Genomic DNA, 66,864 nt, shown 5'->3' with positions numbered 1-66,864 from the left:
GACACAGGATTGCTATTACAATCCAAGTTTTCATGGAATCTGGCTCATTGCCAGGATACTAACAACCATTAGTATTCTTTTTTGTTTTAATAGATTCATTCTAACATAATATACAAACAATATGTTAATAGGAGCTTTACTATTTAATAGGAGGCTATGGGCCTGATTTTTATCTCATTTACAGTATGATTTCAGTGAAGTTAACCCCAATTTATATTGCCATAACTGAGCAAAATTTGACCCATTTGATTTATTCTTACCTTTTTATGTGAAGAAGAAATGTTTGCACCAAAGTCCATGTTCTTGATCTGAACTAAGGAACACACTTTGTTTGAACTCTGCAGCTTTTATTTTTTAAATTTTTTATTTTATATCTGCATGTTTCCGTTACATCCATGAAGCTAGTCTGCCTCTGGGGGCTAACTTACATAGGGGTCCATGGCTTTTCTTTCTTAAAGTACTGGTGTAGCCTAGGGGATGGAAGTTGCTGACCTTGGTGTAGAAGATTGTTGGCTGACTCGTAAAACAGATTCTAACTCATAATCTGCAAAAGATGAGAATAGACTCCACCATATCTTTTCTTTTCCTTTTTCGTATTCTGCCCTTTATTGTGGAATCTTGTTTAATTCTTCACTATTTAAATAACATATTCTGCTCCCAAACTTCGCAGTTCCCAGATCAAATCCACTCTAGCACACAAGTTGGAATGTTTTGCCCATTGTGTAGGATCTCTCTCCTGCCTATTGTTCCCTTCAGCTATGAGCCATAATATATACAACATGAAAAGATTTCCATCTGAGCTGGTGTCAGCATAAAGCAGCTGTTAGTTGCAGTGCCAATAGCATTTATCAAAAAAAAAAAAATCAAATTCTTTGCTCCAATGGAGGACACTAGTAACAAAATAAAGAACACATATTTGGGAAAGTGCATATGATAAGTGAAGCGTATTACAGATATTTCTTGGTGACATGAGGCAAAGGAAAGATGTTTAGAGGGTCTTTTTCTTTATACATCCAGTCCTGGTTTTAAAGCACTATTCTGATCAATTTTTTTTATTTTTATTTTTACATTTCTGCACATGAAATTCCTACCCTGCTTAGTATTTGTTCCTTTCAAGTTTCAGAGTGGCAGCCGTGTGAGTCTGTATCCACAAAAAGAACGGGAGTACTTATGGCACCTTAGAGACTAACAAATTGTATGTTCCATTCTATGCATCCGAAGAAGTGGGTTTTAGCCCACGAAAGCTTATGCGCAAATAAATTTGTTAGTCTCTAAGGTGCCACAAATACTCCTGTTCTTTGTGTTCCTTTCAGTGGCTCAGGGCCTGATCCAATGCCTTATGACACTGGGAGCAGAGGTGTTCCATAAATGAGCATTAGTGGTCTAGCAGTGAAAGTAGAGTCTGGAGATCTGGGTTCTCTACCAAACTCTAACTCTGAGGCAAAGGTTCTGTGCTGTGTTGAAGTTGTGTTGCCCAAAAGCCAGTCAAACTGGTCATGGGAGGATTAAGGAGCTGATCTAATGCCCACTGAAGTCAATGGGAGTCTTTACGTTAACTTCGGTGGGCTTGGATCAAGCCCAGATTTTTTCCATAACCTTTTTTCCATTGGAGTACGGAGGGGAAGGTATTTTTCCTGCATTATATCCTCAACCTTCCCTTTGCCCAGCTGCAGATTCCCAAGATGATTCTGAAGCCTCTTGCTTAGGAGAGTGCTATAGTGGCACTATCTATGCCTTTAGTACTAACCTTCCACTCTGCTCCATAGGAACTGAGGCTTAACGAATTGTAAATCACTTTGAGTTCCTTGAATCAAAGGTGATATAGAACAGGAAAGAGTGGTCATTATTTATCATTAAGATATTTGTCTTTAAAAGAATACAGGATAGATTTATATCAGTGCATATTTTTCTACCAGTTGTGAGTCATGCAATAGATAGATAATGCACTATATGGTAGATGGAAAGAAGATATCAGAAGCTCAAATTGGGATGCTGGCTTGGAAGAGCTAGTCTGTTTAGAACCCAGGATGTTTGCCCTATAGCTACTCTTCTAACCTCTTCTTTGGCTGCAGTGCCTGTTTCAGCCAATGTAAGCTGTCTGATCTTCCACATCTTTCACCTTAGGTTTTGCCTCATGAGCTAAACTACAGGGAAAGTCCAAAAAGAGAGACAGGCTCCTCTGCCCCAGAAGAAAAGAAACTTTCAGCCAGTTTTCATAACCACAAGAGCAGGAGATCATGAAATACCATAACCATTCTACTGACCATTTTACATTGTATTTATTATGTAATACCTTCAATACTGACGTGCTGAGCAAAGTTTCAGTTTTTTGATATTTTACCTGAAGATCAACCTGTACCAGGCAACTAGAATTTCCTGCTCCCTTGTGTCATCACTTAAGACATTTTCCCCTGAACACTTTCCAATGCATTATCTTCTCTAATCCATGTGTTGCATGCTAATGGTTTTCATAGTGTAACTGTACATGCAATTTTCTTTGCAATTATAATAGAAGCAGCAACAACTGCTATAGTAAAATGGTTTCCATTGCAGGGTCAGTTTGGGTCACATATTTTTCCAGATGGAAATTTTCCAAGCTTGCTGTCCTTCCCAAAGGTGATTTTTTTTTTATTTGAACAAAACCAATTCAGTCCCTTTTCTGTGTTCTAAATACATATAATTCCTTTCTCACTATAAAAAAATGTGCTGAAGAGGCAGTGGGTTCTGAGAATGTTGCTGTTTGCTTTGTAATTTACCAAGGGGTCTAGAGGATGTAAAGGTTAGAGATGAGTACTAGGCACGTCACAAATTTTGCAAGAGGGAGCCCAGCTCTGAGCATCCTTAGTTTCTTCTAAGGAAAAAAACTAGTAAATTCCAAACTAAATACTACAGTTAGGATGCCTGGCTAGGTACTCAAAAGTCAGGAAATGCCATAGCTAAGGTTGCACCACAGCTGTAACTCGGAGCACCTCTGGTTGGATATGCCAGTGGAAAACAGTGCACTGTGCAGTACAGGTTCCATGCTTTGTAACAAAATGAAAGGGAAGCCCATTTGTTTTTAACAAAATAAAGTTACATAATGGATTTTAGCTCTGACATGTTCCCAATTTGCAGCAAATGAACACATTAAATAGAGTATATCACTGCCCGTATCACTTGAATACATTCTGTTTCCATGACAACCTCTGCTTAACAGCTTGGCTGATATGAAATCTTTCCTAGATGGGGAATCTCTTGCCAAAAACAGTGCAGTTCAACATTATACATATTTTTAGGCATTTAAAAACATTTCCTTTAACCTTTTTAGAAGTAAATATAATGGGTTATAAAGGATGCTTTTATTTTATTCTAAACTTTGCTTTGGCTTTTGAATGGTTTGCTTGTCACTCTTTCCACCTACCATCAGCAAGTCTTTTATTTCTCACAATGCCTCAACCCACAGCATTGTCGCAGTCAATGATTCAGTAGTGACTGTAACATAAGGTTTATATCCAGTAGAAATTAGTTTTCATGGCTGCTGGCCCATTCTGTGAGCCTCAAGAATACCAGAATCAGCAACTGAATTGTAAGCAGTACCAGCAAGAGGATCCATTGAACTTGGAGCCTGATCCAAGTCTTATTGGAGTCCGTGGATATTTTCATTGACTTCGGTGTGCTTTGGATCAGGTGATGACAGGAGACCCCCAGTTGGTTTAGAATGGAGGTGAATTTTTAAAAAATACAGTTTTAATAAGGGTTCAGTCTCAGTTAGTTGGCAGGTATCAGTTATGCCTGAGAACAAACAGAACAAGAGAACTAGTATATTGCAAGTAAAACCAACTGATGCTTAGTTATAAACTGGATAGTATAAGAAATAACTTGGTACCATGTCTATAGTCATGGTGTAAAATAAATGTCCTTAAATCACTGATAATATTCATGTCCTTAAATACGTTATGTAAAATTAATAATATGTCTTTAGTTAAATTAAGTGCTAATATTACTAGATATGTGCTGGGGAAAATAAATGAACGCACAGTAATACATAGGGTAGTATTACAGTAATCATTCTAGCAATTAGCTAGAGTGAAATCTGACACACCAGTATTGGTTCATTAATTTCTGGTTCCACCAAGCATGATTTCAAGATAGTCTTGAATTACAAGAATGTGGCCTTTTTTGTTTGAATTAATTTAGGCTCAGTCTGGTTCTCTTACACCTGTTTATAACATTCATTACTGAAAACAACTTGACCTACTTTCCATCAACTTTTTTCTTGTAGGTTATTGTAAAATCTTATGACCGTTCATATACTTTTTACAGGTGAGCTCACAATTAGGGTATATTTGTCTACCACAACAGATCATTCCCAATTGCCTGTACATCAGTCATTCTAGGCTGCTTGCTTTGCCATTCTGAGTGCTGAATTTTTTTCTCTCAGAGAAGTCTTCTAAAGTACTGTCGTATCAAACCTGTGGTCAGTGGACCTTACTGGTGGTTAGCGATGCACTTTCCCGTGGTCCAAAGAGAGCGGACTATCATGTTGTGCTAGTTCTCTTCCTTGCTTCCAGTTGCTAAATTGCACTTTTAAAAAAAAGCTAAAAATTCATCAGATTCGGTCTCATTTTCACATATGCAATTGTGGTCATTGCCACATCGATCTTCTACAACAGCAAATGGGACTGGAGGGGATATGAGGAGTCCCAAAAGAGAGAGGAAAGGATTCCACCAACCAATCTCATGTTTTAAGACAGAGTGCCCCGCTCTAAACTACTCTAAGTTAAGATTAAAGTAGGCGTTTATATTTAATGCTGTCTGCGATGGGTGTCTCTTTTTGCAAATCACAGCCAGCTCTTGCATTTGTGAAACTCCCTCTGAAGTCAGTAACACTTTTTTGGAGATTGTAAGTGTAGACCCTAAATGTAAATCACCTCTATCCCAATTTTCTAGGCAATATTCAGCACTTCTTCCTGATGCTTCCAAAGAGCCTACTCCAGCATTGTGTGTCTGTAATTACCTGCCCCCAACATGAAATTGGTTGAGGCTCTGCTATGGCAGAGAGGTGCAAGAACTCAAATTAGATGCAGGAAAGTGCTGCTAGAGGCACACTGCTACAGTTACAGAGCTATCTGAGCCTCTGTTGCCTCCCGGGTTTCTTTGAGTGGTGCCAGGCCTTGGCCTTTTCCTATTCCAGGATGGCATTTTGCAGTTCTCTCACTCTTAGTCTGACCCTCGGCTACAGTAGCCTGTGTATCAGCTGTGCTTATCCAGCTGGTCTAACTTGTTCAGCATCTGTGATCTTTTTCGCCCTTTGGGAGTCTGTGGCCAGTGATGTACAGTGATTAAGGCAGCTTTCTTAAAACCAAAGTATTAGTTATTTTAGCAGGAAGAACAAAGCATTGAAGAAAAAAAGGGTTTTAAAACAGTCTACGTGTGTCTGTGCCTTATTGTGATGGTGACCTACGCAGTTCTAACTTTTTCAGATGCCCCAGCATGTCCCAGTGCCTCAGTCTGGTTCCCCCAAACAATTTACACCTCTCTTAGGAGAAGTTTACTCTTTTTAAACTGGCAGAATTCTTTTGTCCTTCTGTGTTCATAGGACTTTTCCTGCCCTGGTCCAAATCAGTTTTGTAGTTTTAGAGATGAAGCAAAATTAAGCAAAGTTAGTATCTCTGGCATTGTCCCTTCACGACTCCTAAGTGTTTGTTGAGACATTTTCTTTCCTTCCTGTTTTTTCAGACCGACGTTTGTTGTTAACATAATATAGTCAGACAAAAAGTACCCCAAGAACCAGGGCAACGTACAATATTCATAAATAATTACAGAGCAGCTCCAAATCCATCACCCACAAAATGTGATAGTAGTATATGTCCTACTCCCAACTGTTTTTTTTTTTCTTTTTCATCTGTCAGTTAGGAGAACTGAGGTTATGGCAAACTCGTATCTCCTCAATTTGACCATGGCTTAAGGGTTATCAAATTTTTTACTGACTTTATAGATACAGAAAGCAGAAGTTTCCAGTACATACCAGTATTTACTTTGTAAGAGGAGATGGCAAAGGGTGGCTTTTATCATTGTGTATCCCTTTAAAAAGAAATCTTTTAACTACATGACAAACATTAAAACTATATTTTAAACAAAAATCCTGTAAAAATCTTTAAATGTTTCAATGATTATTTCCTTTGATTTTTCCTCATTGGTCTGAATTCAAACCTGCTAGTGCAAGGAAGTGCTTGTGATGCACAGAGGATTCATCTTAGGGTTGTAGGGGGCAAGTAGTGTTTTCATAGTTGTTCTTTGTTTGATCCACCTAGGAATGTAGCTTTAGCTTCTATCAAAGGCTCCATACAAGCCCCGTAGATAAAGAATGCATTAATCCAGTGCATCATCCGGCTGCACTCCATCTCCCCAGCCAGATTTACCCTCTTCTATAGGATTTCCAGCATTTGTTGTATCCTCTATTCCCCACTGTAGATTTTCTGTCACTGGCAGCCCTCGTTTGCACTGGTGTAAACTAGGGGTGAATTTAGATTGTACATGTCTCACTTGGAAAAATGGCTGAGGGCTTGTCTGCATGGGGAAATAGCCAAGCTGCACCAGCTTCCCAGGTAGATGCTCTTATTCTGGACACTAAGAGGGTCTTTTTCTGATTTTAGCTTAATCCAGCGGTTCTCAAACTTCATTGCACCATGACCCCCTTCTGACAACTACATGCCCCCAGGAGGGTGGGGGACTGAAGCCTGAGCCCACCCGAGCCCTGCCACCCCAGGTGGGGGGCCCAAGCTCAAGGCTTCACCCCCAGGCAGGGGGCCTGTAAACTGAGCCCCACTACCCAGGACTAAAGCCGAAGCCTGAGCCCTGCCACCCAGGGCTTTAGCCCTCGGGCTTTGGCCCCAGTCCCCAGCAAGTCTAACGCCAGCCCTGGAGACCCACAGTTTGAGAACCCCTGGCTTAATCCATTTTGGAAGGGGATTAAGCTAAACCACAAAATGGCATCCGTGCAAGAATGTCCAGAAAGAAGCTTGTAGCAGAATAGCTATTGCGCTTTAAATTCATTACTAGCTTATTTTGTAATTGACTTCCCCACGTAGACAAGCCCTGAATGTGTGTGATTTGGTTCTCTCTATTTCTGGAGTCTTTTTATGTACTGTTACTTACAGAGTTCATGATAACAGCAATTTCTTTTAAAATTGAGAAATAGGGCTTGCAGGCTGGATAGCTCAGTGCTAATGGGATATGGAACATTTCACCTTGATGAGGCCACTGATTTCTGTCTGGTCTAGGTTGATGGTGAACAAAAGCTAGTAACAGCTAGTAATCTGCTGGATTTTGTGAAATGAGTTGGTGGTCTCAGCCTCGTTCCTAGGGCAACAGTGTGCATATGAGAAAATCACCACATCTATTGGCACTGATGGACACATTGGTTGGGAATCTCAGCAAAGCCATACCAATAGCTTAATAGGCACGGAGACTGAACTGCAGTCACAGGGCCTAGACATGGTCTTTCTAGGTCGAGGCATTGGGCCCCTTCCTCATCCCCTACTCCTTCTGAGTAAAAAAAAAAAACAACAAAAAACAAAAACACACATGGGTTATTTTGGCTGGATAAAGCCCCATATTATGTTCTTTTTGCAAGATTACAATTTTTTATGTTCACCGCCAAAATAAAAGGAGGGTCCACAGCAGGCATATCAATGGATACAGGAATTCAAACTATTCCAAATGGTCATTATCTTCTGCCTTCTATTTTAAGAATAAATTAAATAACAAGAGATGATGCAACTAGTTTTCTAGATCTTATTTGATTTGACAAAGCAGTTAGCAGGTTCCATCTGCACAGTATAATCATTAACTTTTTCTTTCCCTGGTAATGTACATCCTGTTTTTTATGGGTGACCTTACTGATGGATTCGTTTTTTAAAAGGAGCATGGTTTTATTGATGTTCCTTGGATAAGGTATGTATGAAATTATTCATCCCATTAAATATGCTTTCCAAGAATCCTATACGATTCATGGTCTTCAATCATGCTATCACTTATGCACCTGCTTAACTTTACTCTGAATAAAATTATTTTGTATTTACTTTTTATTAGAGTAAGGTTCTAGCACGTGTGCTTTCTGAAATATAAGGAACAGTTTTCTATAGACAAAGGTAAATACATTCAATAAAAAAGGATGATATGATATATAGAGAATAAAAAAAATTAAAGATTTGTAATATGCTATGTCCCTCCCAGTGCCTGTATGTGGTCTGCTTATGTCTTTATCCTGCAGATACACATGAGCAGTCCCATGTCACTCCGTGGGATGAAACATGCATTTGTTAGCCAGGTGTTTGCAGGATTAGGCCCTAAAGTCCAGATTTTAAAGGTATTTAGGCACTGCTCTATCCAGCTCAGCCTTGCACAATCTAAGTGATTTAGGAGCCTACGGGTTTGTCTACATTTGAAAGTTGTATCTGCATAGTTACAATCCATCAGAGGTGTGGAAAAAATGCATTCTTATTGACTGTAGCTATGCTGCATAACCTCCATTGCAGACACAGCTATGCCGCTGGCAGAATTCTTCCATCAATGTAGCTATAGCTAAGACCATTGAGGGAAAAATCCTTTTACCAGTGTAGACTGTCTGCCCTATCAGGCTGTGCCAACATAGCAATGCATGTATAATTTCCATAGGCTAGACATACCCCAAGTCTCATTTTGGAAAGGGGACTTAGGAGCTAAAGTCCCATTGACAGTGAGGTCAACATGTGTGAATTGGTCTGCCCACAGAGCCTACCGCGGGATCAGGGCCTTAGGCTGGGAGTTCTTTTGGACAGGGAATCTTTATCCAACTGTAATGCATATGCAACTGGCAAACGTTCCAGTGTGGTATGAGTGTGCAATAATGGAAAATGGATGATTTGCTTTTAAAAAATGGTTCTCCCTCATTTGAAGATGGGGACACGTGTGCCCTTCTATGTCCCTGCATTTGTAGGGGTGTCTCTGTCTTTCTCCTTGTCGGTAGTGATCCGTATCCTGGAGTGGTGCACTGCCCTGCCTGTGTCCCTCTGTCGGTGTGTCCTCCCCCCTTCCCATCTGTCTGTCTCCTTCCATTAGGCGTAGGGTTGCCAGTTTAGGTTGGATGTCTTCCTTGGAGATTTCATCTCAGGACATAATATTTAAGGACAGATTTAATTTTAAGTCCTGGAGACTCCAGAGCAATCCTGGAGGGCTGGCAACGCTACTAGGCTCTAGGTGTCTGTCCCTCTCACTGCCTGAGTCTCCCTCTTTGGCGGTGTGTCTGTCCCTCCCTCCCCCAAACATCCCTGCCCGCCCGTGCCTGTCCCCCTCCCTCTAGGGGTCCCGCTGGCTGCCCCCGACCCTATCTCCTCCCCTCCCCGCCCGTGTCCCTGCCGGCGCGGCGCGGCGCCCCCTGCTGCCCGGCGCGGGGGTGGCAGGCCGGGGACGAGAGGCCCTGACAGCCTGGGCCGGCGGGAGGAAGCGCAGGGCAATGGCGCTGAGCCCCCCCGAGAGCCAGCCGGGCCCGGAGCCCCCGCACCCGCCGCCCGAGCAGGAGGGCGACGAGGACTCGGTGCCCATCAACCACCAGCAGCTGCGGAGCCTGGAGCCCGAGCCGGGCGGGATCCCGCTGCACTCGCCATGGACCTTCTGGCTGGACAAGTGAGTGCAGGGCCTCCGCGATACCCCCGGGCCCGGGGACCCTCCGCGATACCCCCCCCGCCCGCCTGACCCAGGGACCCTCCGCGATATCCCCCACCGGGCCTAGGGACCCTCCGCGATACCCCCCCCGTCCGCCTGACCCCGGGCCCGGGGACCCTCCGCGATACCCCCCCCGCCCGCCTGACCCCCGGGCCCGGGGACCCTCCGCGATACCCCCCCCCGTCCGCCTGACCCCCGGGCCCGGGGACCCTCCGCGATACCCCCCCCCCGTCCGCCTGACCCCGGGACCCTCCGCGATACCCCCCCCCGCCCGAGGACCCTCCGCCCGCCTGACCCCGGGACCCTCCGCGATACCCCCCCCCCGCCCGAGGACCCTCCGCCCGCCTGACCCCGGGACCCTCCGCGATACCCCCCCCCCCGCCCGAGGACCCTCCGCCCGCCTGACCCCGGGACCCTCCGCGATACCCCCCCCGCCCGAGGACCCTCCGCCCGCCTGACCCCGGGACCCTCCGCGATACCCCTCCGCCCGCCTGACTCCGGGACCCTCCGCGATACCCCCCCCCCCGCCCGAGGACCCTCCGCCCGCCTGACCCCGGGACCCTCCGCGATACCCCCCCCGCCCGAGGACCCTCCGCCCGCCTGACTCCGGGACCCTCCGCGATACCCCCCCGCCCGTCTGACCCCCGCCCCCGGGCCTAGGGACCCTCCACGATACCCCCCCCCCCCGCCTGCCTGCCTGACCCAGGGACCCTCCGCGATACCCCCCCGCCCGCCTGACCCCCGGGCCCGGGGACCCTCCGCGATACCCCCCCCGCCCGCCTGACCCCCGGGCCCGGGCCTGGGCCTGGGCCTAGGAACCCTGCACTATACGCCCTCGCCCGGCCCGCCCGGGCCCTGAAACCCTCCGCCAGGCCCCGTGAGACACCTCCCCACCCCCGGGCCCTGGGACCCTGCGCGATTCCCCCCTCCACACACACACACACAGGGACTCTCTGCTAGGCCCCCTGAGACAGCCCCCCCCACCTAGGGACCCTCTGTGAGACACCTCCCCCCCACCCCCAGCATAGGCACCTTTGTCCTGAGCAGGGCCCTGCTAGACCCCCAGGCCCAGGGCTCAGCGCTGCTGTGTCTCTCAGACCGGGGGTCGGGGGTGGGAAGTGGGTCTGGTCTTCTCTGCCTTGCAGGCTCTGCCAGGAGGTGAGACCAGCTCCATAACCCCTAACCCCAAATACATGGGGCTGAGCAGCAGGGGGGACCCTCTCGGAGCCTAGACTAGAAGCCCCCCACTGCTCCTAACTGTCCCAACCCACTCACCTCCACACTCCTAACTGCCACAGTCCAGACTCAAACCTGACACCACTCCACTCCATTCCTAACTACCCAGCTTAAGAGTGAAAGTTTGATGCCTGCTCCCATTTTTGACTGCCTCACCCTAAAGCCAAAGCGCACACATCTTTACCCAAACTTCATAATGTGAGATTGGCTTGTTGTCCTACAGAACTGGGTTGTAACCAGAGAATGAGTCCAGGAGCCATAAATAAAAAGCTTCTTCCTATTAGTCAGCTGTGGCCTCAAACTAATACAATTTCTTACAACATCTTGGATTTCATTAGCACCTTTCCGCCCACAGGGCTTTACAAACTAATGTTCAACATGTATTCAGGGATCATTTTAGCTGTTGCTGAAATGTTGCCATGCTTATGGCAGCTGTTTAACATGTGAACAAAACAACTCACAGCACAACAAATTAGAACATGAAGTGAAGGAGGACAGTAATAAAATCAAAACTTTCTTGTAATGCTGACACTTAATAAGATCATAAATGAATTTTTAAAGGAGTAAGAGCTCACCAAGTTTCCTGAAATACTCTTATTGCTAGTTATTGAGCATCTGCAGTGCAATGAGTGCAGTACAGAAGAAGAAATTGTCCCAGTGCCATAGTGTTCATGATCTAAATTGAACACTGACAATGCAGTTCAGATGCTACAGGCCATCTATATATAATGTTTTAGCAAATTAAGTTGTATTTGTTTTATGGTAAACAACCTAGACTGTTTTGGCAAATAAGTATCCATTGATTACTGCTATTACTCACAACATACTCTAGGGTTTTGATATGATGTTCTTTTTAAAAATAAGCGTAAAAACACTGAAAAACAGCTCTGATCTTTACCGCTGTCTTTTGTAACCTGGGTTGAATGATGGTGAGTTATTTGTCTCACCCTGATTTTCATGTGTACTACAGATGGGAAAACTTTCTATAGGTAGCTAGTATAGACATTAAATCAACAAAACTTTTTTATATACCGCAAGTTGATAGCTTTAACTTTTTCTAATACTATAGTCATAACATTAAGAAAATACATTTCAGAAATGGCTTTTCTTCGTAGTATAATAAACAAACATTGATTCAGGTAATAGTGTTGTTTCAAGCCCTAAATTTAGACATAATGCTTGTAAGGGTAATAGAGTGAAAGCTGTTATTTCACTTAAGGCATGTACACACCTTGATAGTTTCTTTAATGCCGCCTTCCCCGACTTTAGCTTGATTATATGTGGGTGCAGGGATCTACCTACACTGAGTTTATTTGAAGGACTGTGGCCTACATTTATAATCTTTTAAAAACTGTATCAACTCACTTCTTATAGATGGTCCAGCAGAAGTGAGATTTTTGGAGGAATTAGCTAAATCTTACATTAGTTAAGCAAAGCGAATATCTAATTGCCACCTAACATTTTACTTACCTGACTTTTTTTAGGAGGTTTACCTTACTCTAGAGACTAACAAATTTATTTGAGCGTAAGCTTTTGTGGGCTATAGCCCACTTCATCGGATGCATGCAATGGAAAATACAGTAGGAAGATTATATATATATACACAGAGAACATGAAACAATGTGTGTTACCATACACACACTAATGAGAGTGATCAGTTAAGTTAACTATTACCAGCAGGAGAGAGAGACTTTTTGTAGTGGTAATCAAAATGGTCCATTTGCAGCCGTTGACAAGAAGTTGTGAGGAACAGTGGTGGTGGTGGGGTGGGAATAAACATGGGGAAATAGTTTTACTTTGTGTAATGACCCATCCACTCCTATCTTTATTCAAGCCTAATTTAATGGTGTCCATTTTGCAAATTAATTCCAATTCAGCAGTCTCTCACTGGAATCTGTTTTTGACTTTTTTTGTTGTAATATTGCCACTTTTAGATCTGTAATCAAGTGACCAGGGAGATTGAAGTGTATATCTATCTTCCTACTGTATTTTGCACTGCCTGCATCCGATGAAGTGAGCTGTAGCCCACGAAAGCTTATGCTCAAATAAATTTGTTAGTCTCTTAAGATGCCACAAGTGCTCCTGTTCTTTTTGTGGATACAGACTAGCACAGCTGCTACTCTGAAACCTTACCTTACTCTGTAGCTGAAACATGGATAAGGCTACGTTTTAGTCACAGGTATTTTTAGTAAAAGTCACGGGCAGTAAACAAAAATCTACGGCCCGTGACCTGTCCATGACTTTTACTATATACCCCTGACTAAAACTTGGGCGGGGAATGTGTGTCGGAAAGAGGGCGGCCTGGGTACTGGGGGCGTGGGGCGGGCCACGAGCTGCGAAGCCAGTGCTCTGGGCTGAGGCAGCTTGCAGTGCTGCCTGGCCATGCCTCCACGTAGCAGCTGAGCAAGGGGGATGTCGTTGCTTCTGGGGAGCCCCCCAGGTAAGCGCCGCCCACAGCCTGCCTCACCCCATCCCATGCCCCAACCTCCTGCCAGCGCTCACACCCAAACTCTGCTACTGCTGGGGAGAGGGGTGTGGTAGCCCGAGACTGCCCCAGCAGTAGCCGGTGTGATTGGCGCAGGAGCTGCCCAAGCTGCCCCTGAGCTGCTGCAGAAGTCATGGAGGTCATGGAATCCATGACTTATGTGCCCTCCATGACAAACCCGCGGTCTTAAACGTGGGCAATTATCAGCGCTGGAATTGATACTGATGAGGCTTACAGATGGACATACAGGAACAATGCCAAACCCACAAGAGTTCAGAAATTATGTGACAGCATGAGGAAGAGGCTTCAGTCTTTGACGTTTTACAACTATCCTCTTTGGAGAAATACAATCTTTTAAAAAAAAGAATCACAAGTTCTTTTCTATCCTAGTATCTCTGGTAAAAAAAAATATCTTCACTGTGTCTTATTAACTGTTTAATTGAGAAATGTGGAGAAACCTTTGAGAATACACAAGAGGATGTTCTGATCCTGCAAACACTCACTTAAGTAATCCCATTGGGTTTAAGTCATAAGTATGTGCAGGATCAAGGCCTAAAGTGTTAAATAACCATTCAGACCCTGCTGGAGTTAGCTACCCTGAAGCTGATTTGTCAGTTGCATTTGTTCCCAGTTGATCTACACAGCCATTTGGAGATGTGCATGTTTATCTCTTGTGGCCAACAGCAAAGAAAGTTTAAGATCCATGTCAAATTATTGAATTATATATTATGAAATGTTTAAAAAGCCCATTCTATTTCAAAACTTTTTAAATTTAAATTGATTTTTTTACTAACTTTTGCCTTAACTACCTCATATAAGTACATATGATAGTGTACATTTTTGCTTATTTTAAATTACTAAAAATAGTGAAATTAAACACCGCAGAACTGGAAGATATGTTTTTGCGTTACTGAGTTGTCTGACAAGCCCCTTCTAACCAGTTAGGAGTTGAAGATTGTGCAATATGTAATTCTAAAGATATGGCTCAGAAGTCAAAAGTTTCTAGTGGTCTTAATACTCATAATACATAAAATATTATTTTTGTGCATTTACTAATAATAAGGAAGAGTTGAACAAATAATGGAATAATAAGGAAAAGGTGAACAAATAATGGATTAATGTCAAGAGAGAAGGATGGCAGAAAACAGAATAGGTGTTTTATACATTAAAAATAAATATAAGCTTAAAGCATAAAAACAGAAGGTAGCTTTTGATACGCAGGGCCCCAATCCTGCACTTATCTTTGTGTGGGCAGACCTCTGTGCTTATGCAAAGTCTCATTGAAGTGGCTATGGGCGGAGGCATTGGAGGCATCCACCTATGCAGGCCTGATTGTTGTAGGATCAGTGCTTAGGCTTGTGCCATTTGTAATGAGTTGTAAATAACTGAAATATATCCAAACAGTGCACAACTTTATCTATAAATGCAAACATATTTTTCATTTGCTTCTAAAACCACTTGATGTGGGTTGGTGAAGAGACTATCTCATGACAGGGAATAGTATTTTTGCCTACCATTAAATATGTTACTCCAGACTTGTTTTGAAATGCTAGATGAAGTGGCTGCTAAGTATCAAGAAAACACTGAGGTAGGTGTGTAGAATTGTCTGTAACCTCTGGTACTAAATTACAAAACTGTATTGAGGGAGAGAGTTATAACATACTTTAAAAGACCTTCAAGGAATTTATACATCTGCATCAAGTCCATATCTCAGATAAATAATATATATCGGATAAATAATAATTTATAACGCACACACACACACACATTACTAGTGCCTGGTGTACTACCAAATGGATGATTTAAATTTAATCTAATTGTATTATAATAGTAATTTGATTAATATTTCCTGCTTTGAAAAATAAATGTCTCTGCTTCTCCTCCAGCTTTTTTAAAAAAAGATGATATAACATTTTAAAAAGTGATAGAACATAACCTAAAAGTAGAATTTTGCAAGTGTTCCAAAACTAGAAAGGAGCATTTAGCACATGAAAATTAAACTGTTTTCCTCCTCCTTTTGCAGGGCCACTAGTCTGCGCCTGCTGTAGTTTACGTGCTTTTGTTGTTTGTTGTAAAACTGCAGTATGAACTGCACTGGTGACATTGTATTGCCCATGGACCTCCATTGGGTCTTACAGATGCCTGTCACTCCAACTCAGCAAACTGATCCATACTAATGCACCCTTACGCCCACATGGGGCTCAGGCTCTGCACAGGTGTAGGGTTCTGCTCACATGAATCAGCTTTCAGGATCTTGGGCCTTTGAGTGAAAGGCAAGTCTTGTGGTTTTTACAGTACTCTGCAGTCTTGCAAGTTTTCAAAAATGATCATGCTCCATAGGGTATAAGCATTTTAAAAACAGTGCTTTAAAAAATGAAGACTCTTGTTAGGCAGTTAGCAGTTTCCTGGTGCATGTGATGTCTGGGTTATTGTGTTAAATGAGAATTGGACAGATCTTGCAGAAAAATTCTTGGATTTGGGGTCTTGCAGATACTAAGGTGGCTTGAGGCATTCAGAACAATTGTTTCGTTCGATTTTGGAATTTAGATCTGCAGATCATCTTTGTATAAAAAACAAAGCTACAACTGAAGCTAATATATATGCCCATTTACACATGTATATCAGTTTCATATGTCAGTATTGAGCAAATTTTATAGCAGTTAATAAGCCCCAGAAAACTTGAACACAGCCTATAATATGACCAATGTACAACAATTTATGGTTAATACTACACTGAGTAAAAACCTTTCTAACTAAACTAAAAGAATATGCTAGTAGCACTAGCTGCTAGTTTTCAAGCTGTGCTAGGACAAGACTACAGCTGGATCCAGCAATCTGATCTGTGGGTAACTTCTCCAGAGCCCCAGTTACTTCAGTGGGACTCCACATGGGTGCACGGGTCTGCTAAGTAGGTTAGATGGTAGGATCATGACCTAATTCTGTTCCTGCATGACTGCTAAAGCAATGCTTTTAAGCTAATTTACTTATGTTATAAGCATAGATTAATAGTGTAACAAAAAACCCACTAACCTCTTTGTTTTTAAAAAAGAAAAAATATCAGTCGATGTAGTTTCTTGTGACTAAACATTGACAAATTTAGTGCAGTGTTGTTAATCCACTCCAGGGAAGTGAAAACTTTTTTATATACAGCACTTATCCTGTCAAAATTTTAGATTTCCCTTTTCCCTTTAACATTATTATGAACTTTGTAATTACAAATAAAGGAGTTTAAAATTATAGTTTTAAACATTTCCACCAATCAATTAAATATGTGTATTTTAGTGACCATTTTGAAATTATACATTTGTGGATATAACATATTTGAAACAATTTAGAACTTTTAATAGGTTCTCCTGCAGCAAACTGTTAGTTGTCTAGGCATGTATATCATCTATTTAGGATCATGAAGAGGTGGCTTGCAATGAAAAACATTAGTAATATAAAAATGTTCAGCTTAGCAAGTATCAGAGGGGAAGCCGTGTTAGTCTGGATCTGTAAAAGCAGCAAAGAATCCTGTGGCACCTTATAGACTAACAGACGTTTTGGAGCATGAGCTTTCGTGGGTGAATACCCACTTCGTCAGATGCATGTAGTGGAAATTTCCAGGGGCAGGTGTATATATATGCAGGCAAGCTAGAGATAATGAGGTAGTTCAATCAGGGAGGATGAGGCCCTGTTCTAGCAGTTGAGGTGTGAAAACCAAGGGAGGAGAAACTGGTTTTGTAATTGGCAAGCCATTCACAGTCTTTGTTTAATCCTGAGCTGATGATGTCAAATTTGCAGATGAACTGAAGCTCAGCAGTTTCTCTTTGAAGTCTAGTCCTGAAGTTTTTTTGCTGCAGGATGGCCACCTTAAGGTCTGCTATAGTGTGGCCAGGGAGGTTGAAGTGTTCTCCTACAGGTTTTTGTATATTGCCATTCCTAATATCTGATTTGTGTCCGTTTATCCTTTTCCGTAGAGACTGTCCAGTTTGGCCGATGTACATAGCAGAGGGGCATTGCTGGCATATGATGGCGTATATTACATTGGTGGACGTGCAGGTGAATGAACCAGTGATGGTGTGGCTGATCTGGTTAGGTCCTGTGATGATGTCGCTGGTGTTGATATGTGGGCAGAGTTGGCATCGAGGTTTGTTGCATGGATTGGTTCCTGAGTTAGAGTTCCTATGGTGCGGTGTGCTGTCACTGGTGAGAATATGTTTCAGGTTGGCAGGTTGCCTGTGGGTGAGGATTGGCCTGCCACCCAAGGCCTTTGAAAGTGTGGGATCATTGTCCAGGATGAGTTGTAGATCCCTGATGATGCGTTGGAGAGGTTTTAGCTGGGGACTGTATGTGATGGCCAGTGGAGTCCTGTTGGTTTCTTTCTTGGGTTTGTCTTGCAGTAGGAGGCTTCTGGGTACACGTCTGGCTCTGTTGATGTGTTTCCTTATTTCCTCGTGCGGGTATTGTAGTTTTGAGAATGCTTGGTGGAGATTTTGTAGGTGTTGGTCTCTGTTTGTTTATACCTGCCCCTGGAAATTTCCACTACATGCATCTGATGAAGTGGGTATTCACCCACGAAAGCTCATGCTCCAAAACGTCTGTTAGTCTATAAGGTGCCACAGGATTCTTTTCAGCTTAGCAAGTGCTTCGTGACAGTTTTCGTAGTTTGAAGTCATTCTTTGTCTATATTCAGGCTGGATTACCAGATTTGGCTGGTTGCTAGTGGGTGCTTCTGAGTGTACATTTTGGAGGTAAATATTTTGCTTTTCTAGACCAAAAACATTTGCATCTAAATATTTAGGGTGAAATTTGCAGAAGTTCTCAACATTTGGTCTGACTCTCCTCCCATCAAAACCAGTGGTAAAACTCCCATTGATGTCTGTGGGAACCGAGTTATGTCAGTGCTGAGCACGTCCGAAAATCTGACCCTTAATTCTTGCAGATAAAGTCTGAGCCGCAAGTCACTGTTAGACACTGATAGTGAGAATGTCCTGAGTAGTATTAGAAAATAAAAAATGGGATATAAATCCTAATGGCTCAGGCATAATAATAAGGAACCACTAACTGCTATGGCTAAGAAAAAAACCTTCATGTCTGGGCAAGTTATTTAAAGTGCCAGGTTTCTTTCACTTTTGTCCCGAGCAACTTTATTGCTTACTGTCAAAGAAAGCACATGAGGATAGGTGGACTTCTGGTCCCATGTGGTCTGGCAACTCCTTTCTTTCTTGTTGCATTAATTTTTCTCCTGCTAAGATCCTAATGGCCATGCAGTATTTGGGAAAGGAACAACCAGCCTCAGAGCAAGATGCAAGGTGGAACAGATTGGTTAGCATAAGTGGTTAGCTCATATTGTAAGGGACTGTTCAAGATAGAGTGGCGTGTTAACACGTCTGCCGTCCTAGGACAAAAAGAGGGGAATACAGGTTGTTGTATAACCATAAGTCCAATGTCTTTGTTCAGTCCATGATTTTTGGCACATAGCAGAGTAATGTTATTTTATCAGTAGATTGTTCATAGAATTCTAAAAGAAAATATCACATGGCATATATAAAGAAGTGAAATAAGATAATAACCAGACCCCAAAACAAAAAGCATGAAACATCCTGTGTTTAAATGATTGGTGTCTTATTGGCCAAGTAAATACTTTAGTTACTGACTTTTTATTAATGATAAAATTGTTGATAGTACATTTTTTTCACATAAGTATGTGCGAGACTTTTTGTATATTCCACCTTATAAGGGAATAAAACAGTATCCTAACCGATAGGAGTGGGGCAAGGGATGTTGTAACTATTTCCGTAAGAGAGGAGCAAATGAAAGACGCTGTTTTGCCATGGCGAACAATTTTCAAGGCATTTGTTGTCAATGTCTGCTTTTGTCTGCATCTGTTATTAAAATTAGGATAAATCCTTCATTGCCAGGTAGATGATCCAAATGGCCTAATATTCGTTTTATCCTTCAACTTCAGTAATTCGGTGCTTAAAATTATGTTGTTCCTTAGTACATAGAATTTAGCAATGAAGAGCTATAAAGATTAATTTCTGGTCTTCACAGAAAGGTGAATGGCACTTTTGCTTTACCTGTTTTGAAAATGTGAAGGTGATTGGACAGAAAGAGCTCTAAAGCTGTCCTGTATTTTAGTCTTGGCATTAAAGATTTAGGGGAGATTAACAATGGGCAATCAGTTGCCAACCCCCTGTTGAACTGCAATAATACTTGTGCTAACTAGCAAAATCACCCCCATAAACATTTTTTAAAATTGATATATGCTATGGTACTAAACTAAAATAAAATAAATACTGATGCACATGTATTCTAATAAGTTGGTGCATAAACTGGACAATAGCACAAGGATATATTTCAGTTCATCAACATCTTATATAAAATACACTGATTCTTAGAACCACATGCACAAAGCCCACCAGCTTTTTGGTGGTAAATAAGCCCAATGAGCCCTCTTGCCATAGGCTTCAGAAAGTGGCTGTTGATGCACTGGGGGCTATAGGGGATCACAAACTATATATGGGTCAACAATATAGTACTGTTGTAAAAAAAAGAACAAACATCATTTAGGGGTGTATTAGCAGCAGAGTTGTGTGCAAGACACAGGAATTAATTCTTCTGTTCATCACTGATAAGATCTCAAATGGAGTATTGTGTCCAGTTCTGAGCATCCTACTTAAGGAAAAATGTGAACAAATTGGTGCCCAGAAGAGAGCAACAACAACAATTAAAGATCTAGAAATCATAACCTATGAGAAAAGATTGAAAAAATTGGGTTTGTTTAGTCTGGAGAAGAGAAGACTGAGGGGAGGAGGGGAATATGATACCAGTCTTCAAGTACATAAAAGATTGTTATAAGGAGGAGGGTGATACATTGTTCTCCGTAGCTACTGAGGACAGGACAAAAAGTAATGGGCTTAAATTGCAGTAAGGAAGATTTAGGTTAGACATCAGGAAAAACTTCCTAACTGTAAAGATAGTTAAGCATTGGAACAACTTACCTAGGGAGGTTGTGTAATCTCCATCCTTGGAGGTTTTTAAGAGCAGGTTAGACAAACACCCATCAGGAATGGTCTAGATCAGTGAGACTCAGACCTCAGTGGTTCAGGAGCCAAGTTAGTGATCAGCCTTACCCAAAAGAGCCACAGTAGTGAGAATTCTTTGTTTAATTTTCTATAGTACTATTCATATTTAAACAGTATGATGTGGAAATATTTAGTTTATATATATATATCATAGCAACATGACTGACCATATATTATTTTATCTACTACAATTGGTTAATAACAGAGTAAAAGCATCCTGATTGGTTAATAACTTAGGTTGGCTAATATCATGTGATTAAAGAGTCACCTGCAGCTCACAAGCCTCAGTCTGAGTATCAGTGGACAAGATCAGGGGTTGGCAACCTTTCAGAAGTAGTGTGCCAAGTCTTCATTTACTCACTCTGATTTAAGGTTTCGCGTGCCAGTAATACATTTAAATCTTTTTAGAAGGTCTCTTTCTATAAGTCTTTAATATGCCACTAAACTATTGTTGTATGTAAAGTAATTAAGGTTTTTAAAATGTTTAAGAAGCTTCATTTAAAATTAAAATGCAGAGCCCCCTGGACCGGTGGCCAGAACCCAGGCAGTGTGAGTGCCACTGAAAATCAGCTCGTGTGCCACCTTCGGCACGCATGCCATAGGTTGCCTACCTCGGTCTAGATAATACTTAGTCCTGGATCAGTGCAGGGTGGGGGACTAGATGACTATCAAGGTCCCTTCCTGTCCTACATTTCTATGATTCTAAAGGAATAACTAACATAACTTAACATATCTTGTAATAATCTCTGTGGTGTCTAAGAACCTTTTGGTCAGAATAAGATGTGCTGAGTCAGACTGAATGGACAGTGAGGAGGCATATATGTTGAATCTTGAATTATGATAGCTTCTCTACTGTTGGAACACCAATGGAGGCTCACGCTGCTTCTGACTAGAACAGGGGTCGGCAACCTTTCAGAACTGGTGTGCCGAGTCTTCATTTATTCACTCTGATTTAAGTTTCTGTGTGCCGGTAATACATTTTTATGTTTTTAGAAGGTCTCTTCTTACTAATGTTTTTAATTGCAAGCGGCATCAGCGAGAGGCGTTGCTGCCGAAATTCGGAAGCAACGCCTCTCGATGACGTCACTTGTCGGCAACAAGCGTCATCATCGAGAGGCATCCCCGCCAAAATGCCGCTCTGGCATTTTGGCGGGTGCTCTCCCGGGGGCCAGGACGCGGGCGCATTAAGATGCTCCCGCAGACGCCATGGCGCCTGCGGACGCCATGTTGGGGACCCCTGATCTAGACTGACCTCTTGCACTTCCAGGTATTGAAACACTAGGCACCCCAAATTCTGTCAGTGTTTTCTGTACATTTTGCAGCAAGATTAGACATTTCTCCATTCTTCTAGCTGTTGTCTGTATTTTGGATACTTTTTCTTCATCTCAAGTTGTGGCTTGGGCTACTGTTTTCTGTCCCATAAACATATGTGTAATTCCATTTAGTGTGGCAAGTAGTTCAAAGCTAAAATTTCCAAATTGACCATTGCTTGCATTTTAGGACTTTCACCAGTTTCTTTCTCACTAGTCCAATAATGCTTTTTTGTAGAAAAACAATTTTTTCACAAATAAACAATGTAGAAGTACAGAGGAGTATTCTTAAGGACCTTGAAAATTATTTTAAAGTGAGTTAGATAGCAACTCAACCAAGATCACTGGGCCATTTTAGTATAGTTATGGTACGCGCTTTTCTTTAAATGTTAATTTTTTCTTTGCAGCTTAGATATTTTTCTGTTCTTTCATTTGTGTTAGTGCTCATGACAGAAGATTGATGTCATTTGCTAGTGTTGGGCGTAATGCTGAAATATGCTATGCAAGCTTGTCCACACAGCACCTGTAGTGCTTGTCAGTCAAGCTGCTAAAAATAAGCAGCGAATAGTCTTCCACCTAAACCTTAAAATGAGTAATATGGTGGTTGGTTGTTATTCTCTACCAGTTTGTAATGTTGTTTCTTGAGAACATGTGATTTGTAGCTATCAAAACGAATGATTTTATGGCCCCAAAGTGGAGTACTCTGTTCTTTATTCCCCAAGAGATATTTGAAGCGGCATAAAAATGTGATAAATATCCACTGCTGACACCTTGCTGCCTTTTGAAGTTTACTGTTTCATAATGTTTATTTACCTTTCATGGGAATAGGTTTTTGTCTTACCACAACACTCCAATGGCAACATCAGTGAACGTACGTGGGGATGATGATGCAATGTATAGTAAGGCAAAATTATGTCCATATATGACTGTGAAGTTAGGAAACAGGCAAAAGGAAAGCATGTCAGAACTAATTTTTCAGACCATTATCTGATACATGTAAAAACAAAATAATCCGCCCTTGTCTTTTGACGGAGTTACAGTGTAAGAAGCACAAAATGTTAGAGACTCTAAGATGCGAGAAGAGACAAAATACCGTTGTTGCAAATGATAGCCACATTATTTTACACTGATCAGTAAAGAGTTGCGTGAATGCAGTAAAAGTTGTGCAAGGACTACGACCCTTATTTAAGCAATCTTCTGGCCTCAGAGACTACTTCTATGTATTGCCAAATATGTTGACTGTCAGCCTACTCTCCATATATTAGCAAAATCTTTCTGTTATGAAAATGATTTTTTTTGCTAAATTAAGACCAGTTTCCCTGGACTTACAATACTCAAAAAGTAAGAGAGGTGTGTGTGTGTGTGTGTGTGTGTGTGTGTGTGTGAAGAACATCTTCATTTGTCACTTTAATAATTCATTCAGGGGACATAGGGCAAATATTTCTTTTTAATTTAGCAGATTTGCTGACAGAATGTCACTTTCAGTAAAATTTTCATAGTGTATAAAACACTCCCATTAAAAATAATAGACATTGTACTGAACCCATGACTACTTTAGAAACAATGTGACACCAGTGTAACTGTTCTAACATTTATTTAAACAGTTTTCTCATTGGGTCCATCAGCACAATGCAATGTCTACGCCATTGTATCAGCAGAGAAATGGTTAAACATACGTTGTTGTCTGCTCTGCACTGAAGAAAAAAATAAGTTATTGTTCTAAGCTATCTTTTGTGTGTTCTTAAAAAAACACGCTGAAGATACAGCTACAAAGCTGAATCTTCAGTGTGTATTCCAGAAACAGAGACAAAATATAATCTCTTTTCTCCTTATTGCTTTCCTAGTATGACTTACATGAGGTTACCATTTTAACCCAATGGTGATTAAAGACACAATTAATGTAAAATGTGTATTACTGCCAGTAAGAAAAGAGAAATAAGAATTTTGACAGCGTTCGTTGGCTTAAAGAGAGAGACCAATTTGAGTTGTCCAGATCAAAGACAAGACAAAGCATTTCAGGATTTGGGAGGCAAGATAGACAAACACCCAGACAGAGTCATGTGCTGTCTTCTCTACCTTCTGTCCACTAGAGCATTTTGCCATTGCATGCACCTGTCATGCTTGTAACATGTCATCCGCACACACAGTTGTTTGCAGCTTTGCACAGCACTTGTGCAGCTCCACTGGCAGTAGTAATATCAGAAATTACACACCTGCCATTCAGTGATATTTGTTTGAGTATTTTAGCTGTTGCTTCTGTGAGTGGCGCTGCACAGAAATAATAGCTACAATATTTACTTGTTCAGGCTCAGCCTGCAAGATACACCACTCTAGGGCCACGTCCAGACTACCCGCCGTATCGGCGGGTTAAAATCGATTGCTCGGGGATCGATATATCGCGTCTAATCTAGACGCGATATATCGATCCCCAAGCGCGCTTATATCGATTCCGGAACTCCATCAACCCCAATGGAGTTCCGGAATCAACAGGGAGAGCCGCGAACATCGATCCCGCGCGGTGTGGATGGGTGAGTAATCCGATCTTAGATATTCGACTTCAGCTACGTTATTCACGTAGCTGAAGTTGCGTATCTAAGATCGATTCCCCCCCCCCCCCAGTGTGGACCAGCCCTTGTATTCTGCATTAGGTCACTGTGCATTGTTGTGGTGCTAATGTACGCAAAAACCATTAGTGCTGAATTTGCACCATTGTAATTGATCCTCCTAGTACAGGCCCACAGTCTCCAACACCATGCCAATTGACTACTTTGTTCACTGTCTCCTATTTTCCTGATTACTTGTTTGTTTCAAGCTTCTGCAGTCTTTTGCATTGGAGTTTGCATGCATTTCACCTTATAAAACCTTAAGGCTATGAAAATAGTACGGAAGTTGCTTGGAGAAGCTGAGAGGGGTTAGTTCAGTTCCTCATCTGGTGTAAATCAACATAGTTCCATTACTTCAGTGACGCAGTACTGACTTCTATCAGCTGAGGACCTTGCCCTGTGGCTTCACTAGATGAAGATAGTATCTTTACTACTGCAGCTGCTATCAACAGTGCAGCCATGTCTGTGATAGCAATGGTGTAAACACCAACATATACAGGGATAAGGTGTTTCACCTCCATGTCATAAAGGGCTAGACAACTCGAGGGGTGAAAATGCTAGCTTCTGGTCTGTGCTGCCACTCCAGCTGTTGTTGATGCTGGACCTGTATCAGCATTAGGTGTTAGGACAATTGTGGAAGAATTATCTGAAATGCTCAGTGTAGGCATAGACTGAATGCACAGCATTGCATGGATCACAAGAAGAAAAACCAAAAGAGAGCTGATCTGTAGGGTTTATACTTGTCCTTTAGGGTTTATACTTGCATCGGTGCATATGTACTGTATGTGTCTTGTTAATGTAAACTCTTCCTGTTTTTTACAAGGAGACTTCCTGTATGTATCATTTGTTTCTTTTCCACTTTTCTCTTTGTATGTTTGTTTTATCTTTCGTCATTTGGTTGTGCACAATGGGGGGAGAATTTAAGTATCGGGGTTTTGGTGGAATGTTAGCGTATTTTCAGAATAATTAAGCATAGCGTTGCAAGACCCTGTGTAAATTCTCTGCAACTTTAACTGCTGGCTTTGCAGCCAAAGAGGTGGCCCCATATGCTGGATCTACCTGCTTGATCTCTGTGTAATCAGTGCCATTTTTAAAATGTGACATCTGACTAAAAGTGCTTCTGTTTCCCCTAAGAGAAATTACAGCTAAGAGTTGGTAAAATTAGCTGCCTTTTTTTTTTTTTTTTAAAGTCTGGTGTGGTTTTTGGTTTTGGTTTTTTTTAAATTTCAGGTACTATATTAGTTGTGAGAGTTTGTAGTATGTTGCCATCTAGTGGGGTGTGTATGTAAATTAAAGGTGATTTCTTTAAAAAAATCATAATTATTACTTTGAACTGCATAGTTAATACAGCTAAACCTTCGTAAGAGAACATTAAAGTATGACATTAAAATATTTTAAAGTGTTCGAAGATAAATCAGATGTAAATCAAATTGAAATTTAAAAACATTAACCCTGAAATTTGTTTTAAAGTGATACTCTCAGTACCCGTGGTTCAAAATGTGATCTGCATTTTTTCTTATTTCCGAGGACTCCTTTTCATTACAAACAAATAGAAACCCACTTAGCTACTCTTTCCCTTTCTCAAAATCCACACCAGTAATCTAGCAAATGTGAACAATCCTATAATCACAGACCAGTGCACTTGCATAATTAAAGTGGGTGGGTACCTTTTTAGAACAAGCAGGCTTATCTTTGTTTTAAATATTTAATGCACATTTTAATTAGAACATAAATATTTTTTTAAAATATCCTGACAACTCTCAAATTAAACTAAACCTAAGAATGCTCGCCTTTACTTTTAAAACTTTTTATAGTCATTTTTATAGTGATTGGAGTTGATTGTATAACTTTGATATGTTTGTAAATGTTTCAGTCATTTGCTAAGACAATCAAGTAATCATTTTTAAAATAAAGTATTTTATTAAGATAAACTATTTTTTTAGGTCACTTCCAGGTACCACAGCAGCTGAATGTGCATCAAATCTCAAGAAAATCTATACAGTACAGACAGTACAGGTAAGATGAAAATAGAAGACAGAAATTGCTACACACAAGAAATAACACTCAAGTTGTGAGGTTATATTGACAGCTATGTGCCAGATGAGTGATTCTCATGCTTTCATCTCTCTGAGGTATAAAATCTAAGTATCAGTTGATAGTATATGCTATTCCTTAGGCTTCCCTAGAATTTCATTGATAACGTGTTTGATTCCTGGGTGGTTTTGAGGGATCATAAAGGGGTGAGTTGCAGGGTAATACACTTGCTTTGCCAGATACTCTGTCTTTCTAGAAGATTTCAGAGCCTTAGGCCGTGCCTCTAAATTGGATCATGAAACTTGATTTACTTTAAGTATTTGTCTGCCTTTTCTCCAGCTGTTCTCCAATGTAATAAATCATTATATGAGCAACGGAAGATATAGTACACAGAAATCTTCCTTTGAGTACCCTGCTTGTGACTCTTCTTGTGAACAGGCTTTGTCTGTTTCCAGAACACTTGCAGCAGATGAGAGGTTCTGCATAATATCATTCCGTGTTTTCCCTTTACTTGTCATATGACTTTGTATTTGCAAAAAGTCGGTGGGTAATACCTGCACTCTGTATTCTGAATGGAAACAACCTTATGAAGAGTGTGGGTCCATATTAGTACTGGTGCAGGCATGAAATATCTGTTGTTGGGTTTGTCTTACATAATGTTAAAAGTCTGGCTTTAATTCACAAAAAGCCAGGATATTCTGATATGAGGCTAAAACTATTGTGGCAATTTGGGGGATCTATATACGGCTTATGACTTCTGGTTGATACTGGAGACTCTGTACCTGTGTCAGACTGCAAACTCCCTTTGGAATGTGGATCTTGTTCATCTTTTCTGCTGTCTTTTACCTCCTTATGGGGCTAAAACGCACAGGAGGTGTCAGGAGAAGTTCTTGCACCTGGCACAAGACTAACAGTGGAGGGTTGCTAAACTTTGATGATTGCCTGTTCAAATGGAGTGCCTTGGGTGAATAGGTGGCTACCGCTCAGGGCAAATGAGGTTTTTTTTCAAGTCAGAACTCCGGGGCTAGTAATGAAACAAAGGGCCATCTAGTGTGGGGACTTTATCACATAACAAGGCTGATGAGAGGGTCACCTGACATAAGGGACAGGAGGTTATAAAAGAAAGGGTTCTCATCAGTCGTTTTTTGACAGGCGGTAAGGGAGGCTGGGCACCGACAGCTGAGTTCAGAGAGAGGGATATTTTATTGTTTTGTCTAAATCTGTGTATTCTTCTGCTACCTGAAGAGGGATTGGCTTTTGAACCCTTGGCAAAGCCTGTGTGTCTGTTTGCTTCTAAGATCATGTGCTGGGGCATCCAGTAGGGTGAGGGGGAGCAGTGTTAGCACTGGTCCTGCAGGCCTAGGTCAGCTGGACCAAAAGGGTCAATTTCTGTGACGGGGTAGAAAACAGAGAGTCTGTGCCCGGGAAGTATGCCAGAGAGACCAAGGAGAGAGAGAGAGAGAGTGCTGCAGCCTCCTCAGACCAAGGGAAGCTTAAGAATATCTGGGCCCAGTGTGGTGGGACCCACACATCGCATCCTGGTGAGTGTCAAGGAGGCTTTACAAGGGCTGTGTGATAAAAGCCTGGAAATTCGGAGATGAGGCTAAAACCCTGTCTTTAAAGGGACACTGTCTTGGTGGCTATGTTTTGAAATAAGACTGCCTTGACATTTGTACTGTTTAGTTTATGCCTTGTATCAGTTGTCCCTTCCCAGCCACACTTTTCCGCTATTCACTCTGAGGCAATTAGCTTTAGAAATTTTCAGAAAATGAGGGCACCGGTCAGAGCTCTGGCAAACAGGCTGCAGTTGGATAGCTTATGGTTGTGCTTTGCAGACCTCTGTTGGAGGTGTCTGTTGTCCTACCTATGAAGGAGAATATGCACATCATTCAGGTGATTTTTGTAGTGATTTAGCTCCAGGGGATTAAGTTTAACAGCATAACTACCCCCCTGTCTAAAGTGGCTGAAATGGTTGTCGCGTTGACAACTGAAGAGAACACTGCTTAAGCCCAGAGTATGGTGTACATAGCATCACTTATCATTGCCCTTTCCACTCTTAATCCAGACCCAGTTAACTAAACTGGACTTACTGTATTGAAGAGCTACATTGGTTTCCTCCCATCAGGTTGTTGAAGTTTTAGAGAATTCCTTCAGGTCCCCTGAGAAAGCTGTTTCCACTAGATGAATTATTGGAGGCCAACAGCTTGGCCTATAACTTGCCTATTGATAGGTTTAGCCTCAGATGTACTATCATATATCTGATACGACTGCCCTGTGGAAAACAACAGAAATGTTCAGTGACGTTCTCTGTACTCTTTAGAATTTGTATCTCATCAAAGGTAGTTGGTGCAGAACATAGTAGCCTGTACAAGTTCAAGAATATTATAGGTGTGAGCCAAAACCTTGTAGACACAAAGGTGTCCCTTATTCTTTCAATTTTAGCAGATTATTGTTTACTACTAGATTGGTGAAAGCAGGGCACAGAAGACAATCTAAACTCACCCAGTTCTGTTTTCTGTCAGACTTTTCTATTATCAGTTCTCACAGCTTTGTGAAGTTGCACTAATGCATGATTATGATGCAACATAATGACTTGACATCTTTGTTGCTTCTCCTTTACCTATCTTCTGGGAAGGAGGGATCTCTTTGTTCCCCTCCAATCCCCACTATCACTTCTGGGGCTAAATGGGATTATCTCTGCTCTTTTCCCACCCCATCCCCTCAATGGTGGCTTCCTCTCTTACCTGCAGCTGAGATGTAGAGTCTGATGGTTCCCTTGCTACTTGGTCTGTTCAGAAATCCCCAATCTTGCATTGTTATGGTATATCATATTTTGTCGTAGGCAGTACTCTTTCTGCCTGATCTCAGACAAAATAAGTGGATCACCAACTAGGCATGATGCTCACAAGAGCTATAATGTAATCTTGTGATACGTGATACCATGACGAGCAGTGTGATCTAACTCTCTAAACAGAAGAGCTAGAGGATTACTGTTTTATGGTATTGAACTAGTTCAATAGATAGACAGAATAAGTGTTTATCTCTTTTTAAAAAGCATGTTAAGGAAGTTTTACTCAAATGCTTTGGATATATGTTCCATTGTAACTCAGATTTAGATAATAATATTTAATATACTTGTTTTCTTTCTCACACTCATTATGCTTTAGTATCAATGGCTCTGTTGTTAGGGTAAAAAGGTGTCAGTTGGAGGCTGTGATACAGCACACGTCTCTTCAGCACATACAGCATGCTACTAGGGGCTGGTCTACACTACAGCCAGGATCGATGCTCTGCGATCGATCCACCGTTGATCGATTTAGCGGGTCTAGTGAAGACCTGCCAAATCAATAGCAGATCGCTCTCCAGTCGACCCTGTATTCTACCCCCGACAAAAAGAGTAAGGTAAGTCGATGGGAGAGTTTCTCCCATCACCCCCCCCCCACGGTGTAGGCCCCACAGTAACTTGACCTAAGGTACGTCGACTCCAGCTATGTTGTTCACGTAGCTACATAGCTGGAGTTGCGTAGCATGGGTCGACTTACCGCGGTAGTGTAGCCTCGGTTAAAATAGTACATTTAAGAGCTGCTACTTCTATTCCAAATTCACATATGAGAACACCAAGTGTGGAGTATTCTGCACTTTGGGAACTTTGTTACAGACCAGTTGTTTCCCTTCTCTCCACCTTTACCTCTCATAGAAACATGCATTTGCTAAGCAACAGTGGCTTCCTAATAGGACACAATTTGTCTTAGTTTTAGTGGCTTGTAATTAAAATATTACCATTTCTGAATTATGTTCTCTTTAACAAAAAACTGAAAAGTGAAATTGTAACAAGAGCTTGAACTTTAAAGAGCTTAAATACCTAACAAGGGTAAATTATAGTTTTCTATGAGCAACAATCTTGATAATTTTATGGCGTATAAGCAATGCAAAGTATACAAGTAAATCTGTATACAGTTCACTGTCATACATGAATGATACTAGAACCTTTTTTTCCTTTAAAGATTTTCTGGAGTGTCTATAATAATATTCCTGCTGTGACAAATTTGCCTCTGAGATGTAGTTACCATTTAATGCGAGGAGAAAGACGGCCACTTTGGTAAGTATCTTATCACTGTAAGCTCCTGAGGCTAGGGACACTTATGTCATTGTAGAAATAATAAATAACGAATGGAAGGAGGGGGCAAAGAGTTGCATGTCTGTTCCATACTGCCGTTAATCAGCTTGACTTGGGATTCAAAAGTGACTTTCATATATCACTAAAGATCTTGTTCATCTTAAAAGCTAATTATCTTAAATTGAGAATTTATTGAAAATTAGCATGTGGAAATATGGGCTACAAATTAATTGTCCATATATGATTATACATGTAAATTATAAGAAATCCTGAATTAAACATATATCCTGTTTAGAGTCAAGTGTTCTAAGAAAAAGCTAACAGTATAGTACACATTTTATGTTGATTAATTATATTTGAATTATTTTGAATTTACTGATTTTTCTTTTCTCGCCACACAAAATAGGGGGACATTAATGCAGGTGACTAATATTCACTGTGCCAAGTATGCTTCATATATGCACAAACATACACATACCTAAAGACACAGACACACACACACACATATTCCTATAGGCTTAGATCACAAAAGATTGACTATCAAGATTTGTAACAGTACGTTGCAGCTCATTCCAATTTGATAGCTTATTGTTCATAGAATGGAAACTCAAAACTATAAACCATCAATTTTTTCTTTATAAACTGAGTTTAATTTCTCTTCCCATTTATATAGTTCATGCACTTTTTAGTTAGATGGATTAGGAACCTTCTGAGTAGGCTTGCTACTTATTTGCGCGGTTTCTTATTAGTTTGGCTTATGATCGAATTACAATTCTTTACATATTAACAATAGACCATACGTTTCACTGAATTTTGGCAAACTACTGTGTAGGTTCAAGTGACTATCAAGTAAGCACAAGAACTCCTTTTAAAAGATATTACTGCTGAACAGTGTAGGTTAAATTGGTTTTAAGTAAATGTCGACATTGGGATATGTGTACACCAGTCTTGAGCTCTTCATTGACAATGGCAAAGGATGAGCGAGAGAACTTCCTGGTTTTGTTCTTCTCTATTTTTAGTTTTGATTTGGTCAGTGATTTTGAGGGGGGTGCACTTCAAAGACCTTCTGTGAAGATGATGCAGGTCTATTTTAAAACTCCTCTGTCAAAGAAATTCAGTGTACTGTATTTAAGGGAAGGAATGTGCAATGTTGATCTCATCACTAAGTCACTGTCGTCTTAGTAAGTATTAATAAATTATTGCACAGGAAACAAGGCTCTTATTGAGATTCTCAGATTAGTTAGAGTTTAAAGTGTGGTTTTTGACTAATTATGGCCATGCTTTTATAAATACCAATCTATTTTTATTGGTGTTTAAAAATGTGCTTTCCTTGATTTATGTCCCAAGCCTTCCCTCAACACTCACCCCCATAGATGGGAGCCTGTTTTGGCTGGGAAATCTTTAGAGGCTGCAAACAATTTTCAGCAGTTCAGACATTGTACATTGAACATAATAGTGGTTACCTTTTAAAAACTGGTTCTTAGACTTTTTCTTTTGTGGAGCCGTGACTGAAAACACTAATTCAAGTTTATAAATTAGCTGCAACAGAATGAATTGGAAAAGGCTGTAACTAATAACTGTAGCATTATGAAGCATGGTTTAAAAGTGTTGTCAGACCTAACCACAGATCACTTGATTTTTTTTTTGAAGGGCAATTAATTTCCAGTGATCACAAAACTTAACTGAAATATGTACAAGCTCCTGTGTTCACTAGCAAGAACCTGAAAAGAAATGAAATGCCAAAATATGAGGTTACCACAATAAGCCATGAAATGTTTTGTGGTCATGTGCTCTCTAAGAATTTGCAGCCATTTCAAAGGTGACCTGTGACCAGGGAAAATAAAATCATTTCCTAAGAGACACAACGTAGGAGACGGATTGGATGTCGACAGGTGTGCTTCACATGAACAATTAATGATTTCTCTCTGGTGTCAGAATTCCTAGCACAAGCCTTGTTACCTGGAATTAGTGCTCAGATTTTAAATGGGACTGTCCTGGAAAAATTAACCCCATAAATAAGTTTCAATTTGTATCATACTATGAAAAGCACATTGTATGTAAACTTTACCTACATGTGGATTTGAGTGGTTTGTTTTCTTTGACATATTTCCCACAACCAGGGAAGAGGAAAGTAATGCCAAAGGAGGTATATGGAAAATGAAGGTCCCTAAAGAAAGTACGGTATGTAATGTCAATTTCTATCTGGAAATGACTAGTCAGGGTTTCAGCTTAATCTCCATATATAAAATGATGAAGATTTTGTTTATAAAAATTCCTTTTGTGGAGTTCTTAGTTTGGTTATTGAACTGTGTTGATTGATGCCAGTGCACCATTATAAAGTCTAACACCTTTTATGTTAAGAAGGTGAGAAAATGTGTTAGTGTAGATCATTCAGTACTTGATTTTTTGCTTATAACAATATTTGACAATATTTTATTAATTAAATAAAAGCTGTAGTTAAAGGTTTCATATAGCATCTCTGTTTGGCAGACATACTATTTGGTAATTTTTAACTTCCATCTCAAGACTTGATGTATTCACTTACAGATACGCAAGATAAAATTTAGCAATTGTTATTATGATTGAAAGTTAATAGTTAATAATAGCTGGAGCAGCAAGGATTGCCTAGTCCTGCAAAACTGACACATGTGAGTAGCCCCAGAAGAACTACTTGTGCATAACAATACTCCTCTACATAAGTGTTTTAGGAGTAAGGCCGAAATAGTGAGGATCACACTGTGCCTATCTCTAGCCAGTCATGTTCTTCACTGCCATAAGTACTAAAAGGTACTGCATAATAATATTAGTTTTTCAACACACCAACTAATGTGCTTTTTATTCTCATAAGCCAGATCCTGCAAACATTTTTTACTGGATGAAATGCTTCCTACGCACGAGACCATAGGACAACTCACAGTAGTGTGTTTATGCCTGGTGGCTTATGCTCTGTGCTGGTAATGAGAGTTTGCAAGATCAGTCTCTACATTCATGTATGAATTGCTCCATTGACAGAAAAATACATCATGTCAAAGATTGTCAGATTGACATCTTCAGACTGCATGTTGTTACATGACCTCCAATTTATCTTTCCCTACTATAGATTGATACAGGACTTTGTACTGGCTGATAATGAACCAATGAAATGTTTTATCCTAATTCTTTGCATCCTTAAAGGTGGATAAGAATGTTCAGAAACAAAGTGAAATTTTTCTTGGCTCATTGTGTTTGTGCTTTGTGGTTTTAAACTTATTTTGTTTTAATTTCTTACCATTTTTAATAGTACTGAAAAGCACAAACTAAATGGAAATAATAGTGAGGTTTGTTTAAAAGCAGCATATGCAAAAGTCATTGTGGCTGTATAGACAAAGATAGATGTTGCCATATGCTCCAGAAATAATATTATTTCCCTGTAAGCACACACCTTGGAGCATATTATTGAATTTATTAGCCCAGAGTTGCATATGATCAGCAACAAGATTCCAAGTTTTGAATGCTCTTTTGGCTTAGATAGTAACAAATGTCAAAAAGGAAATAACAGTATCATCTGTCTAACATAGCCAAAGACAACTGTGTGAGAGACTTTTTTTCATTATTATTATAATTCTCTAGTTAGCATTTGAATTTGTTGAAAGAAACTTTTTTTATAGTTAAAGGAAAATCAAGACGAGATTTAAATATAAATTCATCAGTTTTTCTAGTACAGATTGGTTCTTTTCTTAAAATGAATAGTACTTATTTTTTATAGAAAGAAGTGTTCACAAATGTAGTTTAATGGTCTTTTATCTTGCATAAGCAGGAGAAATACTTGAGAGAAATCTACTTTTGTACTTTTACATTAATGAACCTATTTAGGTTGAATCCCAGACAAAAATTTAGAGAAGGTAAATTTATATTTAAACATTTAATAGAAGAATGTCAAGTTATGCTACTTATTATAAGTATTATAAATTTTTTCTCCAACTCTATGGTAAGAAAGAATATAACATAAGATGCACTTGTAACACACAGCCTCAGAAACTGCCCTCAAGACTGAGCAAGCAAACCTAACACGTACACTGAAAGATCAATAACCTAGAAGAATAATGATTTTTTTTTCTTGTTAGTCTGCAGTTTGGAAAGAGTTATTGCTGGCAACTATTGGAGAACAGTTTACAGATTGCTCTGCAGCAGGTAAAGAGATCATTTTCTTACAGTGCTTTCTTTTTATTTCTTTAGATTTATTTTAAGCCCCTGTCCCAAGCAGTAGGTTCTTGTTCAAAATATTAAAACATCCAACACCTAAAACTTTTGGCACAGCATACAGTAACTCCTCACTTAAAGTCGCCCTGGTTAACGTCATTTTGTTGTTTCGTTGCTGATCAATTAGGGAACGTGCTCATTTACAGTTGCGCAATGCTCCCTTCTAATGTTGTTTGGCAGCCACCTGCTTTGTCCACTGCTTGCAGGAGGAGCAGCCCCTTGGAGCTCGTTGGTGGGTGGTTGGAACAAGGGTGGACCAGCAGCCCCCCATCAGCTCACCTAAGTTCCCTGTGCAGCAGCTGCCCAGCAGGCTAGCAATTGAAGCTGTTCATCCCCCCCATTGCCATGTGCTGCTTCTGCCCTCTGCTTGGAGCTGCTCCCCGAGACTCCTGCTTGCTGTGCCGGGGGGAGAGAAGGAAGAGGGGGACTAATGTCAGGGTGTCCCCCTTCCCCTTGCTCCTGCACCCCACTTACCCCATCTTCCATAGAGGAGGGGGGACACAATCTTTAACGTATTTATCCTTGCAACACCTTTGTGGGATAAGGAAGTACTGTTTTCCCATTTAACAAATAAGGAATGGAGCCACAGAGAGGTTAAATGATTTGCCCAGGGTCACAATGGAATTCTGTGGCAGAGCTGGGAATGACCTGGGCTCTCCTGAGTGCTAGGTTAGCACCCTAATCAGTGGACCACCCTTTTTCTCATTTGATATCACTTGATTCAAACTCATTAGTGTTAATTTTACACAAAATTTGTACTTGAAATATGTTGCCTGTTAAGTGGAACCACTAAATTCACTCAATAAATGATATTGTTCAGATGCAATAATTGAATTACCATGTTTTTAAACTAAATCTAATCCCTAAAAATATACTTGAGATTGCATGCTTTATTTGGGAATGGACTGCAGAGGGCTTGTGAATGTAATCTTGCTTAAGACATATAATCACATTTTACATATTCCAGTCATCAAACACTGGTAGAGGTCTGTGTCTGTTTCAGAATATAAGGCTGAGTTACAGGAATTGTCCATAGTTACTGGAGAAGGCAAATGCTTGGCTAACTTGTCAGTCCATTGAACTAGGAAATAAATGCTCAAAAATTGTTACTAAGCTAACTTTTCTGTTTGATCAAGGAATGATAAAAAGATACCTTTGTAACTACATTTATATGTCCTAAGCACAAACATCTGGTTAGACATATGTTTATTTAATGCCCTGAATATTACATTTTGAAGTAGTTCCATTTCTGATTTATCGTTCAGTAAAAAAGAACTTTGGTTTCTTAACTCCATAATGCAGTTCAACGAAGACCTTTCAAACAGGGAATTTCTCTCCAGCCTGATCAATACAGTAGAGCAGAAAAGTAATATTTGCATATCTTTTTGGTGTGTTTGGCTTGGTGGTTGTTTTGAATTTTTTCCAGCAAGTGTTTGTTGAGCTAGTATCACAGATAATATACTTCTCTGACTGCTTGCACAACTTTCAGCATTATAGGAAACAGAATAAAGGTGACCCACATCCTTCCACAGTAAGAAACTTTTTAAATCTGTGTCTGTTCAGTCTTATGCTTAGTTAAGCTGACATCAGGAAGTGAAAAAGCATGTATGCCATTTACATGTAATTCTATGTGCAAAATTCTGTCCCAATCTCAGTGATTCAGCAGTAGAGCACAGAGGTCTGAATACTGGTAGCAGCTGTGTGAAACTGACCATAGACTTGTTAATTTCATTCTGCTGCTGCTTGAGAAAACTGTGTGGCAGCCCTATTGAAGCTTACATTCTGGAAACGTTACTGTCTCAGTCTCCATCACACTTTGACAAATAAAGCTTCCCACATCATGGTGACACATTTTTCAGTCCCTCAGCATAAGTTTCTTATATTACTGCAACAAAGAATTAAAGCCATAACTACAGATTGTTTATGAACTGCACCATTTCACTCTGAAGTACTATTTACAATAACTGCTTCAAGTAAGCATACATACGGTTTCTACACCGGTATTCCCTTCATTCTAGACTGCTCTTTTTCATTTTTTCATTTTATGTTTGATTTTTTTGTAAAAAATGTTCCACAGTAGCATAACTAGCCAGTATAGACGCTTCTCCCTTTTTAAAAAACTGATTGTTTTTTCAACGCTTCTTCCTCTATACAGATGACGAAGTAATAGGAGTTAGTGTTAGTGTTCGTGACCGTGAAGATGTTGTTCAAGTTTGGAATGTGAATGCATCTTTGGCAAGTGAAGCAACAGTTTTAGAAAAGATCTATGAACTTCTGCCACACACCTCCTTTAGAGCAGTGTTTTATAAGCGTAAGTATCTTGTCAGTTTATTTCCTCATAGCAGGATTTCCAGTTTTTGTTGGCAAAAGTCATCATAGATGAGATGTGTGCTATAGGATAACCTTGTTGAGTGACTGACTGACTGAATGTTTAGCATTCCGACGTTTAGTATCTCTTGTTGCATGAGGATTTTTTACTTTCTAATTATTGGAGCTTTTTTTCCCCTCTGTACAAGATAGTGAGGGTGGCTTTCATAGTTAAGTTTTAACAAATTGGTTTGTCAGATTTACAAGGGTTTTTTTTGTTTGCAAATGAAATAATAAAAAAAATGCCACATAACCCTCAAGATTGTGAGTTATTTTTAAGTAATATATTTATTGGTATTGTTGTAGCAACTACAGTCAGGATTGGGGCGGGAGGCATTCTGCTAAGCTCTATATAAACACACTGGTAAAAATAGTTGTTGTCTTTTCTCTTGTCCTCCCTTACCACTCACCGTTATTATTGTCTTCTCTTGTTCTCATTTTAATTTAAACTGTAAACTCTTCCAGGTAAGGACTCTGGGTGAAATTCTTGCCTTTGAAGTTGGGGTGCTGTTTTGCTAATTCATGGTGCTGGACTGGGAAGGAGAAGAGAATGGGGGGAATCCCTCCAGGGGTCTGATCCAAAGCTCATAGAAGTCAATGGGAGTTTTGGATCAAGCTGCAGCACAAAAAAACTGAAATTTTCTTAGGACCTGAGATAGCAACTCACATCCATATGAGTAAGAGTTGCAGGGTCAGGCCCGTAAGTACAGTCATGTTAGATCTTGCATTATGCCTTAAGTGTACAGGCATTTGTAACAAAAAGCTTAATGCCTTAACTGAAACAGACTATTTCTTACTAACAGTAAAAGCAACAGTAGGAATACTTTTTATCCATTAAAATATACCTCAGTTCCCAAATCTCCATCCCCTAGCATCTTTTTACTTAGTACTTGTTCGTATAGTCAATGTAAAAGTTGAGTTTTTCCTTTTTTCCCCCCTTAGCTCACAGAGAGCATCATGCTTTTGAAGGAGGACGTAGAAGACATTAACTGCACCCTATAAAAAACTCATACTTTGTAGTCTGACTTTGGGAAGTGGTCTAAGCAGGGAGATGGATGGGCGGAAGCCTTGCAGAAGCACCACGTCTGCTGGTCATTTTCAGTTTGTTTCTAATGCTTTCAAATTGAGGCATTATTACTCAAAATGAGGAAAATGGTTGCCTTGATTACTAAACATGGTGCTCCTTCCTTTTTTGGCTTTGTACATTCTCAGTTTAGTTTCCTTGTTGGGGAAAAAATATATACTTTTGGCCACTTGTTTTTCTTTCATTCAGACTGTATTTGTATTTCTGTTTCGTTAAATTTAGTAGACTTTCCTTTCTTTTGAAGTAGTTGTACTCTACTTAGTAAAATGCAAATATGCACAAACATGATATGCTGCTTTTTCTAGATTTGCTGTACATAGAGGAATCCTGGCTTGATCAAACATGTGTTTTCAATATTTGTTTTGAAACATTCCTGTCATATTAAGATTTACTCACTCTCTTTGTCCCGAGAGAGAGAGAAATTGCACTGCATTATTCTAATATCAAGTCATGTGGTCCTGCACTGATAATAGCACACTTACTGTAAAAATAAATAATAATCACTGAATGAGATCTTGCAAACAAAGAACACATTTGTATAGGGACTGTCTTAAATTCTGTGAGTTGTTAACCAGTGTTCGATTTTAGCTATCTCAAAACATCACATTCAGCCTAGAAGGAGAGATCTTTCAATATTAAACCCTTCACCTCATATTTTAGAGGAGATGATATTTAAATAGTTTTGTATGCTTTCTTATGAAGTTTTTCGGTGCACTCACTAAAAAAAAGTTTCACAAATCAATTCTAACACATTTTACTAAATAGATCATTCTGTCACTGTGTTTTGATCGTATTTGGCCTCTATCTGCACCCATAAAGGTCAGTACCAAAACTCCTGTTGGCTTCAGTGCAAACAGATAACCCCCACTGTACTTAGTTTCAAGCTATGGTGGCACCTTAAGTGAGGTTGTTCTTAATTTAGAAAAATGAAGTTAACATTTTACAGCATGAATTGAATATTTACAATGTTTAACTCCAAGTGTGTTTTTGTCTATATTAATTATTGGAGGTTTCAGTATGTTTTATTATAGTACCAAAGATTTATTGAGTTAGTTCTTTTTACTAAAGGAAGCTACGAAGTAGAAATAAATGCATACTCCACTGAGTATTACTGGATTGGTGTGTTTGTTTGGAAATTGTTCAGATTGCACTGATTTTCACATATTTAGTATATTAAGAGGCAACCATTGGAATTAATTACATTTATAAATAAAAATTCCCTTTGATTTTTTTTTACATCATCATCTGTATTTATGAATTGTGCAGTTAATAAGGATTATTAATTAAACAAAATTTTTCTAAAATCAAATGGCTTGCTTCAATAATTGCTTTCTAAGATTATGTTACTAGAGCTGCTTTCTTAAACTATGTTTGGATGAAAATTTACCTCCAAGAAACTATACATCTAATCCTGAACATACACTGAAATATTTATTTTTAAAAATTCAAATATATTTTTTTGTTAAAGTATGAAGAAAGGGCATGTTTGATTAATCTTTATCAGAACTGCTCTTGTATATTTTCAGTAGTAAACCTGATTTAGGATTTTTTTTATTTTGAAAGACTTGTATTTCTTTATATGTTGTATTAAACTTTGCATGTAGTTTGATGTTCTGAAATAAAAGCAGAGAGACTATATGCTCATCTTAATGACTTGATATTTTGCAGTTTGCATAGTTTCAGTGTCTCAGAATATGAAATGTACTAGTTACTGTTGTTTGTCTAAATGAGCTTTAATACCTGTGCCATTCTAAAATCTAGTTACAAATGGCAAGGATTTCCTTCCATTAAGTTGAATTAGGAACATATCCTTTCTTGGTTACCCCATATCTGTCTGAAATCTTTAAATTTGTTTCAGCAGTTTTAAAATTCAATATTTAATTTACAATAGACTTCAAATTAAAGAAGCTGTTTAAATTATTTTTAACATTTCTTGATAACACAGTAGCTTTAAAGAAGAGACAGTGGGGAGCCAGGAGCCTCCAGGCAGCACCTGGACTCTCTGCAGGGACTGGAGATACTCTGGGCAGCAGCTGGGGGTCCGAGCAGGGAGCCTCCGGGCAGCAGGGAACTGAGGGGCGCAGGCAGCAGCTGAGTGGGGAACTGGGGTTGGAGGGAAGCTGGGCTCTGAGCGAAGAGTGGGGCAGCTGCAGCATGGCTGGCAATGGGGAGCCCGGGGGCAGTCAGGCTCTAGCTGGAGCCCCCACCCACCCTGGTGACAGTCCCAGTTTCTTGTCAATCTCATGGCTGCATGAGATTGACCAGAATGATAGCCACCATCCAGTATAAGTAATGCAGTGACTCCACAGACACTGAATCCTAACTACGCCAACATAAGCCCTACACCTCTCGTGGAGGTGGAGTTGTGTTGGTTTAGTAGGGCACTTACATCGGTGGGAGCACGGCTGTAATGTGTATACTGCCATAATTACGTCGACATAAGCTGCCTTATGTCAACCTAACTCTGTAGTGTAGACCAGGCCTCAGTCGAGCGAGCTTACAGAATTGGAGTCGATTGGTCTTTAGTTCAGACTGATCTAGCTGATGTTTTCTGAAGTATGTTACAGTAAAGTTCAGAAAAGTGGACACTCTGTAAGTGCCATAAGTATTTTTCTGTAATGTCTTATTGTACCTAGAGATCCTGCTTCACTGAACGCGATTAAACAAACAGTGCACTGATGTAAAATAACCCCAGACTAGTCAAAAGGATCTCAAAATAGACCACGAACAAATTCCTAGTAAAACTAATTGCCAGTTCTGATAGTACATCAGCTAAGTATTAATAGCATCAAAGATCTTCTATAAATATTCCCGAAAAGGAGGAAGGGAAAGAAAAGCAAAAGAGTTGCTGCTGTTGTCAGGAGGTGATGAATAGTTGCCTTCTCTGGGAACTGTTCTTACCATCTGAGTAAGAGGCTACCACTACAGCCTCCAACTGAAGAGAAACCCAGGAGCTGAGCATCCTCTGCTAGGGTGGGAAGAAGAGTAGAGCTTAGCTAGGGAGTAGTTACACTGACTGGAGAAGTGCGGAACCAAGTGCATAAGGCAGGAAAGGGGAGCAAGGTGGATCAGTGTTGTGACTGCTGCGTGCAGAGGGAACAGAAGCATGGATCTCCTGCTGGCATGCTGCTGAGCATAGGGGAGTGGGAGAGAGAAGGGGAAGGCCCTGTGGCCTGCTGCTGAAGCCGAGCAAAATGGGCAGGCAGGCGAAGGAGTTGCACTGAGGAGAACAGAGGAAAAGGGGTGAGAAGAACAGCCTTGGATGATTACTTTTAAATATAATCAGTTGTGGTAGTTGCCCCAGCACTGGGTGGTGGCAGGGACTTGCAAGGGAAGGTTGGTCCCTCTTGAGAAGCTGCCCAGGCTCTCGCAACATATGATGCTTCCTGCTCTAGAGCTCGCCTGTTGACCGTTAGTGATGCATGAGCAGCTCAAGAAGTCCCTGTGTGTTATGCTTGAGGTAACCGGGAAATCTGCATAAACTCCAGCCCACAGGAACAGGAGCAGCCAAAGCAGGGACTACTGGATATCACACCTCTGGGCATTCCGGGCAAAGCTGCTGGAATTTCAGGCTTTCTCTGCCCTGTGCTGATGGACAGTCTGCTCCAACCCTCCCTCATCTCTTCACCTGAGCTTCACTCTACTCCTACCCTCTTCTCTTCTACCCTTTCTCCCACCTGCTCTTCACTTCTCTTTTCTTTCCATTTAGCTGATCCCCTCCTAAGTAAACCCCACCCATCCCCAAAACCGTGGACTCCTGTGACATTTGCTGCCATCACATTGCTCACTCTGCTTGTTACAGCTCTTCCCCCACCCCGTGTGTATCTTGACTACTGTAGACAATATGGTCTCAGTGTTTCGTTGTAGTCGCCCATCTGCCTGTATCCATCTGTTGTCACTTGTACACACAGACCGTCTTTTTGTTCTCTGTTCAGCACCTGGCACGATGGGGTCCAGGTCTCTGACTGGGGCCGCAGGTGCTGCAATAATACAAATAATAAATAATAATGATAGGCATTTTCCAGGGGACCAAGAGAGGCCCAGCGGTGCTGGTTCTTAGTGGCAGCGTTTAAAGCGGATGATCATCCTGCTTAATGATTTAGTGATGCGTGGAATTTCTGGTGTTTGTCTCACGCTTGTTCTGACTGGGCTCCTCCAGCGGCTTTGAATCCTCCTCTGCGGGGATACGTGCAGGATGAGGATCATTGGCTTTCCCGCTGTCTTACGCTAGCTGTTGTTTTGTCCCTTCCACTTTCACAGCTATATTGGCTGCTGGCCCACTAAGCCATGTGCCAGTGGCCAGGCTCTGAGCTGTGACTCTGGCAGAGCTTCCTCCCCACTTCCAGGACCTCTCTGGATGGGCTCTTCAGCAGCATTACTGCTACTATGGTGACTGTTAATTGTGAGTTTCACTTCAGGGGGCTGAAACACTGTCTTCTGGGGCAGCCTAGTTAACAGGATTCCACTGTAATAAACAAGGAGCAGTTTCCTGAACACAACTTATTTGATGAAATCTGTGAAGACATAAGAATTAATAAGCAGGAAAAGGCCACGTTGCCTCAACGCCTCAACTCCCAGCTTATCATTTATCCTTTAATCCTCCCTTCCTCTAAACATATCTAGCTGTGGCTGTTTTATGTATACTTTCCCAGCAATATTATTTGACAACATATTCCCCCTCTCCTGCTGTTGGAGCAGAAGCTTCGGTATGGATTCGTCTCAGCATTTTAAATGGTGCTTGGGTTTTGAACAAGTTATTCTTCCTGCATCAACTGGTATCAGTTAACCTCTTTGTTCACTAACGTCTTGATGAGCAATATCATTACCAACTGGATCACCTTGGTAGCCTTGTTATGCAGTGGTACCTGCAGCCAGTACTGCCACTGGCTCTTTTCTGATCTCACAGACTAAACAAAGTCAAGTCAAGTACTTGGCTGCCAGTCCTTTATCCAGGGGATTGCAGGAAGTTGTAGAGGGTATTTCTCTTTCTAAGTTGGTGCTTAACCAACGTCCTAGCATGGCGCTAGAAGGCACTCCAAGTCACTCCAAGGAGCTATTTGCGTGATCAGATGTTAATACTGAGGGATGTACTCCTGGTTCAAAAAATCATGACATCTTTTGCAAAGTTAATGGTTAGCCCTGGTGTTCTAGCCAGATTTCAGTTTGAATAACTGCATTTTGCTTACCCCATTCAGTGGTGGAGAGAGTTTTCTCACACGGTTAGCACTGAAGTGTTGTTGTGCAGTGTTGTTTTGCACTATGGAACATTTTACTCATCTCTAGGGTCAAACCAGGTGACATGATTCCTGTATGTAACTTATAAAGCACATTAAATTCTCTTCAGCAGGAGCGCTACACATCTGCGGTTATCATGGATTTAAACAGGACACAGCTGCATACTGAGACTTGTCTCCTCCAAGTCAACTCTCTCAAATGTTGTGCTGTCTGTTTTTTAACTCAGGCTTCTGCAGACTGAGTAATTTGTATGGGAACAGGAGAGTCACAATATTAATGGCGCTAGACGAGTGGTTTCCAACCTTTTTTTTCATTTGCAAACGCCTAGTATTTTTGAATGGAGGTGTGGACCCCTTTGGAAATCTTAGACATAGTCTGTGGACCCCAAGCAGTTTGTGGACCACAGATTGAAAACCACAGTTCTATGGTAACGACAACCTTTCACAGACCCGTTAGACATAGCGTGCGGACCCCCAGGTTGAAAACCACTGAACTAGACTCTAGCATTGTTTGCAGAGTTGAGACATTTGTAGCAGTTTGTGTATATCTTTTCCTAAATAATTTATGATGGGGGGGCGGGAACTAACCAGGCAACAAAAAATGCACTTTACTATTGCTTCCGCCGATAGTAGAGGGTCAGTTGCCGAGGAGAGAGAAACCAGCTCATCGAAGGAAGAGTATGTCAAAGATCAAAGCAAGCCTGTCTTAAAGTCCACTGTTCATATTTTCTTTGATCGGCCTTTCCAATATTCTTAACAGGCATGCTCAGGACAGATCTCACATTGTCATTAGCACCAATTAATGAAGCTCTGCTCCTGTACGTGATGGATACAAAAGAACGACAGCTCCTAAAGGACTCCATCAGTAAACTGCTTCTTCCACTTGATAGGTTTACAAAGCGGAACAGCCTTCGGATTCCACCTGCTGCAGGATCAACCAGAGGGTTGTGAAAGAAAAAGATCTGGTTAAATCACGCAATTTTAAGTGGCGAACGTTCCCAACACACTAACTCTTATTAACATTCTCATCTCTACTTAAATGCAACACTGATTTTTTTCTTTTTTAAGGAGAAAATGAGTAGTTTTCAGTTGGAAAACTTCAGGTCTTGATCGTCTCCTTTAATTATTTATCCTAGGGTCGGAGTGATGAGGAAATTAGAGTTAAAAAATAGCAGGAGATCCCTCATTTTGATTAAAAAAATATCTCCAGTCTTAACGGCACTTTAACTCTGACAGGTCTCATAACTTCCTAATTTGACACATTAAGGAAGAATGAATTACATCAGAACTCCCAAACAACTCGAGACAGATTTTAAATATGCTGGGAGGCAATGAGTTTACCTGTCTGTACACGCAGTTTCCAAAAAACAAGACCCATCCTTCCAGTTGGGCTGCATAGCTGTTCAGCTTCTGCTGAGGAAAGGTGCACGTAGACTGGAAACTTTTAGGGGTAGGGACCATCTTTCTGTCCTATATACAACGCCTAACACAGTGGGTTTCTGATCAACAACCAGGACTTCTAAGTGTTACCACATAGATAATATGGTATGTTCATTGTCCTGTATTCACAGAAATGTTACTGTTATGTGTGTGTGAAAGGATTACATACATACATAGGCATTAATATTTGGCTTTTTGGTATTGCATTTGCATGGTCATTGCATTGTTTATGAACTCTGTATGTGCACAAAATGGACTGTAACAGTGAGCTGAGCCAAACGTATCTGTCAAAGTACAATGAAGTCAAAGTACACTTCATTGTACCTCATGCACAAAAGGTACCGGCATTTTTAACATTCTGCTTTCAAGGGAGATTGTCCAGTGAGTGATACAAGGTTAGACTATGTGGAGAAGGCTTATGAGAAAAGTGAGGTAATGTTCATCCATCAGTGGTGGTAGTGAAGAGTAAGAAATGCTACTGTCCCTCAAGTAAGTAATCCTCAGCAATGACTCTAGCACCTGGCTCCATTTAAAGCAGCAGAAAGCCTGACCAGCAGTATTTCATGCTTTACTGCTGCCCAATTTCCTTTATCAACCCCTCTCAACTGTCTGCTTCTGTATCAGTACCCACAGCTTGTTATCTTTTGATGGAGCTGGCTAGACAAAACGGTTTCTGCCAGAGCGGCTCTCAATAAAACTCCATCAATCTTTGAGCCAGGACAGACTGACATCAAAGAACCAAAGTAGGCATCATCCATCACACACAACAGCCTGGAGCATGTTCATGCTCCTAGTCTGCAAGGAAAAGCAGGGTTATCATGTCATAACTGTCCTACTCAGATCTGAACCTTAGAGTTCAGAACATGAGAAGCTAGCATGAAACCTCCAAACTTAATTACCAGCTTGGATCTGATATCGCTGCCACCAGCCAGAATTCCAGTGTCTGGCTCACTCTGGTCTCCCCAAAACCTTCCCTGGGGAACCCCCAAGACTCAGATGCCCTGACTCTCACCACAAAGGGAAATAATCCACTTCCCTTCTCCCTCTTCCCCTCCAGGGGTTCCCTCCCTGGGTTCCTGGAGAGAGATACAGATTCAAGCTCTGTGAATCTAAACAAAGGGATTCCACCCTCTTTACCTCCTCCCAGATTTCCCCGCCCTGGGTACTCTAGGAGATTCACTGCTTCAAGTCCTTGAAACACAAGTACCGAGAGATCAAATCTCTCTCCCCCCTCACCCAGAGGGTATGCAAAGTCAGGCTTAGTAAATCTAACACAAAGAGATTTTCCCCCTCCCTTCGTTTCTTAGCCTTAACCAGTGAAAAACACTTAAACAGGTCTTAAAAAGAGAGCTTTATATAAAAAGAAAGAAAAAGACATAAAATGGTCTCTGTATCAAGGTGACAATATACAGGGTCAATTGCTTAAAAGAAAAAATGAATAAACAGAATTATCCAAAAAGAATACAATTTAACACATTCCAGCAACTACACACATGTAAATACAAAAAAACAATATAAACCTATTATCTTACTATCCTTGTACTTACAACTTGGAAACAGAAGATTAGAAAGCCTGGAGATAGAAAGATCACTCTCAGAGCCGAGAGGGTCACCGAACCAAGACAAAGAACAAAAAACTCACACCCAAAACTTCCTTCCACCTAGATTTGAAAAAGTCTTGTTTCCTGATTGGTCCTCTGGTCAGGTGTTTCAGGTCACTTTTTGTTAACCCTTTACAGGTAAAAGAACATTAACCCTTAGCTATCTGTTTATGACACGCCCCCCAAATCGCAGACAGTGGGGAATCTCACTGGCGGCGATTTCTTCCTAGAACTCTAAAATAAACAGAGTAATACAACACATGCACCTTTACATATGCCACTAAGTACATAACTAACAGACTTTTACATTTTAAGAACACTTTTTAACTACTGGATTCTGGGAAACTCTCACGGGAGAGTGCATCAGCTACTTTGTTAGAAGCTCCTGAAATGTGTTGAATCTCAAAATCAAAATCTTGGAGAGCTAAACTCCAACGAAGAAGTTTCTTGTTGTTCCCCTTGGCAATATGAAGCCACTTTAGCGCAGCATGGTCAGTTTTTAGCTGGAACCGCCGTTCCCAAACATATGGGTGTACACAATGGTGTAGCATTCCTTTTCACTGACTGACCAGTGACTTTCCCTCTCAGACAGTTTTTTGCTGAGAAACACGACAGGATGGAAGTTGCGATCCGTTGCTTCCTGCATGAGAACTGCTCCTATACCACGCTCAGATGCATCCGTGGTTACTAGGAATGGCTTGTCAAAGTCCGGGGCCTTGAGCACAGGGTCAGACATGAGCGTCGCCTTAAGTTGGATAAAGGCCTTTTGACATTCATCAGTCCACTTAACTGCATTTGGCTGGGTCTTTTTGGTCAGGTCGGTCAGTGGGGCAGCGATTTGGCTGTAGTGTGGTACAAATCGCCTGTAGTACCCGGCCAAGCCTAAGAAGGATTGGACCTGTTTCTTTGACTTTGGGACAGGCCACTTTTGGATAGCATCCACCTTGGCCTGTAGGGGGTTTATGGTTCCTCGACCCACCTGGTGTGCCAGGTAAGTTACTCTGTTTTAGCCTATTTGACACTTTTTGGCCTTACCAGTTAGTCCGACCTGCCTGATGCGCTCAAAGACCTTTTCCAGGTGTTCTAGGTGTTCAGGCCAGGAGTCAGAAAAAATGGCCACATCATCGAGGTAGGCCACTGCATATTCGCCCAGTCCGGTTTCTGCCAGAGCGGCTCTCAGTAAAACTCCATCAATCTGTGAGCCAGGACAGACTGACATCAAAGAACCAAAGTAGGCATCATCCATCACACACAACAGCCTGGAGCATGTTCATTCTCCTAGTCTGCAAGGAAAGGCAGGTTTATCAGTACGGAGGGGCTGAATCCACTTACTTTTGGGCTCTGAATCTGTTTAATCAGCATGTCATACAATTTGCATAGTGTAGTGGGGCATTCTTTCCTACAGAGATCTCTCTCAGCTAGGTTTACAAGCCAGGGCCTAGCTCCTAGGAATGCTTCATAGTTTAAAAAAAAAAAAATCTCGACATACGTGTGCAGCATCAAAACAGTTGTTAGTTTTACAAGGGGTAGCTGCTGCATATAAAACAACACTGCCTCGCTCAGGATGCCCTCAGCAGGACTGGTTGTTCTTTTCGGATACACTGCCGTTGTCGTGAGGAAAGCACTTAAAACAGAGCATCCAGTAACTAAGCCACACTGCAGCTTTCCGTTGCTTCCACGTTGCTGAAGCACACCAATGCAGAAGGGAAATTTTCATTGTCTTGATGCTTTAGGGTAGTACCTCTGTGCTTTTGCCAGCCCAGGCACCTGCCACCAAGACAAGGGCCAAGTATCTGTGTGGCTTACATGTGTTAACTCCTCAAAGGGCTTGGAAATACGAACAGCCTGCCAGATCTCCCTGTGGCTACACCTTTCAGCTTCTCCCAGTGGAAAAAGATCTGACTCTGGGTGCTTCAGCACACAATGTGTGGCACTCCACCTTTATTGCTACATCTCATGACAGCTGCTGGACAGAGAGGCCCATTCCTGGTTGTGGCTTGCATGGCCTGGAAATACCATAGCAGAGGCTGAATGGTTAAAAAACAAAAGCCACCTGGCTTCTGACAGAGCAGCATTAAACAAAGTTGCAGGGGATAGGCAAAGCCCTACCTGCTGTACACACCATAGGCACTGACAGCTTTCACCCTGTTTCAGGCAGCATCTCCGGAATCACATGAGGATGCCTTTGGCTGTCTTCCCATGATTGAGAATGCCCAGGGAAATCATCTGAGATGGCAGGAGCTTGGAAATCTCCCACTGCAGGAGAAAGGTTTGTCTTGAAATTCGTAGGGAAACATTGTTCTGTTAATATGATACCCAACTCCTATAGGCATTTTTCATCTGTAGACCTCAAAGCACTTGGCAAAAGGGATATTGTCCCCATTTTACAGGTAAGGAAACTGAGGCACAGAGAGGTCTAAGTCATTACAGGGTCCAGGTGCCTGTAGGGATTCAAAATGAAGGCCTTGCACTAAACAGGCCTGGGTCCACAGTGGTTCTCAAACTAAGGCCGCTGTTTGTTCAGGGAAAGCCCCTGGCGGGCCAGACCGGTTTGTTTACCTGCCAATTCCATAGGTTTAGCCAATCGCAGCTCCAGGCCCATGGGAGCTGCAGGAAGGGTAGTCAGCGTGTCCCTCAGCCCAGGCCACTTCCTGCAGTCCCCATTGGCCTGCAGCGGCAAACTGCGGCCAGTGGGAGCCACAATCAGCTGAACCTGCGGGCACGGCAGGTAAACAAATGGGCCGGCCTGCTAGGAGCTTTCCCTGAACACACAGCAGCCCTAGTTTGAGAACCACTGCGCTAGAGTATGTGGCAAGTGGCAAATGACTCAAACTCCTACACTATCTGGGAGCCTGCAAAGATTCTCAGGACTGCTGGTACAGATCCAAAACTTGAGTCAAGGATTTGGCACATCCCCAAGTTACAGCGCCACGTTTCTGTGTGATGGATTGCTTGGTGTTGGGGGGAGGGAGACTAAAATAGATCTTAATGTACAGCCCAGTCCTGTGAAAGGCTCGATTAGCATGGTTCCTTTTGCCCAGGCAGGGCCCCATTGACTTCAGTAAGACTTCATACAGATTTGGCTCCCTGTGAGTGAATTTCATTGAGGGGCGGGGGCATAAGTTGTATTAGCATACTTTACCCAAGTTAATATCAAGCTAGTAGCTTCCCTAACACCAGTGTAACCATTTAGGGTCACAGTTTCAGAAATGTTCATTCGATTTTGGATGCTTCTATTTTTGAGTGCCCAAATGGGAGCCATCTGAAAGAGGTCCAATTTTCAGCGGTGCCAAGCATCTACAAATCCAGCTCAGCCCCAGCTCAAGTAGGGGAGCACCTGGACCCTGTAATGACTTAGACCTCTCTGTGCCTCAGTTTCCTTACCTGTAAAATGGGGACAATACTTATCCTCTTTGCCAAGTGTTTTGAGGTCTATGGATGAAAAATGCCCTATAAGAGCTGGATATCATCATTCTGGACCAGGACTCCAGGGTGCTAGGTGCTGCACAGACAGAACAAAAAGACAGTCCCTGCCCCAATAAGTACACTTGCCCGGCCACTCCTTTATGACCAGGTTCCTGTCATAGGCACCGACTCTGTGGGTGCTCTGGGGCTGGAACACCCCTGAGGAATGGAGGCAAGGATGGGGGTTGGGTCGAGCACCCACCGGGAACAGTGGAAGTCCACATGTGTAAAAGAAGAGGATGACCCATGGACAAAACAGTCAATACAGGGAAATGATCAACCAACATTCTCTGCAAAAAAATGGTTTCCAGTTTTTTATCAGCTGAGAGTTTGCAAATTTCCCAACCAGCTCCCTGGACTTGTCTTCACTCCAACAATTAGCTCAGGGTGTCTGCACTCCAGCTGCTCGACTGGAGCTAGCCTAGCTCAGAGGAGAGTCACCACTGTGAAACCACTACACAGACTTGATTGAATTAGCAGCTGAGAGAAACATAGTAACTGGAGCGGCAGTCTGAGCCCCGCCGCATGGTTAGCTCCAGCGTCAGCAGCACTTGAGCTTCTTCTCACCCCCAACAGGTCCATTAGCTCAAGCTAAAAACACCACTTCACTCAAGTTAGGGCAAGTCTACACTGCAACTGGCCCGCGTCCGCTGGCCTGGGCTCAAGAGGCTTTAAAATTGCAGCATAGAAGTCCAAGCTCAGGCTGGAGGGTCCCAGGTCCTGGGATCCAGCAGTTGCACTGCAGTTGTATAGCCCCCAGTCAGATGAGATGGGCCAGCTGTGGGTGTTTTATTGCAGTATAGACAGACGCTGTGAGATTTGTGTGTGCGGACGGGCATCAGATTGGGGCAAAACTCAATTTATAGCTCAAGCTGATGTGGCAGTGAAGACAAACCCTCAGGAACTTTCCAAAGTTGCACACCCCTTCCAGGATCAGCTGTAGAACATGTCTGCCTTATTATATTAGAGCCCACAAAATACTGCTTCCTCTTACTAATGATATGTGTTGCTGGGATTAGGCCAGGATTTTCTGAGGGGGCCAGGATGGGTCAGTGGTGGGGTGCCAGCTTTGCCACAGACTTCCTGGGGACTTTTGGCCCGGCTCCTTAACGGTATGTAGAATCCTAATGCCCACTGAAGCCAATGGGAGTCTGGAGTTTAGCCTACATTGTGGCTGAGAGATGATTCCCAGCCTGGGGAAACCGCCTTGAGCCAGTGATAATGCAGCAGCGTGGGTGCTTCTGCGCAGGTGGTGGCCTGGGCTAGCTGCCTGAGTCCAAACCCACCTGTCTACTGGGTCTGAGCTTAGGCAGTGGACCTGCACTGTCACCAGTGTTGCAGCATTTTTAGCATGCTAGCTGAAGTATGTCTACCAGTGCTAGGAATCACACCTCCCAACTGCAATTTAGCTGTGCCTCAGTTTCCCACCTGTAAAACAATGGGAACAACACTTCCCTTCCTTGCAGTGGTGTTGTGAGGATAAATACATGAAAGACTGAGGCATTCAGACACTATGGTGATGGCAGCCATATAAGTATCTAGACTAGATTGTCTGACTGCTAGATCTCAGGACAGTCTAAATCAATAACACCAATGGAAGCAGCAGCATCTTGCTACCAAGCTGAAGCCTGGCTCTCTATTTGTAGTGGGAGGCATTGCAAAGAAGTCAACCTCTCTGTAGTATCCTGTTCCTATAATAAGGGCCATAGATCCTACCAGGAATGTACCACTGCTCTGGAATGCCATGGAAGAAAATCTGCTAATCCAGTTCAGCTGGACGCTTATTGACTCATCTCTCCACCACCTGATTCAGACGCAATCAGCACCATTTATCAGGATCAGGGCTACTCGGTTTTAACCCGGTGAAAGAGGGTTCCAGAGAAGGATCCATACAGGACTGAAGTGTTCGCTGCTCTGAGTTCAAGAGGATACTGCTTTCCACCATTCTCCAAATCTCTCAGCTGAGTACGATGGGACTCTGTCAACCCCCCCACTGCGATTGTTCCTACCAGGGGACAAAGTGGCCAGAGCGCTGTATGGAGAACAGTGTAAGAAGAGCTTTCAGAACAGGCCCTGCCGCTGCTTCGGGATATGTGCAGGGTAAGTAAATTGTGCAGCTGACAGAGGTGGGAGCTACCAGCAGGCCCTTCCACCCAGCTCTAACCTGCAGCCAGCTGTGAAATGCTCATCCCAGTTAGCATGTCAGGTGGTGTTCGGCCTTTCCCCTAGTGCAGAGAGTGTGTTACTGGAGAGCTCTCCTCGCTTGCTCCCGCCCCACAATAGTATAACATCCCTATGGGAACATGGTGGGGAGCTGACTTGCTTCAGTTAATCATACTGCCTGCTTTGCTCCTGCTTTTCTTTCCTCCTCCCATCTGTCCTGCTCCTCTCTCCCCCTGCTCCTTGGCACTTGCTTCTCTGCCACCTGCTCCCCTTCCCATCCTCCGCACTTGTTAATGCTTCCCTGATGCCTCGTCCTCCTCTTCCCCAGCATATGCTTCCCTGTCACTTAACTTCCCTACTCCCCCTCTGCACATGCTGCCCTTCTCTTTCGCCTCCAAATGTCCCTCTCATTGGTAGCTCAGGGCTTCAAGGGCAAACCCTATTTCTACTCCCCCCGCCCCACCTCCACCCCACTGGAGCAGCAGCTTCTAGTGAAGGCACCTAGGCTGTCTTGTTCTGTTTGTTTCTCGCTGCTTTTCTGGGCATTCAGGCTCATCTTTGCAATAAATCAGGTCACCAATAACCCCACTGGCAAGTGTGTGGCGGTGTCTCCTCCTGACCATTGTTTGGGAGCCACTGTCCTAGGACCAGGTTTGGAGTTAAGTCTTCATTATTTTCAATGAGAGTGAAAATTAATCTCTGGCTGTGACTTGAACGTGAAGGCCGAGGCTCCAGCCTTTGTACTGGTGTAACTATTCCACTTAGGGGTGTGAGCGTTTTACTGAAATAGCGATGCTAATACAATCCCTGATGTGGACACAGTTATACCAGTATAAATGTGCTGTATACTGGGGTAGCTTTTACCCTGAAATGTACTAGGCTATGGTACTTCAGTGTAAGCACTTTATATCAGTAGAGGTGTGTCCACACAAGGGTGGTTGTGCCAGTTTAATTATAAGCAGCATGGTCTTGTCTATAGACGAACCTTGTATGGCTTTAGCTAAATCCTGTCTCTGCTCTGACTTGCACAGCAGAAGCAGAGACGTGCTGTTTACGTGATGCTTTGGTTCAGAGTCCTCAAGGCAGAGTGGGCAAACGTTATTTAATGAACTGCTTTGTTTATGCTCAAATCACCGAGGCTCAGATCCTCAAAGGCATTTAGGATCTGGGTGTAAGTCTCCCAAGGTAGGCTTCCTTCCTCTGCAAGGAACCAGCAGCCTGATGAAAACAGAGAGTTGCCCTGTACCTGCTGCCACCTGTGAATGGGCTAGTAAAAGAGCACCTGGCTTGTCATTTACGTGACCCCGCAGCTCCCACTGGCTGAGAACTGTGGCCAATGGGAGCTGTGGGGGTGGACCGGGGCTGCACACAGAGTCCCCTGGCTGCCCCTGCACCTAGGAGCTGGAGAGACTTGCCCACCACTTCTGGGAGCTGCCTGAGGTAAGCACTGCCTGGAGCCTGCACCTCACACCCCCTCCCACGACCCAACCTCCTGCCCCAGCCCTGAGCCCTCACCCCAACCTAAACTCCCTTCCAAAGCCTGCATCCCCTCCCACACTCTGAATCCCTTGGCCCCAGCCCAGAAGCCTCTCCTGTACCCCAAACCCCTCATCCATGGCTCCATCCCAGAGCCTGCACCCCCAGCCAGAGCACTCAACCCCCAAGCCCTGCCCCTGCCTGGACCCCCCTTGCACACTCTGAGCCCCTCAGCCCCAAACCCAGAGCCCACTCCCGCACCCCAAGTCCCTCATCCCTATCCCCACTCCAGATCCCACCCTCCCAGCCAGTGCCCTCACCCTCTCCTTCATCACAACTCTCTGCCCCACCCTAGTGAAAATGAATGAGGGTGAAGGACAGGAAATGACAGAGGAAGGGGGCAGGGGCTTGGGGAAGGAGCAGGGCAGGGGATGTTCAGTTTTCTGCACTTGCAAAGTTGGCAACCCTAAGGCTGCTGCCTCCTCCTCCTTCTGTCCAACTGTTCTGTTTGGAGTTAGGTGGCTTCTGAGCATGCGTACTGGATTGGGTCCTGCATGCAACTTAGGCAGAGGAATGCCTGTCTTCCCCCTGGCGCGTGGATTGCTCTGAGACTTAGGTGGGACATAGCTGTCCAGATGCCTAGTAGGAGGCAGCACTGCACATGCTCAGAGGCAGAAACAGGCAAACTTTGGCTCTGAGTGAATTTAAGCACCTACAGGGTTTGGCAGCAGCCAAGCAGGGGGTTTATTGATTGCAGTGGCACCTAAAAAGGATTTCGGCACATACATCTGCGGGTTAAGTGCCTAAGTACCTTTGTGGACCCAGGCCTAAATCCATTAGCTGTATGTAGCTTAGCTATCAGAGGGCAACAAAGATCCACACTGTCCATGCTTGGTTATGCGATACACGCACGCTGCCCTGAGCGGTGTGCTCTTCTCTGTCCATATATGATCATTATTCTTCTGAATAATTTTCATCATGCATGTGCCAACCACGGCATCTCGGATCAGGGACCTGCCATGTCTGGCTTTTGGGACAAGCAGGATGAAAGCTTTGAAATGTTCTAAATTTCAGTGAGACTCTTTTATGGAAAAAGGGAAAACATCATTTTTTTTTAAAATATCTGTTTAATTGTAGGTCAAGTGGCAAGTTCAACCACTGCTGCTGGAGCATTGCACCACCATGGCCCTGGCAGGATGGTGGTGTCACCAGGTGCAGCATTGGGTTACCAGAGAAATCGGTACCATAACAAATGAGTTCCTATCCTATTTGCTTTTTAAAAGCATCATTGACTGTTCCTTGGAAAAATCTATTTTTGACAAATGTCAGTTACTTTTTCAGACTGCTTGGTCTTTGGCTGAAAACTCCCCTCTCTTGTGGTTGTGGACTAAATATCACTGAGAACCACTAGTCTAATGGGCTGCACGTGGGACTGTTAGTCAAGACTCCAGCATTCTAATCCAATGATGTATCTGGCCTTGAGCAGGACCTCCAATTTCACAAACTAAACCATGTTCCCTCTCCCACAGGGTGTTTGTGTGGACTAATTAATGATTAGTTGTTTATTAAGTGCCAAGTCTTGTTGTTTCACTAGAGCAGAAATAAGACTCCTGGGACTAGAGTTGTTAAATCTAGATGGGCAGCGGAACTGATATTCCCCCCCTGGTAATGATGATGCCAGCATCGCAGAGGACAATTATACAGGCAAGGAATACAATTATTTTAGAGCAACATTTTTAAATCGGGCTCAACTCTGTGCCTAATTTCATATGAGCAAATGGAACGATTTGTACATCTAACTTCTTGGTTTGTGCAGACAGACAGGCAGTTAGACATGATGAGGATCTGGGCCCACAAATTGGAGAAATTTGTTTTGAAAGACAGGGCAGTTAGATTACTATCTCTTTAAATATTTTTCTTGGGTCTGGTCTTGGAACTGCTAGTGGTTATGTCTGTAACTCTTAAGAGAGAGAACGTATGGAAAATATTTTTAAATTGGATAACACATTTGTATTATTTTTGCACACAGGCAGGCACTCCCTGTGGGGAAAGATGTTTAGAGAAACAATATAGCAGTAGCATCACTTTCCTGGGATGGTGTAGCACTGTGAAAGTTTTAACTTGTATATTGTATCAAAAAGGTTGCTGATGCTTCCCAGCATTCTACCATGGTTCATCAGGCAGACACACATAAATTAACAGGACATAAATTTTACTGAATTGTCAGTCCAGACCGTTTGGGTTATATTCACTCCACATGCTGGAAATATTGCGCTGTAGCCTATAACATGGATGAATTGAGCTACAGTAGAACCTCAGAGTTCTGAACACCTCGGGAGTGGAGGTTGTTCGTCACTCTGAAATGTTCATAACTGAACAAACTGTTATGGTTGTTCTGCAATAGTTTACAACTGAACATTGACTTACTACAGCTTTAAAACTTTACAGTGCAGAAGACAAATGCTGCTTTTCACTATCTTAATTTAAATGAAACAAGCACAGAAACAGTTTCCTTACCTTGTCAAATCTTTTTTTTTTTTTTAACTTTTCCTTTATTTTTAGTAGTTTACATTTAACACAGGACTGTACTGTATTTGCTTTTTTTGGTCTCTGCTGCCTGATCACGTAATTCAGGTTAAAAATGATTTTGTGTTTGACCTGTCAGTTCGTAACTCTGAGGTTTTACTGCCGTTAATGGAGTGACTTTCGGAGTAAAGCTGGCTGAGAAAGAGTGTGATGAAATATTTCACAATGTTGAAGCTGCTTTCTTTTTTCAGGGTCTGAAATGTGTTTTAGTATTTCCGTTTGCCCCCCCCAATATTTTTCATTTATCAATTTGGGGGGGTTAGTTTTTACCTCCCCCTCTTTTTATTTCTCCACTTTTTGCCCCCTTGGACAACTAAAAAATTAAGTGTGTGCTTAAATTCTGTCCTTTTAAAAGGAAGTTGTCTTGACTCAGGGACTACAGCTTTGCAGTGCTGGTGCCAACCTTACACTGAGTAGCACCCTACTGCCCCAGTAAAGCTGTAACAGTGGCAGAATTGGGCTCTAAGACAGCAGGACAATCTGTAAAGTAACTTTGCAGAAATCTGCACTAAAACACCCTATTCTTGTTCTGAAACCATGGCCCTACTGAAGTCAATAGAAGTTTTGTCGTTGACTTCATTGGGGCCAGGATTTTGCCCACAGCATTTTGACAGAGAATACAGTAGTTGTTTTTTGTTTATTATTAACAATAACTCACACACAGCTATTGTTTGCTCAGATTGGATTGAATTTTCATTTCTGCAGGGAAACTTATTTTCTTGGCTCCAGTGTTTCTCCTGTAATTAATTACTGTCCATTTACTGGGCAGGGGGAAATCCTATTGCCTCAGCAGGATTCCTGGAGGAGTTACTGCATCTGCTCACTCAAGTTGTTTGTATTTAGAGCTGATACTAATGTCTACACTGCTGAGCTATTGAGTAGAGTTTACTGAACACTGGTAGAGCCATTCTGTCACAAATATCTAGTCTATTGCAATGTTGTTTTCCTTTCTTACCAGAGTTCAGGGCTGGCTGGAAAAAATACCTTTTATTTTCCTGTTCTACGCCTTGATGTTCAGGCAAAACACCCCACCTGGGCCAATACTGTGCAGGCACTGCTATAGCAAAAACAAGACCTGTTTCTTCTCTCTCCCTTTTTGTTTTTAAACCTTGCTTGCATCTTTCACTGCAAATCTTCCAGATTAGGCCGTAAATTCTTCTCTACTTCTAAGAAGAATTAAGTTGAGTTCTTGAAGAGAAGCTCTTCTGACATTTAGCTTTCCCAATACCCACGATCAACCTTCAACCACCCATTCAAATAGAGCTACTTTTGTAGTACAGTGCTACTCACTGTGAATATGAGTGGCACAATAGGTACTCTTATAACCTGAAACTTTTGACATCCCTGCAAGCAAGGAAACTGCAGATTTGAGACACTTTTTTTCTCTTTCGTGTTTGTGGAAGAATATACCCTCTGTATGAACTCCCTACACACTACTGTAATAATCTTTGTAAAGGGACTGCCTTGTAAGGTAGGAGGGATAGCTCAGTGGTTTGAGCACTGGCCTGCTAAACCCAGAGTTCTGAGTTCAGTCTTTGAGGGGGCCACCTAGGGAGCTGGGGCAAAATCAGTACTTGATCCGGCTAGTGAAGGCAGGGAGCTGGACTAGATGACCTTTCAAGGTACCTTCCAGTTCTAGGAGATAGGTATATCTCCATTATAAAAAATCATTTCACAACTTATTTGCTGGTCCATATTCTGGTAAAATGTGAGTGACCACATTGTATGTGAAATGATAAGATTCCCCTCTATGATGTTATTAAAATGTTCCAAACCCCACCCAGACAGAAGTCAGGTCTGTCCTAAACAAAGGAAGGAATGTGTGCTTGCTTTAATTTGCATTTAAGCAGTAAACAGAGTCATCAAGCAGGGAGAGGAAACAAAGGAAACTCAGACAGGTAGAAGAACAACCAGCAGGGAACATCCTTCCACACAGATTCTTAGTCTCCTGTTTCCAGCCGGAAATGCTCTTCAAAGAGGAACAGGAGTCTATATAAAGTAGGGCAAACACCCTAAGACACCCTCTTCCCTTGTATGTTTCTGGCGTTGTACCTCAGAAGATAAAAGAAAGCTGTTGGACTTAGAGGAAGGGATCCTGACCTGAAGTTTGGTCAGAAGTCTTGCTGGAAGCTTATGGTGAGAAATTTTGCTTGAATATATTATAGTAGGGATCGGCAACCTTCGGTGTGCGGCCCGTCAGGGAAAGCCACTGGCGGGCTGGGACGGTTTCTTTACCTGCAGAGTCTACAGGTTCGGCCGATCACAGCTCGCACTGCCCGCAGTTCACCGTTCCAGGCCAATGGGGGCTGTGAGAAGCAGCGGCCAGCACATCCATCAGCCCATGTTGCTTCCCACAGCCTCCACTGGCCTGGAACGAACCATGGCCAGTGGGAGCTGCGATCAGCCGAACCTGCAGTCGCTGCAGGTAAACAAACTGGCCCAGCCCGCCAGTGGCTTTCCCTGACAGGCCACATGCCAAAGGTTGCCAATCCCTGCATTATAGTTATGTCAAGGTAGGCACTAGTAGGCATTTTATCTTTATTTTTCTTGTAACCATTTCTGAGTTTTATGCCTCATAGCTTGTACTCACTCAAAATAACTCCAAAGGGAGACAACAAACTTCTTTTATCTAATCCAGTGTGTTTAAATTGAAGTTTCTGGGTAACTCTAGTTAAGATTATAAACTGGTATATTATCCCTTTCAAGGAATAATGGATTTAAAATATTTATACAGTCCAGGAGAGGGCTGTGCAGTACAGGACACACATTTCCAGGGGGAAAGCCTGGACTCGGGGGGTGTTGGGGTCACCCTACAGTGTAACCCAGGCTGGTGAGAGCCAGGGTGTAATTGGCAGGCTGCAGTTACACACAGACACTCAGGATGTGGCTTGCATGCTGGAAGGCTGTTTGTGAGTGGCTCAGGTGGGAGCTACTAGAGCACGTCATTGTAAGGCACCCAGGATTGCAGGGTAGGGATGATTCAGTCCCCCGCTGGTCTGAAGTTTACCCTGGTATGTTGGTGTCTCCAAAGAATCAATTTCCAGACTTCTAGTAAATCTTTGAACCTTTGTTTCAGCAGAAAAAAATAAAATAGAGAAACTGCAGCTACAGATAGTGAGTCTGTCATATGGAAGCCACACGTTTGTATAATTTTACACATCTTTATTCTCAACAGTCTCTGGATGAGAAGGCAGCACATCTTCAGGGACAGAGGTTATCAGCTCACTGCTCATGCCCTGTCCTATAACTTTATTTGGAAGCTCTTAGCTGTTGGTACTAGGGGTTTTTGGAAATAAAGCTTTCTTTAATTTTTATGTTTGGAGTCTAACAGATCAGTGGGGAAATATCTGGAAAGCCTGGTCTAAGTGAAAATAATGGTAATAAAGCTACCATAAGATGGCACTATAACATAAATTATGGAGCAAGTCAGCTATATGCTATAAGGACTGAAATAAATACAACTGTATTTATCCTACTCATTTACATACACAAGTATGCTCCCCGCAGAAAAATGGCAAGAGAGAAAGAGGACATATGTAAGAATAATTCTGGAATGAGTCAGTGAGACTTTCTCATGGAGCTCTGGGCTGGGTTCTTCCTGCTTTTACTAAATGCATAATGCATTAGGAATCTGTATAAACAGCACAAAAAAGAGCTATGTAGACAAAGCAAGGAAATAGATTTGCTTTGGAAGTTGCCAGCAATTTCAGAGTGCATTTGATTTCTGTATCCTTTGACTAATAACTGTAGAAAAGATGTAGCCATGGCCTGGGTTGAAACTAGATTGGTGTATTTGTCTTTGGTGGTTTCTTCTTTTTACCGCATTAAGCTTAAAGTAGCCTTCTAGCACTGGGAGTAAAAAGTTGGAATGGCCAAAGTAAGGACCAGATTTAGGCATGGGTCTCCCTTGGGGATTGGACACTTCATCCCCTAGGGTATTCCTGTGCCAAAGGGGAAAACTTGTTATGCCTACTTCTTTCTGTGCATCCATGCAAAGGCCAGGGGCAATCTGGCCTTTTGTTTCCCAAATGCCATGAAACAGGCAGGCAGAAAATTGGTTGCAGTTGTGGGACATTCATTCTTCCTGGCTTTGCAACATATGCTGTGTACAAAAGCACAACATTCTGCTCTGGTGGGGACGGGGGGGCACACCATAGGTGTCAGTGAGAGTGGGATTTGGCCCCGGATGCCTGACCCCCATTTTGTCAACAGCCCTCTTTCTGAAAAGTAACACTGACACACGCCCATGGGACAGTAAACCAGCTGCAATTCGATTTCAGGTACTTCTATGGCCCCCTCATCATGCTATCTGAGCCCCTCACGACTTTTATCTATCCCTGTGCACTAGGGTCGGGCTATTCTCCCTAATGTGCAGATGAGGGACTGAAGCCGAGGGGAACATTGTCAAAAGCACGGAGGTGACTGAGGAGTGTAAGCCATTGAGAATCAATGGGTTGTAGGCTTCTAAGTGCCTCCCTTACTTGGAAAAATGTTACCCTAAGTGACTTGCTTAAGGCCACACAGGAAGTTTGTGGCAAGGCAGGGAGTCAAATTTCATGAGAATCTTTCTGCTGACTGGAGAGGGAGTTGGACCGGGCCCTTGAGATGGTGTTATGAGCAAGTATCTCTGCTGCTTTAATAATCTCTCACAGTAGGGTCCCACTCCTCAGAAAATGCTTGTCACACTCATGAGGCCCAGATGTCTGATAGTTCAGTATTTCAAATTACACCTAAGTTCCTCCTCATACCCAGAAGGCTGGCTTGCTGCTTTTCTTTGGCTGAACACAACCAAGGCCTGCTTTTTTTTACTTTAAACTAGCACTAGCTTCGCTCTTCAGCTTTGAGACACTGCCTTGGCCCTTTGTGGTTCTTCAGGAGCAAACCAAGGAATGTCAAATAGATTTCTCCACTGCTAGAAAGTGATAAAAGGCATCTCTACAGCCTCCATTCTAAACTGCCACGATCAGCAGAACTTCTGGTGGAAAAGGCTGTGTAATAAAAAAGAATACATGTAAATAGTGTTGTTGTCAGTCAAGGAGCAGACTTATAGTTATAGCTGACATTGCTTACAGATCCTCTCACTATCTCAGAATAGCTGGACTTTTCTGAGAACACGATCAGCAGTGGGGTATTTAAATGTTGACATTTAAATTGCCCCCATTAGGTTTCAGAGTTAATACCCCATTGAACTGACTGGGAGCTCTTCAGGTCTCTCATAGAGCTACTGTTACAGGTAGTCTGCTGGTACATTCACACAGCACTGCAACTGGATCACCTTCAGAAACAACTGGAAATGTTAAAAATGCAACTTTTAAAATAAAGCTTAAACTGATGAGGTCATCCTAGACCAGGGGTCGGCAACCTTTCAGAAGTGGTGTGCTGAGTCTTCATTTATTCACTCTAATTTAAGGTTTCGCGTGCCGGTAATACATGTTAAAGTTTTTAGAAGGTCTCTTTCTATAAGTCTATAATATATAACTAAGCTATTGTTGTGTGTAAAGTAAATAAGGTTTGTAAAATGTTTAAGAAGCGTCATTTAACATTAAATTAAAATGCGGAGCCCCCCGGACCGAGAGCCAGGACCGGGGCAGCGTGAGTGCCACTGAAAATCAGCTCACGTACCGCCTTTGGTACACATGCCATAGGTTGCCTACCCCTGTCTTAGACCTGCTGCCTTGGCATTCTGGCTCAGTCTGATCCCTGCTACAGGTATGCTAGGGAGCTCTTTGAATAATATACCAATGATGTCCACCTGCATTAAAATACCCCATCTCACTTGTTTTATCATCTGTGGTCTTCCCAGGTGTCCCCTTCCCTTCTTTAGTTTTCTTCCTTCTCTCTTGTCCCAGGCCAGGTGCTGCCTATATCGATTATACAGGATTTACACAGGATGCTGACAGGTGCCTTAGGCCTGGTCTACACTACGTGTTTATACCGAATTTACCAGCGTTAAACTGAATTAACCCTGCACCCATCCACACAACGAAGTCCTTTATCTCGATATAAAGGGCTCTTAATATCCATATCTGTACTCCTCCCCGACGAGGGGAGTAGCGCTCAAATCGGTATTGCCATTTCGAATTAGAGTTAGTGTGTCTGCAATTCAATGGTATTGGCCTCCAGGAGCTATCCCACAGTGCACCATTGTGACCGCTCTGAACAGCCATCTGGCCAGGTAGACAGGAAAAGCCCCACGAACTTTTGAATTTCATTTCCTGTTTGCCCAGCGTGGAGCGCTGATCAGCACGGGTGGCCATGCAGTCCCAAATCCAAAAAGAGCTCCTGCATGGACCGTACGGAAGATACTGAATCTGATCGCTGTATGGGAGACAAATCTATTCTATCAGAGCTCCGTTCCAGCAGACGAAATGCCAAAGCATTTGAAAAAATCTCCAGAGTATGATAGACCGAGGGACTCAACACAGCAGCAGGGACTCAACACAGTGCTGCGTGACAAGTGTAATGGAAAGCCAAAGAATCAAATGGACGCTCATGGAGGGAGGGAGGGGGTACTGAGGACTCCAGCTATCCCACAGTCCCCGCAGTCTCCGAAAAGCATTTGCGTTCTTGGCTGAGCTCCCCATGCCTGTAGGGTCAAACACATTGTCGCCAGTGGTTCAGGGGATATGTCATCAATTTACCCTCCCCCTCAAAAGAAAAGGGGAAAAAATTGTTTCTCGCCTCTTTTCAATATCACCGTATGTCTACTGGATGCTGCTGGTAGACAGGGTGCTGCAGCGCTAAACAGCAGCATCCCCTCCTTCCCCTCCCCTCCCCGGTGGCAGACGGTACAATATAATATGACTGATAGCCGTCTTCATCATCATCCCGTGAGAGCTCCTGGCTGGCCTCGGTGAGGTCGGCCGGGGGCGCCTGGGCTAAAATGGGAATGACTCCCGGTCATTCCCTTCTTTAAGCTTTGTCTGCTGGAGATTCAGTCCTGGCAGATGGTGCAATAGGGGAGGTAACCATCCTCCTCATCGCAGCTGGAGGCTGAGCTCCTCTACCCCCCCTTTCATGTCTAATGGAGATTCTGGACTATCATAGCAGCAGGAGGCTGCGCTCCTCTCCCCCGCACCCTTTAATGAGTAATGGAGATGTCCTGCCTGGACTATCATAGCAGCTGGAGACTGCCTCCCCCTCATTCTATCTCACTAAAAAGACAGTTTTTCTTATTCGTGCATTCTTTATTACTTCATTACACAAATGGGGGGATAACTGCCACAGTAGCCCAGGAGGGTTGGGGGAGGAGGGAAGCAATGGGTGGAGTTGTTGCAGGGGCACCCCCTAGAATGGCACGCAGCTCATCATTTCTGCGGGATATCTGAGGCTCTGACCCAGAGCGGCTGTGCTCTCTGGTTCTCTAGTAGACTTGCCCCATATTCTAGGCAGGACTGACTCTATTTTTAGACAAAACATAAAGAAGGGAATGACACGGGGAGTCATTCCCATTTTTGTCCATGCGCCCCCGGCCGACCTCAGCAAGGCCAGCCAGGAGCACCCATGACAGCAGCAGACAGTACAATATGACTGGTAACCGTCATCACCAATTTCCAAAGCAGCAGACGGTGCAATAAGGCTGGTAACCGTCTCTGCTACCTTGCAAAGACAAATGAATGCTGCTGTGTAGCACTGCAGTACAGCATCTGTCAGCAGCATCCAGTACACATACGGTGACAGTGAAAAAAGGCTAAATGGGCTCCATGGTTGCCATGCTATGGCATCTGCCAGGGCAATCCAGGGAAAAAGGGCGTGAAATGATTGTCTGCCATTGCTTTAACGGAGGAAGGATTGAGTGACGACATTTACCCAGAATCACCCGCGACACTGTTTTTGCCCCATCATGCATTGGGATCTCAACCCAGAATTCCAATGGGCGGGGGAGACTGCAGGAACTATGGGATAGCTACCCACAGTGCAACGCTCCGTAAGTCGACACTAACCTCAGTACATGGACACACACCGCCAAATTAATGTGCTTAGTGTGGCTGCGTGCACTCGACTTTATACAATCTGCTTTAAAAAACTGGTTTCTGTAAAATCGGAATAATCCCGTAGTGTAGACGTACCCTTAGAAATACCTAAGTCACAGGAAGGAGCTTCAAAAAGCTAGTTCAGAACAATCACAGGACCAACAGCTACAGTCCATGGATTCAGACTCAATGGAGAGCTTTGAACCTGAATGCTGCATGTAATGTGCTGAGGATTTTGACCCTGTCTGTAGGGAAGACCCTTGTGCGTCCACAAAAGGGCAACTTCTCAGGAGTCACCACAATTTTGTGAAGATAATAAGGTGCCCTATCTCAGTACACTTGTATGGTCACACCTATACAAAATTCCATCTGTAAACAAGGGATTCCCCCAGATCCCAAACACCTGCTTGTAACTGAAATGATAAAGATCAGCTCTTCCTAGGTAATATCTTTGCCTATGAGAACTCAGCTGCCTGCATCTGACCCACTTCCCCCCCGCTGCCCCACCAAGTAGCAGACTTCCTTCCTCCCTCCCTCCCCAATCGTAGTAGCTTTCATGCATATTGGCAATGCTAAACTGCATCTCTAACTTCTGTTTGCAGAAAACAGCTTCTTCTTGCATTTTCCATGCCGATTGATCGTTGTTATGACATGCCACATCTGGCCATCTCAGTCACATTGTGTTATGTAACAGAACACTGTGTCAGACATCACTGCATTTGGCACAACACAGGGATGATCCAGCAGCTGAAGGAGCTCTAAAGCCCAGCACGTTGTTTCTAAAAACAGCCATGGAAATGCCACTGTGGAGTCTAACTTGGTTAGAAAATAGGAGAGAGGGGTGTGACTGATTTTTTTTGGTTCGTTGGTTTTAAGAGCAGGCATTTTCTACAAAACTCGTGCTTAGTTTTAATAAGGGGAATTAAGTCCAGACAATGAAAATGAAGAAAATTCCTAATGTTGCTGAAAATGAGTTCCTCAAGCACTTTCTGTCTGTTCTCTTGTCTTCCTTGTCTCTTTTGAACTCGCTAGCTCCTAACATACTCATTGGGCTCTGAATACCTTTTATTGGATCGATAGTTGCTGGGCCTGACTCACCATGGCGTTGAACCGGTTTGGTCAGTTGGGGGCTTTGGTTTTGTTTTGGGTTTTTTTTCTGGTGGGAGTTTGGAACCTAATTGTCTTTTGTGCCTTTGAAAACCTTCCCCTGTAGTCTCAGCACCAGGCTGAGTCTACACTAGCACTGCACAGATGGGGCCTCGTTATGAAAATGCAATGAAACGATAATGGCATAAGCAGCTCCTAATATGAAACTTGACTGACGGTACTTAGCGCAAATGGGCCAATGGTCATGTGATCAAACCTATTGCCATTCGGGATCCCAGCAGCTACGTTTTCACACTAGCCTATTCATCAAAATAAAACACCTATAAGGAAAGCATTACAGTGCTTTCAGAGATGAGTGCGCTAAGGAAAGTAGGTAAATCCTGCCCCCAAATGGATATTCAATCTTATAACAAGCAGTGTGTATTAACAAAAAGAGGAAAATCTTGGCACCTTTTCATGCTGCAGTCTTGTAACGAATGGTTTCTCCTCGTTATCTTTAGCTTCTGCTCATAGCTCTGTAGCATGTGAACAATGAAATCAGCTTGCTCGCGGTGAGCTAGTCAGGCTCTATTAACTGGGCTGTCCTCTGAAAAGTGGGGCCTGTATATAGTGTGGATGAGACCCAGGGAGGAATCTTCTATTTTGCCTGTCCTTGCGCAGTTCCGTAGGTAAAGGAGCCTAAAAGAGGTAGACGCCAATTTCATATAAAAATTCAGTGGGAGTTGGGACCTTAGGCTCCATTCAGAATCCCAGTGTTAAGACCTCTCTGTAAAAGGCTGGACAAAGAAACCTTGGTGCCCATGAGGCTCCCGCGTCTGCTATAACTTGTACTCTCCTGTTCATCAGAGTAGTTCTACACACCATGGCGGTAAAGTTGTCAGTGCCTTATCTTCAGTAATATGCAGCTCTTTATATACAGTGCTTTTTAGCAGTAGATCTCCAAGTGTTTTATAAAAGAGGTCAGCATTCTCCATTTTACAGATGGGGAAACTGAGGCAAAGCGGGTGACGTGATTTCACCACAGTACCTAGCAGCCCAGAATAGAATCTAGTGCTCCTTTAGTCCCGGTCCAGTGCTTTGCTTAATAGGCTACACTGCCTCCTCCATGTTTTTTATTGGTATTTCCTTCAGTGTAGTTGACCTAGTAGCAGTAGTAGGAAATTAAGGGGGGAAAGGCTGCATGGACAATCCCCACTATATACAGGTCAATAGCTATTATTTCATACTAACAGCAGTCGGTGCAACCTGTGCATGCATTCTTCATCAATAATGAGCAATCACTACATAACGTGCAAAAACGGCTACTAATTCCTACTTGTGCTGCATTCTGACAAATGCATTTAAAGAACTGTGATTCTTACATTTTCTGCTCTTTATTCGCCCTCCCGGTGAAGTTAGCCAATCATGGGTCTGATATTGTAGGCACCTCCTGAGCGTTTAGTGTGATGCCTGTGGGTCAGCTTAACTTAGCTTCAGGGGCCCATATCCATAGATGTATTATTGGCCATCTCAAATGTTAAAGCACAAGTCAGGCCTCAAAAATACATTTGGGGTTCTTCCTATTTGCCTTGTGGTTATTGAGTCTTTAGG

General features: G+C 42.5%; 1 protein-coding gene across 1 annotated transcript; it reads left to right on the top strand.

The window, feature by feature from the left end:
- Positions 1 to 9,436: 9,436 nt before the first annotated feature.
- EIF4E3 (eukaryotic translation initiation factor 4E family member 3) lies at positions 9,437 to 39,867 on the top strand. Its single transcript, XM_050957547.1, has 7 exons — positions 9,437 to 9,645; positions 26,332 to 26,404; positions 30,427 to 30,521; positions 32,660 to 32,720; positions 34,643 to 34,709; positions 36,934 to 37,089; positions 38,088 to 39,867. Exons 1-7 carry the CDS (start codon positions 9,476 to 9,478, stop codon positions 38,132 to 38,134), a joined length of 669 nt encoding a protein of 222 aa, XP_050813504.1. The 5' UTR covers positions 9,437 to 9,475; the 3' UTR covers positions 38,135 to 39,867.
- Positions 39,868 to 66,864: the final 26,997 nt, after the last annotated feature.

The sequence above is a fragment of the Gopherus flavomarginatus genome, chromosome 6 (assembly GCF_025201925.1).
Source record: "Gopherus flavomarginatus isolate rGopFla2 chromosome 6, rGopFla2.mat.asm, whole genome shotgun sequence".
Classification (NCBI taxonomy): domain Eukaryota; kingdom Metazoa; phylum Chordata; order Testudines; family Testudinidae; genus Gopherus; species Gopherus flavomarginatus.
Note: the sequence above shows the minus strand (reverse complement) of the source record. Positions and strands in the feature narration are given on the sequence as shown.

Bases quoted from the DNA above. Each gene is read 5' to 3' on its own strand.
- EIF4E3 (XM_050957547.1), top strand. From the start codon at position 9,476: ATGGCGCTGAGCCCCCCCGAGAGCCAGCCGGGCCCGGAGCCCCCGCAC. The intron at 30,522-32,659 runs GTAAGTATCTTA...TCCCACAACCAG, and splicing joins GGAGAAAGACGGCCACTTTG to GGAAGAGGAAAGTAATGCCA. The intron at 34,710-36,933 runs GTAAAGAGATCA...TCCTCTATACAG, and splicing joins TACAGATTGCTCTGCAGCAG to ATGACGAAGTAATAGGAGTT.